The sequence below is a fragment of the Ixodes scapularis genome, unplaced genomic scaffold (genome assembly GCF_016920785.2).
Source record: "Ixodes scapularis isolate PalLabHiFi unplaced genomic scaffold, ASM1692078v2 PGA_scaffold11__112_contigs__length_91849675, whole genome shotgun sequence".
Taxonomy (NCBI): domain Eukaryota; kingdom Metazoa; phylum Arthropoda; class Arachnida; order Ixodida; family Ixodidae; genus Ixodes; species Ixodes scapularis.
In genome coordinates, this window is record NW_024609837.1 from 84,462,934 (window position 1) to 84,535,022 (window position 72,089).

At 48.3% G+C, this 72,089-nt stretch overlaps 1 pseudogene; it reads right to left on the bottom strand.

The window, feature by feature from the left end:
- Positions 1–13,904: 13,904 nt before the first annotated feature.
- Positions 13,905–48,772, bottom strand: LOC120840766 (annotated as a pseudogene).
- Between the last annotated feature and the right edge of the window lie 23,317 nt (positions 48,773–72,089).

The window sequence follows — 72,089 nt, forward strand, 5'->3', positions numbered from 1 at the left end:
CCCCGCAATGAGCAGCTCTGCTTATTCATTAAGTGACTCTAATGGGTACAAAAGTTGTATAGGGCGTTTGATAACTTTGCCGTATGGCAGCCTTATCGAAAAAGATCTCACCCTGCCGTCACGTACAGGAAACGTTTGTGCTATTCGACCCATTTTCCAACATTGTCGGGGAAGTAAATGTTCATCTACTAACACAAAATCCCCCTCTTTCAAAGTGCGTGACAGGACGGGACGAGAATGTTGGGCAGACCGGAGTTCGTTAAGGTATTCTCTTCGTCATCTATTCCAAAAGTGATATGTTACCTTTTTTCTGTGCTTCCACCGCCTCTGAATGTCAAGGGAACTTGCACTTACAATGCTCGGAGGTTCGCTGCGGGGGAGTGAGGTAAGTCGCTTTCCAACAAGGAAGTGCGCTGGTGTGAGAGGGGATGGTTCTGCAACCTCTGACTATACGAAGGTCAACTGTCTGGAGTTAAGCACTGCTTCCATCTCTGTTAATACCGTGATCAACTCCTCAAATTTCAGGTAACTACGTCCTAAAACCTTTTTCAATGAAGTCTTCACACAACAAACCATACGCTCCCAAAATCTCCCCCCACCAAGCTGCCTTTTCTACTATAAAACGCCACTCGATTCGGAAAGACGCAAACATGGCTGTGACTTCCTCACGACGTATGCAGTTCCACAGTTCTGACGGTTCACGATTTGCGCGGCGGAATGTCTGTGCGTTATTCGTCATTACCACACGGCAAACTCCTCTGCAAGAAATGAATCGTCTAAAAGCTAGAATAAATGTTTGGGTAGTCAAGTCACTTACAAGTTCGAGATGAACCGCTCGGGTCACAGCGAAGGTAATGATAAGAATAAAGAGATAAGATAATCCGCCAACCAAAAATTGAAATAGTAGCGACCCTACGTTTCGAAACCGTTCGTTTCTTCTTCAGGGGGATGAATGAAGGACAGCAGCTTCTTCTTCTTCTAGATGTTGAGCGACTTCTATTTCTTTTTCATTGGTCTTAGTAGGCTGGTCGTGCCGTGCGCAGTCTGTTATAACATCTTGGAGGCCGGTAATATATAAAGTTGGAAGTGTCCCTAAGAACCTATTGATGTTGTTAGAGGTTGTTTGTATGTACCATGACTCTACGAGGTGTCTTCTACGTAGATTTGATGCCGTGTCTAGGATGCTTGCGTTTTCAGAGGCAATGCGGTGGTCGAGGGTCTCGCAATGTTCAGCGAGAGCACTGCGTTCTCTGTCGAAGTTTCGCACGTCGTTTTTATGTTGGCGGAGTCGATCGTGGAAGTTCTTCGATTCGCCGATATAGGAGGCGGGGCATTGGGAGCATGGAATCTTATAAATGACGCCCTGGGCCCTGTCCTTTGGTGGCTTGTCCTTTGGGCGGGGTAGGAAGTGCCCAAGAGCTGACACCGGTTTCTGTGCAACCATAATATGTTCCTTTGCGAATAGTCTGGATAGTAGTTCGCTCGTTCCTTTCACGTAAGGGATGCTGACGCGTGCTAGCGGTTTGGAAGCTGTTCTTGCAGGTTGGTTTATCCTATTATGGTTCTGACGGCGAACCACATGGCGAAGGAAATTACCGGTATAGCCATTCTTTTTTAGGTCGCTGATGATTGTTTGTACCTCTTTTCTTTTGTCGTTTTCAGAAGAGCACACAGCCTTAGCTCTCGTAAACAGTGTGGAGACGACAGACGCCTTGTGGCTAACCGGGTGGTTGGAATCGAACCGGAGGTAACGTCCAGAGTGAGTTGGTTTCCTGTGCACGGTAAATTTTAGGGCATCACCTTGTCTTCTGACCAGCACATCGAGAAAGGGCAAAGTATTGTTGTGTTCGCGTTCCACGGTGAATTGTACAGCCGGTTCTATAGAGTTGAGGCGGCCGAGGAAGTTGTCCACTTCTGATCCTTGTATGATGCAGAAGCAGTCGTCAATATACCGTAGGAATATCTGGGGTCTGGATGCAAAAGATTGTAGAGCCTTCGGTTCGACTACTTCCATTCTCAGGTTGACCATGGCAACGGAGATGGATGCGCCCGTTGCCGTGCAACTAGTTTGTTGGTAGAATTGTTGTTTGAAGGAGAAGTAAGTATTGTTCAAGCAGAATTCTAGGAGACGACATATCTCATCGATGCTGAGGCAAGTTCTTGTGTCTAAGTCGTCATCTTTCTCGAGAGCCTCTCTTGTTGCGGTGACAGCCAGAGGAATCGGGACGTTTGTAAAAAGGGATACAACATCGAATGATACCAGACACTCGTCATTGTCGACCCTTATTTGCGATATGCGTTCTACAAAATCGCTGGAATTCCGTACGTTAGTCGGCGTATTCCAGGCGAGAGGGGATATTACTCTGTGTAAGTAGTCTGACAAAGCTCGAAGTGGTGAAGTTGTGAAGTCCACGATGGGTCTCAGAGGAACGTCGGGCTTATGGATCTTGGGAAGTCCGTAAAATCCTGGAGCGAATCCATTTCTGCAAATAAGTCGAAGGTAAAGCTCCTTTGACTCCGGGTAGTCTTTAAAAATTATTGCCAGCATGCTATTTAATTTTCTCTGTATGACGAGTGTCGGATTCCGTTTGAGCTTCTTGTAGGCGGAGCAATCAAGAAGTTTTTAGGTCTTTTCTTCGTACGCTACTCTGTCAAGGACGACAGTCGTGTTGCCTTTGTCCGCTGGTAATATGACGATGGTGCTGTCTTCTCTGAGCTTGCGGACCGCTGTGTGTTCCTCCTTAGAGATGTTGTATGGTTGACGCCGTGGGAGTTTCGACAGTGCGCTGATTGCCTTTAGACGGATTCCTTCCCGTACGCTAGGATCCATGTGCATGATGCCGTCCTCGATGGCAGCAGCCATATGCCCCAAAGGAGGCCGTGTGGTGGTGAGGTTGTAGTTATGACCCCTGGCGAGGACATAAATTTCACGTTGGGAGAGTGACCTCGAGGACAAGTTGGTGACAAAAGAGGAGTTATTCATGTACCGCCTCGTCTCCTTCTGTCTTCTCAGAGTCAACAGATTTTTTTTCTGAGAGATTTGGTGTTTCTGAGTTGCGGTTTCGGGCGCATTTTTCGGCAAAAGCTTGTACTGATGGAAACATGTGCGGAATTCGATGTTCAAGCTGTTGACGTACATAAAACAAGTCTAGCTGTTTCTGTTTAAGGATAGCGTTGCATTCGTGAATGCGAGCATTTACCAGACGATGCTCCGCTTGCGTCAAAACTTTATGACCCTCTGGTGTTGGGACAATCCGTTTCAACCGTAAGCTTCGAGGAATAACATCAGCATCACGGCAAGCCTTCGTGAAATTCAAGTGTGTCTTGAATGAAGAGATGCTGCGGTAGATGCTCACGTACCGTTTCGCTAGCTGGGTAGTCTTTTGTCCAAAGTCATCGTGAAGAGACTTGAAGGTAAACATGTTTGAGAGAATTCTCTCTGGTTGGGTAAATAATAAAGAGATAAGATAATCCGCCAACCAAAAATTGAAATAGTAGCGACCCTACGTTTCGAAACCGTTCGTTTCTTCTTCAGGGGGATGAATGAAGGACATCAGCTTCTCCTTCTTCTAGATGTTGAGCGACTTCTTTTTCTTTTTCATTGGTCTTAGTAGGCTGGTCGTGTCGTATCGCAGTCTGTTATAACATCTTGGAGGCCGGTAATATATAAAGTTGGAAGTGCCCCTAAGGACCTATTGATGTGGTTAGAGGTTGTTTGTATGTACCATGACTCTACGAGGTGTCTTCTACGTAGATTTGATGCCGTGTCTAGGATGCTTGCGTTTTCAAAGGCAATGTGGTGGTCGAGGGTCTCGCAATGTTCAGCGAGAGCACTGCGTTCTCTGTCGAAGTTTCGCGCGTCGTTTTTATGTTGTCGGAGTCGATCGTGGAAGTTCTTCGATTCGCCGATATAGGAGGCGGGGCATTGGGAGCATGGAATCTTATAAATGACGCCCTGGGCCCTGTCCTTCGGTGGCTTGTCCTTTGGGCGGGGTAGGAAGTGCCCAAGAGTTGACACCGGTTTGTGTGCAACCATAATATGTTCCTTTGCGAATAGTCTGGATAGTAGTTCGCTCGTTCCTTTCACGTAAGGGATGCTGACGCGTGCTAGCGGTTTGGAAGCTGTTCTTGCAGGTTGGTTTATCCTATTATGGTTCTGACGGCGAACCACATGGCGAATGAAATTCCCGGTATAGCCATTCTTTTTTAGGTCGCTGATGATTGTTTGTTCCTCTTATCTTTTGTCTTTTTCAGAAGAGCACACAGCCTTAGCTCTCGTAAACAGTGTGGAGACGACAGACGCCTTGTAACTAACCGGGTGGTTGGAATCGAACCTCCGGTTCGATTCCAACCTCGATGGCGCATATGGCTGCTGCCATCGAGGACGGCATCATGCACAAGATCCTAGCGGACGGGAAGGAATCCGTCTAAAGGCAATCAGCGCACTGTCGAAACTCCCACGACGTCAACCATACGACATCTCTAAGGAGGAACACACAGCGCTCCGCAAGCTCAGAGAAGACAGCACCGTCGTCATCTTACCAGCGGACAAAGGCAACACGACTGTCGTCCTTGACAGAGTAGCGTACGAAGAAAAGACCCAAAAACTTCTTGATTGCTCCGCCTACAAGAAGCTCAAACGGAATCCGACACTCGTCATACAGAGAAAATTAAACAGCATGCTGGCAACAATTTTTAAAAACTACCCGGAGTCAAAGAACCTTTACCTTTGACTTATTTGCAGAAATGAATTCGCTCCAGGATTTTACGGACTTCCCAAGATCCATAAGCCCGACGTTCCTCTGAGACCCATCGTTGACTTCACAACTTCACCACTTCGAGCTTTGTCAGACTACTTACACAGAGTAATATCCCCTCTCGCCGGGAATACGCCGACTAACGTACGGAATTCCAGCGATTTTGTAGAACGCATATCGCAAATAAGGGTCGACAATGACGAGTGTCTGGTATCATTCGATGTTGTATCCCTTTTTACAAACGTCCCGATTCCTCTCGCTGTCACCGCACCAAGAGAAGCTCTCGAGAAGGATGAAGACTTAGACACAAGAACTTGCCTCAGCATCGATGAGATATGTCGTCTCCTAGAATTCTGCTTGAACAATACTTACTTCTCCTTCAAACAACAATTCTACCAACAAACTAGTGGCACGGCAATGGGCGCATCCATCTCCGTTGCCATGGCCAACCTGACAATGGAAGTAATCGAACAGAAGGCTCTACAATCTTTTGCATCCAGACCCCAGATATTCCTACGGTATATTGACGACTGCTTCTGCATCATACAAGGATCAGAAGTGGACAACTTCCTCGGCCACCTCAACTCTATAGAACCGGCTATACAATTCACCGTGGAACGCGAACACAACAACACTTTGCCCTTTCTCGATGTGCTGGTCAGAAGACAAGGTGATGCTTTAAAATTTACCGTGCACAGGAAACCAACTCACTCTGGACGTTACCTCCGGTTCGATTCCAACCACCCGGTTAGCCACAAGGCGTCTGTCGTCTCCACACTGTTTACGAGAGCTAAGGCTGTGTGCTCTTCTGAAAACGACAAAAGAAAAGAGGAATAGACAATCATCAGCGACCTAAAAAAGAATGGCTATACCGGTAATTTCATTCGCCATGTGGTTCGCCGTCAGAACCATAATAGGATAAACCAACCTGCAAGAACAGCTTCCAAACCGCTAGCACGCGTCAGCATCCCTTATGTGAAAGGAACGAGCGAACTACTATCCAGACTATTCGCAAAGGAACATATTATGATTGCACACAAACCGGTGTCAACTCTTGGGCACTTCCTACCCCGCCCAAAGGACAAGCCACCGAAGGACAGGGCCCAGGGCGTCATTTATAAGATGCCATGCTCCCAATGCCCCGCCTCCTATATCGGCGAATCGAAGAACTTCCACGATCGACTCCGCCAACATAAAAACGACGTGCGAAACTTCGACAGAGAACGCAGTGCTCTCGCTGAACATTGCGAGACCCTCGACCACCGCATTGCCTTTGAAAACGCAAGCATCCTAGACACGGCATCAAATCTACGTAGAAGACACCTCGTAGAGTCATGGTACATACAAACAACCTCTAACAACATCAATAGGTCCTTAGGGGCACTTCCAACTTTATATATTACCGGCCTCCAAGATGTTATAACAGACTGCGCACGGCACGACCAGCCTACTAAGACCAATGAAAAAGAAAAAGAAGTCGCTCAAAATCTAGAAGAAGAAGAAGCTGCTGTCCTTCATTCATCCCCCTGAAGAAGAAACGAACGGTTTCGAAACGTAGGGTCGCTACTATTTCAATTTTTGTTTGGCGGATTATCTTATCTCTTTATTATTTACCGAACCAGAGAGAATTCTCTCAAACATGTTTACCTTCAATGATAAGAATGTAGCACTTGCTTACACTGCCACATTCTTTAGAGAAGAGGGGACCCGCGAAGTCCATGCCGAAGATTTCAAAGGGAACAGCTTGGTTCACCCTCATACTCGGTAGCGGTGCGGTTGTTTCGCTAGCTGGCTTGCATCGAAAGCGATCGCAGGTTACATATTGCTTGATTATTCTTTTAGTAACTTGCCGTGCTCTTACTTTCCAGTATTTTTCTCGGAGACTGGTTAAGGTGTCACAAAGACCAGCGTGCAGAAGCCTCTCGTGAGTAGATCTTATTAATAGTTCCGTGAACTTATGTGTACTGGGCAGAACGATGGGATGTTTTTCTTCTATTCTTTGCTGTGTCTTCTGTAGTCTTCCGCCCACTCGTATGATGTCACTGGAGTCGAGAATCGGTGTGAGAGAACTCAAAGGTGATGTTTTGTCAAGAGTCTTCCTCTCTTTGTGGGTCATGAGATCATGGCCGTATTCTTCACGTTGGGCTTGTTTTATCAATGTAATTTCGGCTTATTTTATTTCGACGGCAGTCAAGCCTCCCTGTCTCCTGGTCAATATTTTGCAGTTGTGTACAAAACGGAGAATCCAGGCCGTTTCACGTAAAAGGCGATTAAGGTTGTTGTGAGTTTCTAGTGAAATAAGGGGTTCTACAATCAAGAGAGTCGTGCAATCAACTGTTTGTCTTTGTTCTATGGATATGGTATCCCCCATTAGCTCATCTTTCATCGACTGTTCAGGCCATTCTCGCGATGGTTTTTGTAACCAATGTGGTCCAGTCCACCGTATTGCACTTGACGCAAGTGAAAGAGGAGTAACACCCCTTGTTAGGAGATCAGCTGGATTTTCGGTACCTGGACAATGTCTCCACTGTATAGCATTCGTTAGTTGTTGGATCTCTTCTACTCTGTTCACAATGAAAGGTTTTCATATTGAATTCGAACCCTTGATCCAGTGCAACGTGATATTTGAATCAGTCCACAGGAGGACGGCTTGTATGTGTATGTGTAAATTCTCGATAAGATAGCGTTAAAACCTAGCGGCTAACAAGGCCCCCATAAGTTCTAGTTTTGGAAGTGTAAGATTCTTCATGGGCGCTACTCTGGATTTGGATACGATCAGACCAGTCGTGACATCTTTCTCATTGTCAATCTTGAAGTATGCTGCCGCACCGTATGCCCTTGAACTTGCGTCTGAAAACACACGTTGTGTCACATTGCGCATGACTGTTTGTTAGTATGTACGGTTCTTTTGTGTGGGGATGTGGAGTCGAACCCGGGGCCTACAACTGAAGAAATGTTTCAGACAATCATTGATGACCAAATCGCGATTAAAAGTGAAATATCTGAGCTGAGGGCTCGACACGATCGTAATGACAAAAAAATTGAAGACCTAACGTCTAAATGCACGGGAATCGAGAGAACTCGGAGCGAAATACAAATAAAGACTTTGCAGATTGATTCCCTAAAGCAAACTGTAACTGCTCTTGAGCAAATTATATTGAAACAAAATGCAAAAATTACTGATCTGGAAGACAGAACTTGCCGTTCAAACCTTGTAACCCATGGCATCCCCGAAACTCCCAATGAAACCGACGACCAATTAAAAAGAACAGTACTCGTTGAACTTTTTCAAAACAAACTGGCCGTTGCGTGTTCGTCCGTGGCGCGTGCTCACAGGCTTGGTAAACATGGCTCCAAAAGACCGATTATTTTATACTTTCAGGATTACAATGAAAAAACGGAAATCCTTCGTAATGCTAAAAAACTTAAAGGCTCGAAAGTGTTTATAAACAATGATTACTCGCAGGCTACACTGATGAAAAGAAAAATGCTGTGGGAGAGTGCCAGAAACAATAAAGATAAAGGCGCCCGTGTTTATCTATTTAATGATAAGCTTCACGTGAATGACGATGTATTTGTATGGGGCGAAAACAAAAATACACGCGCAAGTATTTCAACCCAGATAAAAACCACCCGTTCTGACTGACTTGTACCTAATCGTAAACAGTTTCGACTTTTGAACTTAAATGCACAAAGTGTCGTCAACAAATCACACGCACTTGAATCTATCCTTCTTACGCATGACCCGCATGTTTGTGTTAAAACCGAAACCTGGCTTACTGATTACATTAGTGACGGAGAAGTATTTCCGGATCAGTACAATGTATTTCGCAGAAATCGTGATGGAAGGGGTGGCGGACTGGCTGTTTTACTTAAACCAGGCATTGAAGTGGTCCTGGAAACCCAAATAGAAAATCATAAAAGCTTGTTTCTACGCCTTAACTGTTGGGGCAACACTGTTATCCTTGGAACTGTTTATCGGCCCCCCTCTGCTACTCCTGACTACTTGTGCAGGTTATTTGACCATTTCCTTAAATTTAGCAGTCATAAAATAATCCTGGCTGGTGACTTTAATACCCCGTCCGTTGACTGGGCGAATATGTGTGGTCCTTCTTCTGCAACTGAAATTATTTTTGATATGATGTTCGCCTTTGATCTGACGCAGTTAGTTCAGGATCCAACCAGAGTACATGGTACAAGTCACTCAATTCTTGATCTTGTTTTCGTAAACAATTCGCCTAGTGATTGCACCATATCTGTTGAACAGGGTATATCTGATCACTATTTGGTCCTCTTGACTTGTTTACTTGAGCGCTTTTCACCTACAAAAAGAGTTATATATTCACCTTTCAAAGACTACCCGAGAGCTGACGATACTAGCATACTCGATTATCTTGACATAAATCTTGATAATTTCACTGATACAAATGTTGATACCCTTTGGCTAAAATTTAAGAACTTATGTGAATACTGCCTTGACAAATTTGTACCTACAAATTACAAGCGTATCAATCGTAATAATCCGTGGATTAACAGAAAAATCATACATCTCAAACGCAGGATAAAACGAGCGAAGAAATCAAGGCCGGTTAACTGTGATGTCACCAATCAGCAGAGCGATCTTCGTAGCCTAATTGCAGTGGCTAGAAACAACTACTTCTCCGGTACGCTTCTAAACTATCTTAAACATCACCCCCAAAAGTTTTGGCGCTACTTGACTGAAAAAAATAAGCCTGTCGAGCAAATCGTGGTGAATGACACAGTCTCAACTGATCCTGGTGTTATAGCGTGCCATTTTAATGAGTATTTTCAGTCGGTTTCTCCGATATCCGTAACCATGATTATGTGATTTCCACCACATCAAACAATCGCTCTGAGTTCATAACTTATTACGGCATAGTTTCTTTGCTGTTGTCACTGAAAACGGAAACAAGTGCTGGTCCCGATAAGAATCCAAACACGTTTTTACGACGGTACGCTGAGTCCCTAGCCCATTATCTTCTCATTATTTTTCGTGCATCATACTCAAACAGCTCGCTGCCAGAGGATTGGCGCACTGCCATAGTGGTACCTGTGCACAAAAAAGGGGATCGCCTAGCAGTTGAGAACTACCGTCCAATTTCCTTGACTTCTTCTTCGTGTAAATTAATAGAGCATATCATCTGCAGCCAAATCAATGAACTGCTGGACAGTCGTAATTTTCTAACAGAATTTCAACATGGCTTTCGCAAAGGCTTATCAACTACGACCCAACTCGTCACTACCATTCATGAGTTTGCGCAAATCCTCGATAGGGGACGTCAAATTGATGTGCTTTTCCTGGACTTCAGCAAAGCTTTCGATAAGGTGCCTCATGAACAACTGCTTTTTAAACTTGAACAGCTTGGTCTTCCACATGGTTTTGTTAACTGGATTGCTGCATATTTGTCACATCGCACACACACTGTTTCCGTCGGAGGTTGCATCTCTCCAGTTCTGCCTGTAACGTCAGGGGTCCCCCAAGGGAGCGTTTTAGGTTCTCTTTTGTTCTTGGTGTATATAAATGATATTGTATCAATCATTGACGCAGGTGTCCATATACGTCTTTTTGCCGACGATTGCATTATTTTTAAATAAATAACTTCGAACTCGGATCAGTTATTGCTAGATCATAGTTTGCATTCCGTTGTATCATGGTGCGATACGTGGAAAATGAAGCTTAACTCTGCTAAATCAACACTTTTACGTATTACAAAAAAGAAGCAACGCTTTGAATACATTTATAATATCGCGGACACCCCGGTTACTGTGGAGGGAGAATGTAAATATCTTGGTTTAATTATATCGGACACACTTTCTTGGTCTTCTCATATAAAACATATCTGTACCTCGGCATCCGGGAAGTTGGGTTTTATTAAAAGAAAGTTGAACGACGCTCCGATTCAGGTTAAGCTACATACGTATTATTCATTAGTCAGATCCAGGTTGGAGTATGCAAATATTGTTTGGGATCCATTCACTCAGAAAGATATCCGGAAGTTGGAGATGGTGCAACGTCGAGCGGTTCGGTTTATTTACGGAAAGTACGGAAAGTTTGAAGGAAAGCTGGATTCACAATCTCAACTTATGCAGGCTAACGGAATACAGACTCTTCAGGCCAACGGAATACAGACTCTTCAGGCCAGAAGGAAACTAGCGCGGTTGAAATTCTTGTTTCATCTTCAGCAAGGACAGACTCGCATAGACCCATTGCAATACATTTCCCATTTAGCGTCAAGAGCTACGCGGCACAGACATCAGTTTTCACTAACACCCATTTTTGCGCGTACTAATATGTTTAAGTTTAGCTTTTTCCCTCGCTCTATTAGCGACTGGAACGGTTTACCTCTAGAACTATTTATCGACACCAACTTTGTAGAAGGTCTTGAGCGTCTTGATAATTAGCATGTTTTGCTTTGTACATTGCTGCACCTTCATCTTTTTCGCATGGACATGAAGATTGTATAAACCTTCATACTACATCTGGATAGGTCAGTTTGTATTAGTGCATGATGGAATTACATACTGCTTGATGCTTGCTTCCCCCCCCCTCCCCTTTTTTTAAAATAATATATCCTGTATATTTGCTTGTTAGTTGTAAACCTTTTAATGTCGTGTTATTTGTTTTCGTTGTATGTGTGAATGTATATGTTGTATCCCACACCTACTTGGGCCTTCAATGGCTTGTAGCATCCTCTAAATAAATAAATAAATAAAAAACATGAAGTTCTACGACTGTACAATCGCTTTAGTGTCTAGGTTTGAGTATCTCCGGGGTATCGTTAATTCGTGAATAGTTGACAGATGCGAGCACCAATCTACCCATTCTCTGGTGATGTCACCTGGAAGGTCGTCGTCCCATCCTACTGCCTGCTCCTATAGTCGTTGAAACAGCAACTTCACCCTCACGGTCACCGGCGCGTTCCATCCAAGAGGGTCAAATATTCTCGCTGAAGTCTGTAAAATGTTGCGTTTCCAGGCTTTCTTTGGAACAGGGCCAGCGATCAACTTACTATTAACGTTGACAACATTTTGCGTTTCGTTAGCTTCGCAAGGTTTACAAAACCCAGAATGTTGTCAACGTTAATAGTAAGTTGATCGCTGGCCCTGCTCCAAAGAAGGCCTAGTATCTTCGTAAATTTCCCAATAGAGTCGTCTGGTGAAAATTGTGTTTCCTCTAATGATTCGCTCTTATCAAAGATTGATTGTAAATCTTTGTCATTTGTGCACCACCTCCGGAGGTTCATGCCGGCTTCACCCATGATAACCTTAGCTTCTTCGTGAAGCACTTGAGGTTGTTTGACTGTTTTCGATCCAGAGAGTAAATCGTCAACGTAAAGACAGCAAGATAAGGTCATGGTGGTTTCTGGAAACCGGCCTCAGACACTGTCAAAATGATGTCGTATAGTGGCTGCAAGGAGCAACGGGCTGCAGGTTGCTCCAAACGGGATTCTTGTCATTCTCCAGATTTCTGGAGGGTTGTGCGGTTGAGCAGTTCTTAGGATGTCTCGAAACCAGAAAAAAACGAAGAGCGTTTCAATCTTCGGGTGCAACAAAACTTGTAGAAAAGCCTTCCCAATATCAGCGCAAAGGGCGACCGGGTGCCTTCTAAAATTTAAGAGCATTTGCATCAGGTCAGGATTTAAGTTTGGTCCTGCATGGAGGTTTTGATTTAGAGAAGTAGAACGTGGGGCATGAGACGACGCATCGAACACTATGCGGACCTTGGTTGTCTGTCGATCAATTTTTATCAAGGCTCTGTGGGGCAGGTAATACGTTTTTTCACTGTGTTCCTCATCATCATCAGGTTGGACTCGTTCGGCGAACCCTTTAATAAGGTACTCCCTCACAGCCTTGTCATACTGCATGAGCAGACAGTCATCTCTACGTAGTTTTCTGAGCAATGCAGCTAAGCGACTTTCTGCAACATCCTTATTGTCTTGTAACAGAGGTTCAGGGGGCTTCCATAATAGCCGGGCTTCGTATCTTCCGTCTGTCTTCATCACGGAGGAGTTGAGCGATTTTAGTAAATACAGAAAAGAGCCACACTCTTGGTCCTTTTTGGATGGCGAGTCCCTAATTCCCAGACTTTCTAGTTCCCAAAATTTGCGCAGTTCTAAGCAGAGGTCGTTAGATGCCTCGCCGACGCTCATCGTGAACATAGCAGTGGCGGTACGTACATTAGAGGCGTTACTCACTTTTACGGGACCTTGCAAAGACCAGCCAAATATGGTCTCCACAGCAGCTAGAGACGAGTTAATACGTTTGACACTTCCAGTCGTTACTTTCAATAATAATCAGACCCGATGAGGATGTTCACTCTAGGTTCTGGTTTTTCGTTCTTTAAGGGAAGGTCCGCCAGAGTCATACCCTTCGACTGTAGATTTTGTATGAGGCTGGTGTCTGTTACGCAGAGAATTTCTCCACAAATCTCGGGGACTTCCAAGGCCTCTATGGCAATCTGTGCTCTGCTGTGATGGCTTTTCAGAAGAATCTCGACGCGGCGACACCTTCTTTTCGTTCCTTGTGCAGTGTCACCGAAGGCGAAAATGGTGAGGTCTTCTTCACCGACGGGTCGGCAACGGAGCTTTTCTGAGACAGTCCGTTTTACAAAGGAACGCTGGCTCCCCCCATCGATCAAGACTCGAAGTGTTGTCTCAGTTTGACCCTTAGCTAGTACTTTAGCAGTCTGAACTAACACTTGTTGGGGGCGGCTTGATCCCGCTCTAGATATCCCGATGAACTGCGAAGGCCCTCCAGGAACGTTAGGTGATGGTCGGAGTGCAGCCCATTCTGGATCACACAACACTGCGAGGTGTTTGCCACCGCAACTCGCGCAAGAAAGCCTTCGTGCGCTTCGACACTCTCTTGCTCTGTGAAATTGTTTTCCACATCGAAAAAATCTGTTGTCTTGTTTAAGTTTCTCTTTCTTCTCTTGTAATGTCAGGTGTCTCGTGCATTCCTGCAGCGGGTGGTCACCAGAGCCACAGAAAACACAGCAGTGGACGCTGACTTTTTCTAATGTAGGAAGAGCCGATGCAGAACTTATCTTGTCAACAATAGACCCCTGTGATGAACGGAACTTTTCTTTTGAAGAGTGTGTCTAGAGTTGAAAGCACTTCTCCCTTGTTATAACTTCTGCATCAAGGAATGAAAGAAGTAATGTGAAATCGTCTTCCCCGTCCCCTGAGGCCCTTTGACGTCCAGCTTCCGGTTGTACCTCAGCAGACGATCAGAAGGGAGGGCTCTTTGGAGTACGGTGCGCAGAAGAACACCGTAAGAATGTACATCCACTCCTAGACTTTGTAGGCTCCTGATGCTTGTCACTACATCATCATGGAGTTTCCTGAGTCCCTCTGTGTCCTCTGAGGATCTTATTGGCTTGGTGTCCATGAGATGGGAAAGATGGTTATTAACTATCACAGTGGGCTGACCGAATCTTCTCTTTAAGACTTCAATCGCAACGCTGTAATTTTCACTGGTCACGGGAATCCGCTTGACAGCAGCATCGGCTTTTCCGACCAGGTAGATCTTCAGATATTTGAACTTGTCGACTGGAGACAGTGTTGGATTGTGGTCTATAGATGACTGAAGCTGGTCCCAGAACGTTTTCTTGTCTTCCAGATCTCCGTTGTATTTTGGAAGTTCTAGTCTTGGAAGCTTGACGTTAGGTTCACTTGCTTGACGTTCTCTAAGGTCATTTGCTTCAGTGTCGTTGTTAGAAAAAACTCTTCCGTTGCAGTGCTGTTTTCGTAACGCTCGGGCCGTACTTGCTTTAATGTTGCTTATAGTATCTTCGTACGTGGTACAGGTTTGTGTTTCGTCTTCTATTTCGTTCTGGTCAATGAGGTCTGCGATCTCTGCATCTAGTTGGTGTAGCGACGTTTCTTTCAATGTAAGGAACTTGAGCTTCTCCTCTATGTCACCTTCTGGTAGCGGAGTCAGCTCTAATGCCGAGGAAATGTCGTTGACAAGCTTGGTAACAGTGGACCGTATTACTCCTCGTCTTCTCTTGAGCCTTTCCATCGTTTTTTTTTTTTTGTTATTACCCGGGTATCGGCACCAAGATTTTTGTAAAATATCGGTGCAGGAGGAGTAATTAAAAGGATTTATATGCAATATTTACATTTGGAAGGCGTTGAGGTCCGTTGAGGCGTTTCTTTTCGATCACGTCTTCATCCTCCTCTTCATTCTGTTTTGAAATTTCGCGATCGAGTATTTGTCCTTTCCTTTGTCTTCAATGAAACCGATGAAAGTTCATACAAATATTCCACAGTCTTTCCTCAAAATAAGCTTTAGTCACGTTTCATGATCCCGGGTGTTGCTTGGGGTTTCGTGAAATGACAGCCCCGGCAAGTTCTTGCCCACAGGTAGCACGACAAATGCCAAAAACAGCACCAAGAATACAAGAACGCACGAGAGGCTTATTTTCATTCACATTTTCTGCCTTGTATAAGAAGGCGACACACCCTTGTAGTGATAGCTGGCAACTGGCAATTGAGCAGGCATTATCAGTGTACAGGAGGCTATGCTCCATGACGCCTATCCTGGGGCCCTATGTTGCGCTTTTTGGACTTTCACGGCGACTAGGGAGAAGGAAGTGACGTCAAACACGCAGCAAACGCAGATTAGATGTTGATTGGTGAGAGTTGCTGATGACGAATTTCAGTAGAAGAAAACAAAGAAAAAAGTGAGCTTTGTTTTCTTCTGCGGAAATTCGTCATCGCGACTTTCACTAATCAACACTTAATCCGTGCCTGCTGCGTTGTTGACGTCACTTCCTTGTTCCTAGTCGCCGTGGGAGTCCACAAAGCGCAACATAGGGCCCCAGGCAGGTCAGTCACTCACAAACCATCTTCTGGTACCCCGGTGTTGACAAAGACATTTAAGACCACGTAAGAAGGTGCGAAACATGTGCCCAGTACTGTTAAATGCCCCTGGCGCAGGTTCGGGTCAGCTGATTGAATACCAAGCAACGCTGAACATGGCTTATATTTTGTCGTACTGCTGAAGAGTTAGGTGATACTGATCGATCGTGGTCCACTCGGACACAAAGCAAATAGAAGCATCGGCCGAGACCACAGTGGAAGCCCGGTACGACATCTTTGATCAATTTGGACAGCCAAGGACACTTGTGTTTGACAACGAACCCAAAATAATAGTACTGTTTTTACAACGGTCATGTGCATCAACCCACCACCACTTTGTATCACCTGCAGTTCATCGGGTTATCTAAGCATGCGATATGTGGAGACAAGGGGGCATTTATGAGGTTCAACCTCACAGTCTTGGAACCAGGCTTGCAAGCACTTCCCCACTGTTGTTGAAGTTCCACTGCTGCAGAATCTCAGCAAAAGATACGAAGTACTCTTCTTAACTGTTATTTGGCTACGACATCAGATTCCAGATTGATTTTTGTCGATATGCATTTGGACTCGTCCCCGCACATGGGAGGCAACCATCCTTTTGGTGTGGGACAGACTGTATGGGCGCGCAGTTTAGGTCTATGGTGGATTCCTGAAATTGTCTACTCACTTGATGGTATACGAATGACAACAGTTGGCACCCCAAGAGGACAGCACCAACACCAGGCAGATCAGCTCTGGACACAGATTCCCCACAAGTGGGCCAGCCTACCTGTAGTAGTTTTTTTACGGAGAGGCAACAATGTTGGAGGTTCGGTGGTTCAATCATCAGAATGCTCCTTGGCAGCAGGAGACATCCAAAAAGCGCTGGTAGAGCGGCCAGGTGATGGGGTACCCAGATGGGAGACGAGTCGTGGCGTGGCTCACAGTCAACGCGAACCCTGCTGGCGACAAAGCAGAGGTGATTGACTTTTAGGTTTAGATTTCATTAATTATAGAGCAGAACATCAGAACAAGAATGGCAAAGAGGTGAAAGCTCGGGCTCGAACTTGCACTCATAATAGTAGAAATAGTGTCTGTGAAGATGTAACAAACTAGTAAAAGCAAAATATTAGATTCTCCTTTCCTTATATTTTTTTTAAACAAATCCCCAAGAAAGACATTAGGGGGCACAGAATCAAAACTTTGAATATTTCCGGAACACTTCGAAATAAGAGAAATATAATCCATAATATCCGTAAACGATAATGACACGCTTGTATTTTCAGCAGATGGCTATATTTTTTGTTCCAACCGACAGATTCTGGCGAGCGCTTCAAAATCAGCCATCGATCGGCACAACGCATCTCGGGATATTTGCCCGTGACGTCACGCTCGCAACCTCACGAGCCCATACGAGGCCAAGGGTATAGTAATTACGATCGCCGTCACTAGGTGGCGCCAGCTTTATCGTCAGCGCGTTACAATTCTGCCAACTGGAATGCCCGAGGTACGGTGTACTAGACTTGAGACGTGCGCCAAGCGCCACACGCTCCCGCACGCCTCCATCGGACACGCCACACCGTGGCGTAGTTCCCGATGGGCCTGTGACATGAGACATTCCAACAAAGCTAGGACCTCAATTGCTTTTCTTGCATTTACAGACGAAAGACTGCTGTTTGTAAGCTGCTGTCATGAAGCAGACCATGTCTACACAAAGAAATAGGCGCTAAAATTTTGCTTCCGTACCCCATTAAAGAAGAACGTAAAACTACTGCACTCCCATTCTTAATATTTTTTAACAGTAGCTATAGGGAGACTTCAATAATAAAAATACCAGAACACGACACTTATCTTCTAATACACACAAGTGATCAATGAGAAATGATATTGGCAAAACTTCATATCCGAGGAAAGTTAGTCATATTTGAGATAGTTGCAGTCAAAGGAAAATGTCGACTTAACGGCTGTTGAAGAGGTCACAGACATTTATGATAAAAAACGCTTTCTTATAAGAAACACCGAAAGAGAAACAATTAATTTCCCAGCACTGCGATTCACCGAAAGCGCCCGTCTAGAACGGAGGAGATGCTAGCTCCTCCGCGCACGGGCAGCCGTCGATGAAGCTTCGTGTCGCATGCTGGTGCACGCTGGTTCTTCAGCATACGGTTTCGAGCGAGGAGGCCAATGAAGACAGCGGCCGTCTTGTAAACACCAACTTCTTGTGATTCCAGAGCTGGGTGGCCATCTTGCGCGCTGACTATATTCCATTCATCCCTAAGCTGAGACAGCGGTGAAAGCTACCTCCTCAATGGACTAGTCATACATCCCTTTTTCGCCACGTGATCACGCTCCCGCTCATATCCACATACCGAGGACTGGGTCAGGTGATGAAAGGGAAGCGGCTGATTGGTTCGGCGGGCACGTAGTTCCCATTGCAGTCTCAGCTCAGAGCCGTGTTTAGAGAGTGTTTGGTCAATGGGAGGCGTGGGCAGAGCCTGGGCGTGCACCAGAAGCAGAAAGTGGGCTTGACATTCTCTCTTGACCAACCAGAAGCCTAAACGAATCCCTAGCGGTAGTAGCGAGAAACTGTTTTAACCATAGGTATATGTTGGTGTATGGTTTTAATAAGCACGTAAGTGTGAATTGTAGTGACCCTTCATGGTTGAAAATAGGGTGCACAGGATGTTACAATCATGATCATGCAGAAAGATGTAAGAAACAAATGTGCCGCTCAACTCTGTTTTGCTCAGGGAGAGTGTGACCACTCAGACAGTAGATTCCCGGCCCTCGGCGCACGGATTATGTCGATCGTTCCGCCAGCCGCACTCTTTCACCATACTTTCGGATGACCGTGATTGAAACATCACGTGCACCACATTTTCAGTCACAGAGGGTCACTCCGACGCACGTATTAATGTTTTTCGCAACCACCGCCAGGGTATTATTTCCGGCTTCTGATTGTCCACCTTCGAATTTGTGAAGACGCCCTGGAACACGGCCAGCCAGCTTTCGGCCAATGGCGCCTCCTCATTTGTTTCCTATACTTCCCAACAAATGGCCAAACTTTTCTGTCTCAGATTAGGGGTGAACGGAGTATAGGGCAGCATGTCTCAATAGCATGTTCAGTAGAGGCCCTGGAGTCAAGGAGTCACTGATTTCTTTTTTAGAACGGCCAAAAGTCACTTCCGGTGCACGTAACTCCGGGGCTTCGGAGTCAATCTCCGAAGCATCGAGTCTGGAGACGGTGCACGTAGAGTCAAAGGAGCTAAAGATGACGTAATTTCCTGACTGGTGACGATATCCGGCAAGAAAAGAGAAAAAAAATGGGGGGCTAAGCTGCGTCGGTTTTGTCGCGGTTGTGCGGTTTGCTCGTTTTTGTTAATGAAAAGTGCTCAAGGTAAAACGAATAACGTGTTCGAATTTCTTTTACAAGTAAGGCTCTTTTCGGAAAATGCATTGGACCGTATTTTGTTTGGTTTGAATATGCTAATAAACAACGTAAACGTTTATTTGACGCCGTGTCTTGATCGCCGTTGCACGGAGACTCGGTGAATATCGACGATAGTCCTGTCCGCGCTGAACAGAGCAAGGCAGGATGTGAACGCAAATTCGGTTGGACACTCACGCAGAGCATGATCTCGATTGATGTTTTTCGTATACACACGGCCGAATACATTATAGGAAGTTCGTTACGAAGGGCAGCAAAAACGTATGGCCCTATAAAAGTATCGCAACCGGCCGCGTAGATTCGCCGAGCTCTATATTTTGCGCGTGCTCACGACGTTTTTGTCGGCTTTTATAACAGTAGCTGCCTTTGCACCGAGAAGCGAAGGGCTCGATCGCGTTGCATTGCTTCGAACAGCAGCGCTGATGTGTGCAGTCACTCGCTTTTTCTTCAACGACCTTGTAAAGACTTCTTCAAGACCGGCGTCAAATAAAAGCGATCGTGCTCGCCATCGTCTGCTTCCAGTTTATTCGAAGACCGCCTGGCACAGGGGGAGAAGCGGAAATTGCGTAGAAGAAAGTTTGGAGTCGCGGGTTTTTTTGCCGCTCAGTAGGCGCTCCGATGACTCCGACTCGAGTGACTCCGTTCGGAGCTGAGGGAGCCGCTACTGAACGCGCGCAATGCAATGAAATTTCGTAAAGTCCAAAACCGGGGACAGAAGGGCGACCTGCCAAGTGAAAAAGCTCAGAAGGTTTGAAAGGCCACGTCTTGCTCCACAGACTGGTAAACTGAACAATTACGAGCGTTGGAACACTGTGAAGAACATCAGGGGCTTATTTACTGTCCTAAAAAAACTGAAGGAACGCAAGTGTTGGAACACTGCAAGGAACCTCAGAAGCTTATATACTGCCCTAAAAAAAACTGAACGAGCACGAGCGCAAGAACGTTGTGAAAAACCACGGGGGCTCTTTTTCCGCCAAAAAAAAAGAGTTAAACAGTCGGAAAAAACGGGATGGGCCGACACGCTCGGCCGACGCACCAATATGTCGCGGTAGCTGACGCGCCGAAATATAGTGGTAGCTGACGCACCAAAATGTAGTGATCCTCTGGTGGAGAGGCGACGATGGTGGTGGTTCGACGATCGGGCCACTACTTGGCAGCAGGAGACATCCAGGAAGGGCCGGTAGAGCGGCAGCGCTATGGGGTGCCCTGATGGCACCCCATAACCAGTCCTAGATGGATGAAAATAGTACTGGCGACACATTACATACCTCTGAGCATGTTTACCCTGCCGATCCTCGGTCTCAGCTTTCAATGATTCAACACGATCAGATATACAAGTAATCATTTTTCAACATTCTTTACAATGAAATAGGGTAAAACGATATCGTCACCTCAGTTCGGCAAACACCCACGTCGTTTGTTGTTGTTATGATGCCACAGCTACACCTTACCATGGTCCACGGCTGTCAAGACCAGTGTTGCTGCTCGCGCTGACAAAATGTTTATTCCACCAATCTACGCGAATTGCACAACAGATGTGATCTTTGCGGATCTTAAAGGATCACAAAAGCTAAGGAAGAATGTAATTTATAGTCTTCCTGTTGTTATCTAAGTTACTAATATCATTTACGACTGCCTGCACGTGAATATCGGATTCGAAAGTGACCATACCCCCGTCGTCACCTGCAGAAATTTGGTCATTCCACAGCGGTTTGTGGTCGCAACTTTGCCCAAACGCTAGTAAGTCGCCTTTTGTGTAGTCAAAGCGTCCAAAGCGCCATTTGACTACCCAGGGTAGTCATTTTTTCTTAGAGTGCAGTGAAAAGGCGATACCACCATGGCGGAACCATATGGCTCCACCATGCCGGTATCTCCTTTTCGCTGGTATAGGATGTCCTATATTATGTAATGCTTGTATGGTTCCGTGAGCCTGCGTGGTTCCGTGCGCTTCCATGGTTCCGAGCAGCTGCATGGTTCCGCCATAATCCACTACGCTGGCATAGGATGTCCCATAATACGACACGATTGTATGGTTCCGCCCACCTGTATCGTTCCGCCTTGATCCAATATGTTGGACCCGTCTTTTTGTTGGTATAGGATGTCCCATATCATGTTTACGATTGTATGAGGATTTTCCCATTATCTTTCCATCATCAAGATTTTCCAACACGGCAATATCTCTAACAAGCGTTCCCTGGAAAATTTTAGAGCGTATTATTCTCTCGAATCTTGCTAACGTTCTTGACTCAAGCACGTTTTTTGACAATGTCAGCATGGCTTTCGTAAATCATTCTCTTGCAAAACGCAACTTTATTTTTACTCATTATTTGTGTACAGTTCTGAACCGTAATTCCTTGATTGTTAGTGGCTCTAATTCTCCTTTAACACATCTTAACTAAGCTCTTCCGCAAGGTTCAGTTCTGTTGTAGGCCCGTTACCAGGTGCAAACATCTGCACCTCGTGCAACACCTGGCAAATGACCATAAACTTTCGCGAAACCGTCTTAATGACTTTTTCTAAGCGTACGCTCCCCCTTCCATGTTCACATATTCATTCAATGGCTACGCACTGGAAAGGGTTCCTGAATGCAAGTAGATTCAGACTAAAAACGTTATATCCTACCTGCAATTCGTTTCATCTCGCCATCCATGAGGAAGCGTTTGTGACGGTAAAGAGTTACGATATGTGGCCGGGAGGCTCCAGTATTCGTCTTTTTATTGGGAGGCTACCTATCTCACGGCATTACGTGGCTGTTCCGAATAACATAAGTCAAGCTGAGCATTGCTCGAAATCTTAGCGTGTGCTACCAAAATGTCCGTGGTCCTAGAACCAAAATAGATGAATCTATGTCTAAACTACTAGGCAGTGATTGTGAGAATGTTTTATTATTGGAAACCTCGCTTCATGACAGTATCGCCAGTTGTGACTATTCTCCATTTTTCTGTATTTCGAAGCGATCGTGAATATACTTCCGGGATTACATACGGCGGTGGTGTACTTTTAGCTTGCAGGCAACCTTTGAACGCACATAGACGTCACGATCTAGAAACTTATCAAGAATCGGTTTGGGTGGAGATAACTTCCTCAGATTGGTTCAACCTTCTTATTAGATTATAATATTATCCCCCTGCCTCATATTCTGCTGATGCTTACCACCTTCCGCTCGCAATCTTGTTTTAATGTCTTTAAGGGTGATGCCACCTTGCTGCGTGCTTACATATACGTACGGTCTCGGTGATGATTTTGGGTTATTTAAATATTTTAAGAAATATGATTAGAGCGTTATTTTACAAAATTCGAATGAATATTTAATGGCAGGCGGTCCTAGATCAGTAGTCATTAAAACAAGAGATAAGTTTATTCCTAGGCACCTTCAACTTCCCGAGAAGTATTCAAAATGGTTCTCTAAGGACCTACGTCATTACTTAAGGTTAAAATTGCATTACCACAGATTGAATAAAAAGACAAAACTGAACTTTTCGTATGAAAAATATAGCATATGACGTGAACTCACAAGGAAGTTCCTCGTTAATAGCCGGTATATGTATCGTAAGCAAGTAGAGCTGAGCTTGAACAAACGACCTGAAGAATTCTAGCGCTTTGTAAAGAAGCATACACGGAAGGAATCAAGCAATATAACGCTGCGCAGTAAATCTCGTGTTCATACGTCCCCAAGGTCTGTTTGCGAGTAGTGTTCACATCATTTTAGATTATGTCTTTGTAGTGTCAATACCACTTCCCTTGTGACATGGGCGTCTGGTGACTATTTGCTCTTACGAAAATTACAGTCGATGAGGTGCTTTCGGTTATTGAAAACTAAACTCTAAAATATCAACCGGCTGCGATGGTATTCCCAATTTTATTGTGAAGGGCTGCTGCGAAATTTGCGCTCCTATCCTTGAGAAGTTCTTAAACTCGTCACTGCAAACAGGTTTATTTGCAAAAAACTGAACATCTTGAATAATTGTCCTAATTTTTAAATCTGGTAATTTTAGTGGCGTCAGCGATTGTCGTCCAGTATTTCTTTTCAATTCATTTTCAGGAGTTTCCGAGCAGGTGATGTACAACCGTTTATGTAATTATCTTAAACGAAAGGTAGTTTATATGCAGCATCGTTGTCTAGCAGGAAGATTTGTTGAAACAAATTTTTGCACATTTCTTTATTATTTTATGCCGATTGTTCAGTGTCGGGGTCAGGTAGATACCGAATATATTTATGTGTCCAAAGCCTTCGACAAGGTCAATCATGCATTGCTATTGAAGAAACTTGGGAACTATGGGCTCGGTCCTGAATATATTATCTGGTTATCTAAATGAAAGGCAGAACTGTGTTAGTGTTCCTGGGTACCAGACACAACCTTTCATGTCTAATTCAGGTGTACCTCAGGGCTCGAATCTTGGTTCGCAGTTTATTATTTTTATAAATGATTTGCTGTCCTTTGTGAAACACTCGCAGGTGCTCATGTTCGCAGACGTCGTTGAAGTGTTCAGGCAGGTCAGCATTATCGCTGACTGTGCTTTGCTGCAAGAAGATGTTTATTCAATACAATGATGGTGTATTCTGAACAATTTAGTTTTGAACCCCCGCAAAATCCAATTGATGTCTTTGTCCAGAAAGCGTATCGTATATGTATTGTATAGAAATGAAAGTATAAGTCGGAACACAATAGTTAAAGGTCTAGGGGTGCTTGTGGATGAACATCTTTTTTTTTTATTCTCACGTGAACTCTATTGTTTTCAGAGTCTGCGCATGTTGGCAGAATGGCCCACATACCTAGACCATTTAGCACTCATCATTGTCTGTTGCGACTCTTCAGTACTCATGTACGCTCTAGACTTGATTTTGTACCGGTTATTTGGAACTCCATCTCTACTACAGTGAGTGAAAAAATTGAAGTTATACAAAACCGATTTGTGCGGACTGTCTATGACAGATATTCTGTTTGTCAATGTTTTTTTGAATATAATTTAATTTTATCCAAACTAAAACCCTTCACTCTACATAACAGGAGATCTGTCCGGGATGTTAAGTTTTTGCACAGGTGTCCAAGGGTCTATAGAGAGTCCTGCACTTCTTTCTTCTTTGCACTTCCGTTTTCCTGTCAGTGCAAACTCTAGAAATCTCAGAGTTTTTTACCCAGATATTCATGGCAACTTGTTACCGATATCACGAATTCAACGCATTTTAGACTTGAAGTTTGGAAATGTTTATATCTTTTGTACAAACTTGCCTTATTGTTTGTACGGGGTTGCTCTAAAATTGCCAGAATTGTTTGCATATGTAATAATGTAAAGCATATATATATATATGCTATATACATATATATAGCATATATATATATATGCTATATATATATATGCTATATACGTAGCATATATATATATATGCTACGTATGTATATATATATATATATATATATATACATACGTTTTAAAACATGCGTATAATTTGAACCATGGAAATTTATGATAAGCATATGTTTTATGCTTCGTGCTTTACCACAAAGGCCTTTGAGCTGTTGGTAAGCACGCGATAATAAACCTTGAATTAAATTGAATTGAATAGTTCTTCTTTTCTCGCAAGACATCTCTTGGTCAAAGCACATCGAATCTACCTGTAACAAGAGACCTAAAACTCGCCTATCTTCAACGTACCCTACGCGTTGACCCACAATAAACCAATGTTCTAACATATATTATAGTAATACACCCTATCCTTGAGTACGGTTCAGTCATCAGGAATCCCTGGAAACAATCTTATATTGGCAAAATCGAATGAGTCCGAAAGAAAGCAGTACGTTTTATTTATCTGTCGCTACGACAGATTTGTTTTCCATTCTCTAATCTTTCTGCTCTAAGCTTAATTTCTCTTTCCAATAGACGTCACACTGAGAGACTTAATGTCCCCTACGGTCTGGTTAACTCGCCACGTCTCACCTCGTTAGACACATACATAAGGTTTCACATAGCATCATCACCAAGGACCCACCACGACCTAAACATTTTACCGTTTTAAGCACGTACTGACATGTTTAAATAGAGTTTTTTCCCCTAGATCAGTTGAACATTGGAATCTGCTACCCGGTAACATCCTTTCATTAACTCCAGACGAGTTTCCGTGTGCGGCTGACAGTGGTTGATCTTATTTTACGTTGATTTATGTTTCTTTTCCTTTCTTATTCAAATGGAATTGTGATATGCCTCCCCCCGTTCCCCCACTCCTGCAATAGCCTCGACAAAGCTGCAGTATGAAAAAAAAATTTTTTTTTAAATATATATTAGCGATGTGCCGGCCTGAATCTCCTCCTCTGTTGGTTTATAGACCGATGAGTTTGTAGTTGACCGATAAACATAAGCCGATAATGACATAAGCATTTCGCAGTATGATCTAATCTCACTGGCTAACCGGTGCAACACACGGCTAATGGAACTGAAGACCACCGAGTGCCAAATCAATGCACGCATCCCATCGTAACACACTTTCGCCTATTCACTATCGTAACACATTGCGATTGGAATCAGAGAAAAGATATATAGAATACCTTGGTCTTCATATAACGTCTGAACTGTCGTGGAACGGTCATATGGTGCACGTAATTAACAATGCTTTCTATGAAGAAATTTTTGTTCTGTTCCCTCATCTCTTGATGTGGGATGAGGGTTCAGGAGCTTGAGTACTCAGCCTCCGCCTGAGACGCCGGCATGAAGTACCTCATTCAGTCATTAGTATCGATTTAAAACAAGTCTGCGTGTTTTACTATTTCTATTATCGCACTTCTAGCGTAGCCTCCATGAAGTTATCATTATCTTTGCTAAACTTGCTTTACACAGTCAACGTTCTCGCTTATCATTCTTTCATAAAATTTACTATCATTCTGCCCTGCGTGAAAACCTGCTAAGGGCCCCGGGATGTCTTTTCGGCCGATAAGACCATCAGCATTAGTTTGGCGTTCTGCCCTGCAACACGAGTGCATTTTTCTATTCGTACATCCCTCGCGCTTTTGCGGAAGGGAAACACCCTCCTCACCATGTGTAAACCTTACCTGACCCAATTACTTTAAAAAAATGTCCAGTCTTTCTTGTGGTTTTCTGACGTACCATAAGTGTTTATTTTTGCAGTCTTGTTTGCTTATGTCTTTACTACTCCCCTCTGTTATGTACTTTGACCCTGAGGGTAAGTAAAGGAATACGTAAATCAATAAATTACAACCTCTTCAGGCCATCTCAACTTTGATGTCAATCCACTGCGGGAAAATGGCTGACTTCACCGCGCAGGCGCAGCAGCTTCACCTCACCCGTATCTGTTTTTTTTTTTTTTTCGTTTTTTTTTTAGCCCACGCGCATTGGTCTTACCCGTTGCGGGCAAAGACGTGTTTGTTTCTGAGCAGTCCGTTTGTGGATATAACGTCGGCCGCGGCCTGTCTTCAAGTGAAATGGAGCATAGACGGTTTTTAGCATCTGTGCATGGGTGCCTTCATAACAGACTTTCAGTTTTTCTTGCCTTTAGTGGGTTTTACTCAACTTTAATATCATCATAAATGGCAAGGCTATTGCAACTTTAGAATCTATTGTGCGCTTCTCCTCAGCAATGGCCCTTTCGGAGGCTCGTGAACGCCTGTTCCAGTCGCGCAATGTCTTGGAAGCGCAATGTCTCGGTAAGGCATTCGTTCTCATGATTTTACACCAAAAGCCTCAAGGTTGTGCTTCATCCGCCCTACTGGACCCCGTCAATGCAGCTCAGGAATTGAATAGAGCACTGCCCCACTCATTGAGAGACGCAATCACTAATTAGGATGAGGTAGAAAGTGCATTTGAAAATAACATACCTCAATCGGTACCGCTTGGGAATCAGCAGGGGCAGGGGATGCCATACAGCTTTCGCGACACAGGGCAAAATACTACACCGTCTCCAATCGACGCTTCATAAAAGTTGGCGCCATTTAGCAGCCGCTTCGAAAGAGATCTTAATCTGCCATTCTTTGGACACGTGATCTGACATATATTGGGCAGGAGGGTTGCATCAGCATTCAGATGTACACGGCTCAGCCGGTGTCGAAAACGAGTGCTGCATCGGTGTTTGGCGAGCACATGGGCTCCCATACGCACTTCGTGCCCAAAACATGGTGACGGCTAATTTTGCTCGATGAGTTTCCAAAAAAGGTTCATTGGAGGTTTCGATTAGAACAAGATGGAGCGTTCTGCGCGAAAATGATAGCATTTTACTTAATGTGACTTTGTCCGTGACTAACCCGATAGCGGCCCTCTAAAACAAAATCAATATTTTGTTGTTGCTCGTTCATGGTTTTGAGAGAAAGAAGTAGCGTAGAGGACAAAAGACGTGTGACCACTTGACATCATGGTGTCACGTGACCTGACATCACGTGATCACGGGACTCCCGTGAACCGCGGTGTTCCGTTCGCAGGTATCTCTCGAGAGCCTAATTATTTTATTAGTATACTTATTCCTTTTACCAAGATTTCGGCGCCGGTTTCACATCATATTTTGGTTCCGATCATATTAACGTAAAGCTTGATTTTAAAAATCTTGTGTTTCTCCTCACTCTTCGAGGGGGGTTAAGTCGTTGCTTCCTCCATTTTTTTGTGCCTTTTTTGGCTATGTTACGGGGTCAGTGTTAGCGCTTTCCAAAGGGGGACGTGTGTGGCGTTTCCGAAAGGCTAACAAATTCCCTAAGTATCCACCAGTGAACCTTTAATTTTTTTCCGGCCTTGGGGGCTCCCGTTCGTCCGCCTTGCACGCCCACCAGCAGCATCCGCTGCTTGACACTGCTTTCGCTGTTGAACGGTTTCGGCAGCTCGTCTCCTTCGTTCACTATTTATTTTCTTTTGCCGCCTATTTGGACCAGCGCTAGTACTTGGTTCGCATTCCATTTTGTAGCAAAAAATAAAGGCGTATTCGCTCCGCGCACCGCAAAGTTCAGACTCACCCCAGCATCCACGCGCGCATGGGCTTTCGCCCAGCGACGTCGCCTCTCTGTCGCCTTTTTCCTTGAACACTCTCCTCCTCTCTACGCGGTGCGCTTCCCTTTCCACCCTTTGGTCCACAGACGGACGCCATGAGATTTTCCTGCCATGTAAGTACTGATGCTCACGCATTAGCACCAATAATACAAACTATTTCTCAGAACGTTTCACAAAAAAAAAAAAAGATTAAACAGCTTTGTTTATTCGATTAAGTGCGAGAAAATTCGATAGCTTTACAGGAACGTCGTTACTGAAATAATTAGGAAAGATAATGGTGCGGTGATGAAATGGGTGTAGTATGCCGTACACACATCGAGGACGAAGTCAAGGGCGGCGTCTAGGACGACATGAAGGACGACATTCTAGGGGGCGACATCAAGAACGGAGTCTAGGACGGCCTGTACGACGACATCTAGGATGACCTCAAGGACGACGTCGAGGACGACGTCTAGGACGACCTCTTGGGCGATCTCACGGACGACCTCCAAAGCGACGTCGAGGAGGACACCAAGAGTTACAGTTCAAGTAAGCTTAGCAACCGGCGCTTACGCGAACGGAAATTACGGAACCGGCGCTTACGCGAATGATGCTTGCAAGCTAACTTGACCGGAGCTTACTCTTCACTACAGCAACGGGCTTAACGACACCTTGATAGCGCGACCTTAAGCGTAGCTGCGCTCTTTCTTTCTCTCTTTCTCTTTCTTTCTGCCTCTCTCTCTCGTTCTCGCGCGCGCGGACAGAGCTTACGCAACCGGCGCTTACGTGGACGGCGCTTACGAGTTAACGTGACGGAGCTTATGCTTCAGTCACCATTGCTCCAGCCATGGGCGTTACATGACTTTGAGGACACAATCTTGAATGGTATTTGGCCTATAATGCTACCGCTTGAAAAACAACAATTGGACACGTCTGGCGCCATTGAACACTTTATTTTTTCCAGCGTGTTACCCTCTACGTCTGCGGGATTTGTGCTTCTTTATTTTTTCTTTAATCCAATCCACGTACTGCATCACGCTGGTGTAATATGCAGGATGGATATCACACTTGAAGATGTACGATGTCACTCCGACCACGACCCACCCTTGTGAGCTTTTCACGACAGCTGGACTTCCCCAATCAATCTAGAGCAAATAATGTCCAAATATTCAAATTATTCCAGAAGCAGTGTTTACTGATGTAAGCACGAAGAGAAAATATTGGTAGCTTCAGTACGCGCAATACAAAAACGGCTGCCCGTTTGCAAAGCTTTCCCGCAGTCTATGGCGGGCGAAATAATTCCTAATGCTCCTTACTAAATTTATCATTAACTTGCAGACAGCTAGATTCCCGCTTGCCCCGTTCCATCAGAAACTGGAACAACCTTACCGAAGCTCTTGTTGCTAGTCCCAACCTTAAGCATTCTCGTTAAAAATTATCAACGATTTTCGTGACTAAAATTAAAACCACGTCTCTGTTGTTGTTTTTTTTTTTTTTGTTTTTTTACGTAAATATGTAAGTTTCGTTATAAGGTATTTAAGAGGTTAATATATTTCTATACGTGCCTTCTTGCTCTATGCCTGTTGATGTAAAATTTGAAGTTATATCAGTTTTCATAGTTTTGAATTTATGTTGATATATGTTGCGTAGCGTGTGCTCCTTGTGTCTTAATACTTACACGTTCGTTACTTCCATCATCGTTTATATTTCAGGTATCTCGTTGAATAGTACTGTCCTTACTAATATACTGCCGAATTTTAAATTAATTAGTTATTTGTTGTGTAATATTGACTCAACTAAAGATGAATATGAATAAGTAATTTTTTCAATACTGATTAAATAATACATTTTAACTACCACAAAGACCTCAGAAATCTGAAAAGAAGCTGGGAGAGAGCTAAGAACTCCGTCTCTTCAAATAAAAACGGAACCACTGACTTCAGTTAATAGGTGAGCATGATCGCTGTACATAATGAAATAAAACAGCGCAAAAGATACAAAGGAAGAGACAAACTGGACTTTTGCGCTCTTTTATGTCAATATGTAAAATGATTACCATCTATCCCAGCTCTCAACATTTCAATACCATGGTCTCGTGCCGAAAGTGGCAATGTCGGCACGCATACCAGGGGATTTCAGCCCCTCATGATATGGGGTTCTTGCACAGTAGCACGATGCAACGCCACTACCGGTTGGTAAATATCACCGGTGCCCGCCTTAATACATGTTGGAAGCATTTATCGCAGTTATGCTATGTTTCGTGTGCTTTGGGGCCGTGTTCGCACGGTAGTTTGTCCTCTCATTCGAAGTTTAAAATGGTCAGTTGCACTGTAAATAATTGTTCATGCCGTCAAAGTCGGTGACCACGGAATAATGGTCAGTAGCATTGTTTTAGAGCGCAGCTCTTAGGTGCCCGTATCCGGCTTGAGCGGCGTCGCCTTCGGTGTAACCGAGGTGACGTTTCGGCACGGTGACGTTTGGGCACCATGCCGAAACGTCCCATAATGCACCGTGGTGGCGTTTCGCCACGGTGATGTTTCGGTACCATGCCGAAACGTCGGGGGAGGAGAAGGATGGGGAGGATGACAAGGGAGAAAGGACGAGGAGGGGGAGGAGGGGAGGGGGCAGGAGAAGCACGAGGGGGAGGGGACGAGGAGGGGGAAGAGGAGAAGGAAGAGGGCAAGAGGGGAGGAGAGAGGGGGAGGGGGACGGAGTTGGAGGAGGAAGGAGGAGGAGGGGGAGAGAAGGAATGAGGAGGAGGAGAGGGGAGGAGCTTGAAGGATAGGGAAGGGGTAGGTAAAGGAGGAGGGCGGGGAGGAGGAGGACGACGAGGGGAGGAGTAGCAGGGAAGATGAGCAGGCGAGGAGGAGGGAGGAGGAGTACAGACCTTTTCTGCAAGTGCGCCGCCATCTTGAATTGACGTCACTTCCAGTATGGGTGAAAGCATTGTTTTGCCTTTGCCACGCCAATAGAAGGCATTTAGGATAGAAGCGTGAACGCCACACTTTGTCGTTTTGCCTCCCCTTTATTTTTTTACTATTTGCAGGTTGAAACGTTGGATTATTTTTTCGTCGCCCATACCGGATACGCCTATTAGGTGGCTGGAGGCGAGAGTACACAGAAAAGGTCTATAACCTCCTCTCAGTACCCTTCCCTCCCCCTCCTCAAGAGCTGCGCTCTAATTCGGCGTTACAGGGTGTTCTAAACGTCTTTCAATTTCTTTCTAGAATTCCAGGAATAAGTTTAAACAAGGAGAAGTCGAGGCTCGAGCAGTCGATTCGTCGCCGTTATGAATGGCTCGACAGATACGCCGGCATAACTTCGATCAGGCGGAAACAAAACGAGGAGCAGAACGCGGCCAACCTTGGGCGTTAACATATCCGGTCCGGAGAGAAAGAACGAGGTAGAAAGCAACAAAAGAGCAGAGGAAGAAAAAAAGACAAAGAGTTAGGCGTGCTCGTTTGGCCGCGACAATTTGAAGCTGCTCAAGCGCTTGTCAACTTTATTTATTTTGTCAATGCGCGATTCCGGTATCTTTCTGCAAAGAAAAATAAATATAACATTGTTTAAACCTTACAGGGGATGTTTTGCTTCTGCTTTGTGCAAGGCGTTGTAAGTGATATGGGCTCATCGGGACCGCCAACTGGGACCGCCAATGTCCGCTTCAATGCTCCTCCATTCCGAAGTGCCGAAGCGACAAAATGCATGGGAAACTTCACTCGAGAATATTGTATTAACGCTATGATATCGACAGAAAAGCTTCTTACCCCAACCAAGGATCTGTGCACCGTACTGCAAGTCAAGTGAGCAGCACCTTTGCAATTAGCTAGGACAAGAACATATTCTGAAATACGGTTATGCAAAGGTGGCTCTGTGGCATTACGGCACTACTGCTGCCGCAATACCACGCCGATTGCCTCCAACATGGCGCCGAGGCACTGATAGCAGACGACAATGTTGTTTTTGATTTCGAGTCTAACCGGTAGTGACGTCAGGTGCAAGAAGCCTATAGAGGTGTAAGTTGACACTCGTCCATTGTGATTGTTTCGAAAGTGCAACAATTGATGTTAATAATAACAAGGAAACAATGCTTATTAACATGAAAAGAGATACACTTCGGTTCTATTTTACTAAGGTCATCCGAGCCAGAGAGAAAGGGGGAGGATGAGGAAATGTGTGAAATGGATTGGGTGAGAAGATCGGTGACGAGATATATAGAGTGAGGTCGGCCTTTCACACGCAAGAAAGCAGAGTCCAGGATTTTCTTGCGGTGATCGGGAGGCTTAGTGCACTGTGGGCTTGGCCACTCGATGTAACTTGCAGGGTAGTGCACTAGGGGCAAGGTACCAACGGGAAGATTTCGAATAGCTAACGCATTTTGAGCAGTCCCAGAACAAATGGGCGCATGTGGCTGGCACTGGGCATTGTGTGCGCAATAGACAATAGGGCCCGATTTCTCTAGGGATGTGGGTTTGTGTAGATAGCCAAAAACAAGGAATAGTGATTGTGTGTAACCTGGGAAGGCAGCCCCTTCCGAATCTGAGTGCTCAGAGGAGAAGGAAGAGCCGTCGTCGGGTAGCAGTGCAGCCAGGCGAGTCTTCCGGGCTTTTATGGTTTGGTAAACGTTTAAAAGCCGTGAACAAGACGAGGGAAATAAACACACAAAGTCAACAAGAGAACCGCCTGTTTTGTCATCTTTATGCCTTCCTCGTAGTTGTTTTGTTCGCGCTTTTTTGCCTTTCAACAGGTATGAAGAAACTAGCCCAAATTCAAGTCTTAATGATGCTTGGCATCGTGTCTGAGCTTTTCTTGGTACGGTGGGATGCAATAGTCAGTTGGGACCGAGCGGTAGAAGGAGCCTTATGAGGGTTGGCTCTGTTTAGCGAATCCCTCGCAACCGGGTCAGCATTCTCGTTCCCCGGTATTTTTGTATTTTCGTGGGTTTATATTAGTGCCACCTAATCTTATGGTATGTGGAATGTTAACGAGTTCCTAGGTTTTGTGAAGGAGACGATTGTGACTCGTCCAGCGCTCACATCCTCTTATTAAGTCAGTAAATACGTGGACTTGTTTTTCTTGGCGAAGCATACTCGAATTTAATGCACCGCAGATCGCCAAGAGTTCTGCAGTCTGGGAGCTGGGAGTCAAGGCTGTCATTTGACACTCTGCCTGATTTTCCGCAAAACAATAAAATTAAATATTGCTAATATCACTGAGCACTCACGCATGCCCTTCGTGCGGAGAATGGGATTGTGAGGATCCTTCTCCAAGGAAGACAAGTGTAATCAAGCTTGTGTGGAACACTCTCGAAATTTTTGGCTTTCGCCATATCCAGACGAGGCAACCCCACCTAGCAGAAAAGGCGTGAAGGAGGGTAGCGGAAAGCCACCACCTATAGATAGGACAGTAGAAGAGTACATAAAAAACTAGCGCCCCCTGGAGTCCAATATTTGCAACAGAACAAATTAAATTCATGGCACTGGGCTCGAGCTGCGAATAACACCAAGTATGAGGACATGTCCCTTATGGACTCACCCCGCATGATCCCCTTCCGAAACCCCCGGCGCAGAAGGTGTTGTTGTTGAACATTGGAGACCATCTCTCACAATCATCGCTGTCCCTCACTGGAACGACGGCGGCCCTCAGTTGAAGATCGACCACCGCCGCTGCATCAAGGTAGCAATAAGTTCAGCGCTTCAATACGTCGCTCTAAGTGAGCTCTTTTTGTATCAGCGGCAGTGGTGCTATACTGCGCGCAAACGCGAACCTCTCGAGTTGTTGATGTAACTCAAATGTTGGGCGGAGCATAAAACTTTGAAAGATTTGTGTTTCAGGATCCACCCCAGATTCGGGATCAAGCACGCGGCCAATTCGAAACTGACGATCCCGCTATGTGGCAATGACGCGTCTACGCAGTTGGGGCGCAGAAGTCTCGGCATTGTTGTCTGTTTTTCTCCAGTCTACGTTCTTTTGTTGAGCGATTGAAGCGCGCCAATCATGCATGAAATATTGAATTCCGAAAAAATAAAGGTAACCAAAAAATATTATAATGTTTAAAAATAAAATAGTTTTTTTTTAATTAATATGTAAAGGAAATGTAGAAACAATAGCTGAATTTAGATTGTTAAAGTTTTTACTACGCTCCTCCAAAACAAACCTGGTGGAAGACATGGAAACGATGTCGTGTTGGTGTTGGCGCCTCAAATGCGCCGTCATTGTTTATGTTTTTGTTTTAATGCGGAACCTTTTGTTTGTTTTATGGAGAGAAGCGCCATTATCAGTGTTTGGAGCCACGGCAGACCGCACCTAAATGTCCCCTGTCCGATAAAACGAAGCCTGTAGTCTGTTGCAGCGAATTGATGGATAACTTTCCATTGGCTGGCGCGCGTTAAAGGTTTAAGGAACGCCACCCCATGGCGCTGCGGCCCCGCACTGGTTAGGGTGCCTCCATTTGCCGGCCGGTTCCGCTCACAGGGTGGAGGCACCCTTTGACCAGGCAGGCGCCGCGGCGGCGCCATATCGTGGCTATATTTCTTCTTATCGGCGGCAGCGGCAGCAGCTGTGTATGATGCACTCCGAGTGAAAGACCGAGGGTTGTGTTCAGCAAGACATGCCGTCGTGCTCCTGTTGAACCGCTTTGTACCGATGCGGCTTTACGTTTATGTGTGCTGGATAGACGCTCCGGAAGCGACAAGTGAGTCGTATCGGCAAGAGTACATCGGCAAGGCTGTTGCCGATGCAATTCTCCAGTAGAGATTAAAATATTTTATGTGAAAAAGCGCTTCGTGCTAGCTGAGCATTGGAGTTTACTATCTACAAATTTCTGTTATTTAATAAATTAAAAATGTTTCGACTGTTGTGGCATTGTTTCGACGCGTTTGTGTCTACGCACTTGATATAATGTGATATTGTTGTTTGCCAGCTTATCTGATGTTTGAGATAGTGCCTGAAAAGATACTACATACCTTGTTACCACTTGAATTAAGCGTCTAAAGTACTTCACAATATTAAAATAGGCATTTTGATAAATTTGAGTGTCAAGAACGAGTCGAGTCACCTTTAGGACCGGTAGTGAAATTGCTGGCACCTCCGCAAAACAAACTATTCACGAATGAGCTGGCGATCACTTTGCATTTCAGATCCGCGACGCACGAGCTGTATGCTTGTAACTTAACTTTATTTTGCTGAAGGAACGTCAATGAAAGTGTGATTATTCAGGGATGTAGCCCGAAACAACCCATTTCCGTTTGAACCCATCCCGTTTTCACCCACTCCGGAAACGACCTTCCCGCTTGAACCCGTCCCATTTTGACCCTATCTCGAAACGACCTTCCCGCTTGAACCTGTCCCGTTTCAACCGTTCCCGAAACGCCTTCATATTTCAACCCGTAGCCCAAACATCCTTTCGTTTGAACTCGTCCCGTTTGAACCCGTTGGTATAAAGCCCCGCACGCCTCAACCTCTTCGCGAAATGAGGCCATCGCTCTAACCCTGGTTTGCGCTGTTTTCTGCTTAACAATAAGCCCCGAAATCATATTAATGCAATTAATCAAAGGTGCAGGCGTTGTATTTTGTTATGTTGTGAAATACTTTTACTTGACAACGTATTCATAAAGTATGCAACACTTTCAGACAAGCTTCAACGAAATATATTTCTACTTGAACCACTTAAAGTGTATCTTTCAAGACGGTCCTCAAAATATGTATCTACGAAACCGTATATGTACACTGCGCGACAAATTTACCACGTACACAATGTTGGCGATTTTTCTACTTTTACTTGGAAATGGTATTTGAAGGGACCAAAAATCAGCGCTTAGGTTAGTGGTTTAGATGAGCCCTTGCAAAAACACTAATAATATTGATGGAAGTCTTTTCATTTTTTTAGACAAATAGCGAAAACCATCAATCGCTTGTTCGCGCTAGGAGTGGCGCGCTCTGTACAATATTAGAGAGTTTTCGCAGACCGTTTTCGCCGTCGCACGACGCTCTCCGCAACCCGCTATAATGGCCGAAACTCTACAGTCAAGGCCACCGGCGCGCAGACGCAGTAGCGGCGTCTTCGTTGCGGAGGGCTTAGCGGAGGGGGAAACGCGGTCCACGAAAACTCTCTAATGAAATCTTAGAATGACACAGGCAAGCACTTTGAGTAAGAAAAAATTAACGTTGCCTAAGATGTTATAACGTGTCGCTGATTTCAGGTTACCCAAAGTGCTTGCGTACGTTATTTTATTCTAAAACGTCCCCATAGTGAGCGGGACATTTTGCAGAGTGATAAATCAGACAGGTTGACGATCATATGATTGTGTCTTCATTTTCTTACGAGTTCAAAAACAGAACCATCACGTACACAGGAGAAAATCATAAACCAGGAAATGCTATCGCCTTGGTTGAGGATCTCGAGGAGGTAAATTGCGCCATCAGAAAGGCGACACTCCAATTGTAACAGTTTGCGGGTGTCACCTGGCCCTCACAGCACCACCATTTGCAAGCGGGTGCAGAGGTATCCTTGTCAAGGCCTCATCCCGTTTGATCAGGTCGATGAAGCTGTAAGTGTTCAGGTGCGCCCTCCCTGACACATCGTTTATCTCACGGTGCCATTCCTCGGAGGTTGTTTCAGGGGGGGGGGGGGGGGGGGGGGGGGGGGAAGTTAGGTGAGCAAGGAGAATAGACACTTGACACTTGAACCTACTCAACTGTGAACGAAAAAAACAAACGAACCAACCCAACTGAAAAGGAACGATGGCCGAAGCGGGAAGGTTGTTTTGGATAAGGCGAAATGGGAAAGGATGAAATGAGAAGGTCGTTTCGAGCCGGGTCGAAACGGGAAGGTAGAAACGGGAAGCTTGTATTGGGGGGGGGGGGGGGGGGGGGGGGATGGGTTGAAACGGGAACCGCCCTTATTCAGGGCCAGTACTCAGGGCATAATGCATGTAATTTTAACAAGTCGCGGCTTGTTTTTCTACGCAAGAACGCTCAGCGGACACACAGCGTTCAGTGCCGCTAAGCCGGAGGATCGCCACAATATGGCGCCGGCGAGAGCGGTGTGTCCACCCTGTCAGAGAAGCGGCCGGCTGATAGAGGTACCATAGCGCTGGTAAAAGGACCACGGTTAATACGGTGCCGGGCGCTCGCCGAATCCCCCAAAAGGGGGGCTTTTCGGCGCCGACAAACATGGCGGCGCCTCAATACTCGCACTGCAAAACTCGAAGGAAGACTCAGCGGCGTTTAATTCGACACTCATGCTCTTTCGCATTCACAACTCATAAGAACTGCTTGGGGCTCCTCGTAATTTTTTTGCGACACCGATCATCCTCTGTGAAGCGTCATCTGCGACGCCGTGAATGAAGTGTCTCTTTTACCGGTGGCTGCGACTAGGTATTTGCGCTCGGGAACTTATCGGCAGTTTCGACCTGGCCATGTTATTGTAATCACCTTTTGTCCCAACCGCCTTCACACTTGTGGAAAGTTTAAATATAGATATAAAAAAATATCAGTCAAAAGATAACGCGCTGACAATGGCTGATTCACAATAATCTGCAGGTCGTGAGCACCATTCAACGTGCGTCGGTGCGCTTGGTCCCTCTGTTATCTGCAGTGCTTATGACGAAATTCAATACAAACCTTGCTTTGAAGCGTCCTCGATGAATGAATGGGCTTCACCGCAAATCTCAGGAACTCGTTTTCTATTACATTTTGTTGCTGGGGACCTCGTGCGAACATTGTCACAAATGGTTCTCTCAAAAACGTCATCCGATGTCCCTTCCCACAGCAACTAGATGAGTTACCTATGTCATATACTCAAATCTTACAAGTTTCTTAGAGTCCAATTCTTCTTCAGTTCGTCCCAGCATGATTTTTGTAAGTCATTCTCATGCGAACTTCACATTCTATTCTACATTCTATTCTGGTCTACATTCTATTCTTGATCGTGGATTCCTGACGGACTGCCTATTCCAGGAGTTTTCAAAAATGATTCGATAAAATATCCTACGAACTACTTTCCTTGAAGCTGACTAAACTTCACTCATATACCAGCGTTCTTGCATGGTTGCACTCCTTCCTGAATAATCGGTATCAATTTATGTCTGCTAACAATAAAAGGCTCGAGGTACACCTAAGCACTTGTTATGAGTCGTGAAGGCAAAAGCACACCACGCCGCTCTTCGCTCCCCCCTTTAACCTGCGGCGTACACCGCGCTGATCTTGGGCATAAAACGGTGGAGCCGCTGCCTCGCGGACACGGAGTGCCATCGGGTGAATGATCGTTCTAACTGTCGTTTGTCTTGCGGCGCGAGGAAGGAAGCGACAGCAACGTAGTTCCCAGCAGAACGCACCCCTTGGTTTATGGCATGCGCCGTATATATTGGCACGCGCTGTACAACCGATGAGAGGAAAGTGAATGTGGTGATGAGCGACAACACAACAGTGTGATAACACAGTCAGGATGACACCACACAAACTGACGGGTAGCTGTTAATGGGAGCCTCGTCCATGCGCACCAGCAAACGGGACCGAAGTGCAAAAGGTGCCGTTGGCTAGCTTTGCGCGTGGTTTCATTACGTGCCCTTTTGCATGGTTTCAAGGCTGATTACGTGGGCTCGTTTCATGAGACAGTTGATGCTTTCGCATTAATAATCATATTTTTTTCTGGTTGGCTCGGGAGTAACCCAAGGCTCTATTCTGGAGCCCCTATTTTTCACATCTGTTTTAACGACACGCCCGCCATTATATGCTCATCCGTCTATCTTTTCGCTGATGATTGAGTCATTTATCGCAAAATTAAAAATCATTCCGATGTCTCTCATCTTAAGTCAGATATCAACCATGTTTCTGAGTTGAGTGATTTGTTTAACATGAAACTAATGATTAGCAAGTCTTGGTACTACAAGTGCTTCGTACCAACAAAGCAACATATCTCTTCAAGCCGTATCATTGTACAAATATCTGGGTGTGCATATATCTGCTAATCTCTTCTGGTTGTATCACATTGAGCATATTGTAAACAACGCCAACCACATGCTTGGCAATCTTGAAAGAAGTTGTTACCTTGTTCCGAGCACTTTAAAATTACTTGTAAGTAAAACATTAGTTCGTAGAAAAATCAGAATATGCAGCTTCCGTTTGGGATCCTCTTATGGCACCATTTATCTTTGACTTAGAAGCGATTCAGAACCGCGCGTCTCGTTTCGTCCTCTCAAGTCATCATTGTACATCCAGTGTGACCACAATGAAAGCTAGAGTATCATTCTTGCTTTTTTCGCAACGTATAAAACCTATTTGTGTCTGCTTGTTTTATAAGATATATCATAATCATTTGATTCAGACAAAATACTACTCACAACACCTAATCACGTTTAAACACGCATCAGTTATCGTCATGAAATTGGCATGCTGAATCAAAATTAACTGTTGGGCTAGTTGACTACACATTGTATAAAAATTCAAAAGCGCAAACACCAAGGAAAAGAAGAGGGGACAGGACAGAGCGCTTACTCCAGCTGGAAATTTAATGCATTCCCCGAGGAAGACACAAAAGAAGAATTAGGCATGGGAAGGTAAAAAAGAAGAAAAATTATTGTTATTGTTTATAGATGCATTAAAAACTTTAAACTATATCTGACTTCACCCCTTGACACTAGCGAAAAAGGAATGTAATAAAAATTCAGAAGTATAAACAAAATCAGCAGGTCAAAGATAAGGCTGGAAAACATTAAAGCGACCCGCGTTAAGAAAAAAAAGGTCGAGGTATTTCACCTCTTTCTCGGACAGCGCTATTGATGGTGCGCTTATGCAAGCTCCCCCGATCCCCCGAGAACTTCCCGCTTCATATTGCCGCGCGCCAAGTAGGCACCGCGGCCGTAGCACAACGGTTATCGCGCTTACCTCCCACGTGAAGGGCCAGGGTTCGATTCCTGGCCGCGGCTACGCATTTTTGTTTACACTGTAATGTGATGTTCTAGTGAATTCGAGAACCGTCTAGCTGATTCGAGGTTAGAATGTTCTCCGCGTCGAACCTTCTACATCGAACGCTCCAGAAGCCAACGTGTGTACAAAAGCGGCTCCGCCTGGCAAGCAGGATTCAGTCTCGCCCCAGCGTTCGACTCTGCTGCCACGCCGACTTCGACGCCTGCGACGTTCTATTATTATCTTTTGTACTCTTTTATTTTTTTGGAACAAGTTCGCCACATTAAACGTTTATTTCTTCTTGTTTATTTGTTATTTTTGGTCACTACCCGTGACAATATAAGCGAGGCACGCACGCGCGTGCCGTGGGGCCCGTGACTTGTGCAGGGCCACGAGGGAATAAACATTCTTTTTGGTTTTCCGTGACACGGAGTTAGTCGCATTAATTTCGGGTGCCACCGAGCACCGATACATGGTGTCAGAAGTGGGATCCCACCGCCTCTGAAGCTTCGGGCGTCGCTTTGCGGTTACGGACCGCACCGAGTCATGGATGGGGCAAGCGTCGCCACCGGACTCGCCCTCAGGCCGCCTGAACCTTCCCACTTTGGGAACGCTTCGGAATGGCCGGCATGGATCGCCAGGCTAGGCAAATCCTTTTGAGGTTCGCTTCGCATTCGAAGAAGATCGAGCGCTGCGAGGCTTAGATGACGAGCCTTTCGCCACTGCGTCCAAGTCGGCGTCTTCAGTCTTGACAGGCGGTTGCGCTTCAGAATGCAGTATGTTCCTGGCAAAGGCATCTCGACGGCTGATACTCTATCAAGGGCTCCGGTGAGTGAGGAAGAGCCAGCGGAGACAATGACCTGCGCTGAGGTTCAGTCATTCACTGCTGGAGCAGAGATGCGACTCCGAAGCAGCTCTCTGCCAGATGCTTCGGGAGTGCTGCATAAACGGATGGCCATCAAAGTCAAGACATCCTCTCGACGTGTCGCCCTTTTGGGAGTACAGAGCAAGCCTGTCCCACTGCGAAAGCGTTCTGCTTTATGGAACCCGCCTCCTTATTTCTGGTTCCCTAAGGAAGGAGATGCTGAAACGACTCCACAAGGGACATCAGGGAATTGGAGCGTGCAGGCAGCGTGCGAAAGAAACTGTCTGGTGGCCAGGCCTGTCGTCCGAGCGTAGAAGGGTTGTCAATAACTGCGTTGTATGCACGATGGTACGTCAACAAAAAGACACATCTCCCTTTCAGTGCCAACGGTGACGCCATCTCTGCCATGGCAAATGGTTGGGCTGGACTTGTTTCATCTACGAGGCAAGGAGTATTTGCTCTGGGTTGACTACAGGTCTCGCTTTCCCGAAATCGGCTATATATCGTCAACGAAAGCTGAGGCTGTCATCGAACGTCTAAAGAGCATATTCGACCGCCATGGGGTACCTGCAACGGTAGTAAGCGACAATGTACCACAGTTCTCCTGTGATGCTTTCGCAGAGTTTGCCCCGAACTACGGTTTCCATCACACTTCCAGCAGCCCTCCTCATCCTCAGGCGAATGGAGAGGCCGAGCGCACCGTGCAGACCATGAAGAATCTGCTTGAGAAAGCAGAGGACCCGTACTTAGCTCTACTTACGTACCGGAATACCCCGGGTCCGACAGGGCGGACTCCAGCCGAACACCTCATGGGGTGACGTCTGCGTATGCGGATCCCGGTGTACCCAGCTCTTCTGACTCCTGTTCAAGTCAACGACAACGTCGCGACTAGACGCGACCGTCAAGTCAAAGAGCGCCAACGGGCACACTTCGACCGCCGACATGCAGCTCGACGGCTACCCAAACTGAGTCCCGGATCGACTGTGTGGTTGAAGGACCTCTATTGCCCAGGGGAGGTCCTCCGTCAAGCGGACACGCTAAGGTCTTACTTGGTCAGAACCACAAGATGGGACGTCCGTCGCAACCCAAGAGCCGTCAACCGAATTCCGGCTCATTCTGGTCAACGCGACAAGCTGGTATTGTGGCCAGCCAACACGACCGCTCCTGATGGACCTGCTTTACCCGAGGAAGACGCCATGGGGCATCCACCAACATTGCAGCAGGCTTCGCAGTCTCAGTCATCGACGCAAGACTGCAGAGTTCCCGTGGCAGTGACGAAGGCTGGAAGAAAAGTGTTTGCCCCCTAACGGTTTGGTGAATAGCTACAGGCTACTCGAAACTCTTATTCATCCCCAGAGGGAGATGTGGCGTGAGCCTCTTTTGAACTTCCCGTTGTTGCGACCGAGGAGTTCCCCAGGCAGCCTCAGGCAGGGCCAGGCGAGGACAGGAACCGCAGGCCGACTCCAGGCAGGGACATCAGGAGACGGGAGGGTGTCTCGTGATAAACTCTGTTTATATTACATATGTACAGAAGTTTCTTGTTCGTCGGAGAGCACACTCGCGGCCTCTCGTTTGCTCTTTTTATACAGTCGCTGTTGATGTTCCAGCGGTTGGCAGCCAATGGTGGCCGAACTGCCAACGGACGTCACGTTCAGGCCCCGCCCCCACTCATCCTCTCGAGCGCGCACACACATACACGCACACACTGCAGCGCCGGACGGGCTTCCCAATCCGGCGCCGGGGCATTCTTGACCTCGATAAGCCGCGCCAGGAGTCGGTGACGAAGGGTCCGCTGTCAGCTCGTGAGACGTTGACCGTGATGGAGATGATCCCCTCATTATGCGGCGTCCTGGCTCGGGAAAGGTTTAGCGGGATAATCCGCAAGTGACGCCGGACGAAAACTTGAGCCGAACGTACTCGGCCGGAAGTCCCGCCGCCGTCGTCGTCCCCCGGAATCCTCTCCCGGCAGGGCAGCTGGTTCCTGGATCGACTGACCCCGCAGCCAGAGAGAGGAGTCCGGCTCAGCTCCGCTCCCAGGTGTGGCGGCGTCCACGCGGCGCCGGGCGACGTGTTCTGTCAACAACGGCTCAGACGGCCGGGCGCCGATCCTAAATGCGAAGGCCAAACCCTGCCGGGTGGACAAGAAGGGGAGGCGAAGGAAGGACGTGACCTTCGCCAAGGCCTATCGCAACACCGCTTTCTATAGACCTTTCCAAAAAGAGCGCTCTGGCCGCCGCCATTTTGCGAATCGAGCGACCCCTATCAGCCAGAAATTTTTGGCACCCGCCTGAGCTGTGGAAACCCGGTCAGCGTGACTCCCCACCTGCATTTTGCATTCGGTGTTCGCCGGCTTTTCTTGGAAGTTTTTATTTTATTCGCTTGCTTAGGATGCTTACCCTTTGTATGTTATCTTCCACTGTGAGAACCAGGGAATACCAGGGCTCGTAGCCCGCTCGGCCTTCACAGGAAACGAACGAAGAGGGCGAACGTCAAGCAGCCCGCGACACAGGCAGTTCGACGTGCTTGGAGGATTATTTCCGTCGATATAATCTCCAAAAAGCCATCCAGGCTGTGTTCCGGGTCTTCGCAAAAACTAGCTGATAGGGTCGGGTCCGGGGTGTGGCGACATAATAAGCACATTCGTTCATTTGCTATGAAGCTGCGCAAAAAAGGAGCTCTCTTGTGCATGTTCCCCAAAACACGCCGGATTCAGTCCGATCGTCGTGAAGTGACTATCGTCGACACTGTATATTGGACATGCTGTGTTATTTGAGACCTTTCTCAAATTCTGTTCAGATAACGCGGCACCGAGGGGTACGTACAATATATTTTTTGTTCGATTGATGAGACTCATTGAATTTTATGTTGTGGGCGGGGAATATCCATGCAGTACGGATACCCTGTGTGGTCAAATATTTTGACCTTTATAGATTGACACGGCTGAGTTTACTGTGCCGTAAAACAATGAACATAAAATTAAACAAACATTCCAGTTTCATTTGTTCTGTCGCGCACGGACTCACCAAAACAGCTTTCATTTCTTTGTTTTTGTTCCCAAAAATAGAGCACCGCTTTGTTAAAGACCTTTATAAATTATGCTCGCCACAAAACACAAGATAAAAAAGAAAACGCGGCAATTCAGCCGCCACCAGCGTCCGGAATCGCGCCAACGCAGGCTGCCACAGCCTACTGACGAGAAACTCCACAGCTCAGCGCAGTCGGGCAACACTGACGTATACTCTCAAAACCAGGGACACGCGCTGTAAATCGCTTCGTTCGAGACTGCCGCGTGCCGTGGGGCCCGTGTCTTGTGCAGGGCCACGAGGGAATAAACATTCTTTTTTGTTTGCCGTGACACGGAGTCAGTCGCATTTCTTTCGGGCGCCACCGAGCACTGATACAGTTTTCACTTCATAGAGTTCTCTGGATCTTTTTTTTATGGTAATGCTTGAGGATCTTAGTTTGTTGGAATGTGGGTGTGAAGTGGGCAGTCCCGGACTTGTATGGCGAGATGTCCCGATGGTGATGATTTCAGAGAAAGTTGATGCTCTCGAAGTCTCACGTTCACACAGCGCCCAGATTGTCCGACGTAGATTTTCCCACATGTGAATGGAATTTCGTACACTAAGTTGATGTTGCAGTTGGCGGACTTGTGAGTATGCTTGACGGTGCAGTTTTTGTTATATGCATCTTGCGAATTAATCTTAGGAGAGAGAGAAAATAAACTTTATTGAACTCGGCCCAGCAGTTTTGCTTTCGGGCGAGATGGGGAAGAAGGGGATTAACCCCTGTCCCGTCCCACCCTCCGTCGACGATGATGGAGGTGGTGGTGCCTCAGGTGACGGCTCGGAGTCCTTGGACCCGGGAGGCATCTTCGGCCTGCCGGACGGCCCAAAGCTGGTCGGCCAGGTCGTCGCTGGTGAGCGCCTCCTCCCAGCGGCGGCGACGCCGCCGGAGGGGACCCGCGGCGGCGACCGCAGCCGCGGCTGCCCCCGGCCCCGGCGCGGCGGCGGCGACGATTGAGCTCGAATTTTCTCCCTGGCTAACGTCCGCCGCAACGTGAGCAGTGGCCGGGATACTCTCTTTTCCGGCGCATTCCGAAAGCATGTGTCGCAGCGTAGCTCTGTTTCCGCACGTTTTACACGCGTCCGTTAGGTATAGACCAACACGCGGCTTTGACGTCACACCTCTGCGGTGGCGCTGTTGTCGCCACTGCGCATGCGCAGAAGCTTCACCTCACGCGAATCTGGTTCATGCGCTTGCGCAGTGCCCACACCTGGTGTGGGCAAACGCGGGCTTGTTTGTAAACAGTGTGTTGGTCTATAGGCTCGGGTAACAGTGGCGTAGAGTCGCCGGGCTGGGGTAGGTGTGCGTTTGCAGTAATCTCCAGGTTACAGCCTTTGTTTTGTTTAGCTTGTCGTGTGGTGGCGGGTATTTCCGTCTGTTTAATCTGTGATGTTGGGTGATGTCCCTGAACGTGGTCCGTCGATCGCCCCACGACCATTCCGGTTGTTGCTGCTGTTCTTCTGTTGTTACGTCCCCCGCCGCCATCGCCACCGCACCGCTCTCGGGGGCGGAGGCGGCCACCGTATCGGCCGCGGCTCGGCGAGTGAGACCTCGAGCCGCGGCGTGGGCCGCCTCGTTGCCCGCCAGCGGGACGCCGGCGTGGGCCGGGGTCCACAGGAGGAAGACCTTCGCGTTTTCGGTTTGGGAATGCGAGGACGACGACGTCGACGACGTCGTTTCTCGAGGCTCGCCTCTGTCCCCGCCGCCATAGCGAGTTTGAAGTATGCGGGCCGCTTCTCGCGAGACTCGGCCGCGTGCAAAGCCGCGGACGGCCGCCTGCGAGTCGCCGATCACGACTGCGGCGTCCGGTGCCGCGACCAGTGCAAGGGCTATCGCGGCCTCTTCGGCCGCCTCCGTGTATCTCGTGCGCACCGTGGCGCTCGCGATGCAATTGCCAGTTCGGCTTACCACCGCGATCGCGTAAGCGCGCCTTCTCTCTCCGTATCGCGCGGCGTCCACGTACACTGCCTTGTCGCTGTTACCAAACCTCCTCTGAAGGTCGCTCGCTCGTCTGTTGCGGCGCCCGACGTGGTGCGTCGGGTGCATGTTCTTAGGGAGCGGCGGGACGAGCAGGCGATCGCGGACCGGGGTCGGAACTGCCGTCTTCTCCCCGCATTGAGTGTGGTAGGTTATGCCGAGCGACTCGAGGATGCGCCGGCCCGTCTTGGACTTGGACAGTCGCTCGTACTGCGCCACGTCGTGCGCCTCGATCAGTTCGCTCAGGGTATTGTGCAGGCCCAGCTCGAGGAACCTGTGCGTGCTCGCGTTGACGGGGACGCCGACCGCCCTCTTGAACGCCTTACGTATCATGCACTCGACCTTGTTTCTTTCGGACGCCAGCCATCTTAAGTAAGGAGCCACGTACGTTATGCGACTGATCGCGTACGCCTGTACGAGGCGGATCGCGCAGTGTTCCCGCATGCCGCTGCGTCTGTTTGCTATGCGGCGAAGGAGTCGGATCGTGTACCGAACGCCCGAGTCTTCGCACTGCCTCGCCGTTGTGTCCGTTGGACTGCAGATGCAGTCCCAATACCTTGATCTGGTTCACGCGCGGTATGGGAACCCCGTCAGCCATTACTACTCGAATCTCCGAACGCCCCCCATCCTCATGTAGGAGGCTTTTACGACCCCTGCTTGTGGGTCTGTAGAGTAAGAGCTCGGACTTGGCCGCCGAGCATTCGAGGCCAGTACCCCGCAAGTACTCTTGGACCGCGTCCACGCCTGCCTGCAGAGTCGTTTCCACGTGGCCGTCGCATCGTCCTCCGGGGACCCAGAGGGTGACGTCGTCCGCGTAGAGGCTGTGATGCAGCCCCTCTATTTCTGCTAGTTTCGCGGGGAGCCCGAGAAGGACCAAATTGAACAACATGGGCGACACGACGGAGCCCTGTGGCGTGCCCGTTGGACCCGTCTCGAATTCCGGGGATTCCGCGTTGCCCACGACGACACTCGCGCGCCTGCCAGTGAGGAAATCGCGTACATAGTTGTACGTCCTTAGGCCTAGTCCCAGCGATCGGACGCGGTCAAGAATCGCCGCGTGCTCAACGTTGTCGAACGCTTTCTTGAGATCCAGACCGAGGATCGCCTTGGTGGAACTGGAAGTATCATCTACAATCTGGTGTTTGAGCTGCAGCATCACGTCCTGCGTGGAGAGGTTGCGACGGAATCCCAGCATTGTGTGCGGGAAAACGTCGCTGTCCTCAAGATAATTGGTTACACGAGTCAGTAGCGCGTGTTCCATGACTTTCCCCACACAGGACGTGAGCGAGATCGGTCTTAAGTTATATATCGTCACCTGCTCGCCCGGTTTGGGAATCATGACCACGCGGGCCCTTTTTCAGGCGTCGGAGAGAGAGCCCTCGCGCCAGCACTCATTAACGAAGGCCGTGAGTCGCGTAATCGACTCGTCGCCCAGGTTTCGAAGCGTCTTGTTGGTCACCCGGTCCGGGCCGGGCGCCGACCTGGTAGTGAGACCGCTTAAAACCGCCCTGATTTCCGCTTCACTAAACTCCGCGTCTAGCTTCTCGTTTTCGGCTCCGTCGTACGCAGGGTGCTGGACCCTTTCGCCCGCTCTGAAGTAACGTTCGCGCACGGCCTCTAGAAAGTCGTCTGGCGTGCCCCGAAAGTCGCGTACGAGTCTGCGAATCTTGTGCCCCTGGGCGGTCCTGGTCTCCTCCGGATACAGTAGGTGCCGGAAGAGGCGCCAAGCGCTCGCGCCGCTCAATTGAGTCTCTAGGCCGTTGCACGTCTCCTCCCATAGCGCGCGGCACACCTGGAAGGCATGTTCCTTTATGTCCCTGTCTAGTTTGGCTATGCGTCTGCGTAGGGTCCTATTGTGTCTTTGACGTCTCCACCTGTCTAGGAGGGCCCGCTTGGCCTCCCACATGTGCAGGAGTCTGCTGTCGATCACTTCGAGGTTCGCCTCGGGCGGGACCTCGCGCGTTGCCGCGTCAACGTCTCTTCTAAGCGTCTCGGTCCATACATCAATGTTCGTAATCGGCCCGTCGCCTCGTTCGGGTTCCTTGCGCGTTTTACGGAACGCGTCCCATTCCACGATTAGGAGCCTACGTCCCCTCGCCTTCCTGTCGCCGTCGGAGTGAAACCCGCGACCGTGCTGCCCCGTGTCTATTCGAATCCCGATCAGCAAGTGATCGCTTCTTAGATCCTCCTGCGTGTTCTGCCACTGCGCTGCGGCTACGTTCGCCACGAACGCAAGGTCCGGTAGCGTGTCGACGCACGCGCTGTTACCCCTCCGCGTGGGATCAGAAGGGTTCGCGATGAATTCCAGTCCCTGGTCTTGCGAGTCCTCCCACAGGCGCTTGCCCTTGGGCGTTTCTCGTCCGTACCCCCAGGCAGCGTGAGGCGCGTTGAAGTCGCCAGCGATGAGTAGCGGCCCATCGCCGGCAACTGCACGCGCCCTGCGGAATAGCTCCCCGAATCGGTGCTGCATCGAGGGTTTGCTGTATACGTTCAGGACGAACAATCCCTGACCATTCCTCGGAATTAGCTCGACGAACACGTGTGGTATCTTAATCCCTTAAAGTTCGCGCTGCGCCGTCGTTACGTTGCGCCGAACGAGCACGGCGGCGGCCGGCGGCGAGGGAGGAGGCGGCGCCGGCGACGACGATAGCGGCGCTCGCGGCCCTCGTCGCCTCGCCGCCACCGCCCGGCCGCGTCTCTTTCTCTGCCCCTCGCTAGTCCCCGCCGCATCTATTGTTTTGTACCCCGCGAGTTTGACCGGAGCGTTTGTCTCCTGTAACAGGATCACGTCCGGCTTCTTCTCGCGGCTGCGAACGAATTGCTGGAGATTGCCCCGCTTCCTCCTGTAGCCCCGGCAGTTCCACTGCCAGATCGTGTACTGTTGTGGGTATTTGCTAGCGTGCGTGTTTTTCTTGTCGTGTCTAGCCATGGTGAAACGTGTATGTTAATGCTGCCCGCCGCCCGATCAACTCGGCTGTTTCTCCTGCGTTTTTGCTTCCATCAGCGGGGATTGCTGCTGCTGCTGCTGCTGCGGTCTGGCGTACGGTTTCCCTGGTGCCCGAATCGGCCTGCCCGTAACGGGCGGAGGCCTCGCTTCTACGTCGTCCATGCGCGCCGTGAGCGTCGCGAGCGCCTGGGTTAGTTGTTCCGCGAGCAGGGCCACTGAGTTATTAACCACGTTAAACATTTCGTTGATTTGTTCCGTCTGTCTCGCGAAACGTTCGTCCAGGCTCTTCTCGATGTTCTCTACGCGCTTCTTGAGTCTTTCGAAGCGACCGCCACTTGGTTCAGGCCTCTCGGGGTCTAATGCGACCCTTTTCGAAGAGACCGGGCGGTCTTCAGGCTCGTCCGTCGTCTCCACCGAGCCCCCGTCCCCCTCAGTTACCTCGGCCGGCAAAGGCCGTGGCGGAAGAGGCGGAGGTGGCGGCGGTGTTAACACCATCTGTCGTTTCTGCTGTTGTTGCGGTTGTGTAGACACGCCTTGCAATTTGGAAATTTGCTCTCTAAGAAACGCGTTTCGCGTCTAAGTTCGTTAATTGTCGATTCTAAGGGCCCTAGGCGTTCCTGTATCGCTCGCTCCAGCTCGCCGCCGCCCACGCGACCGGGACCGGGGCCCCCAACGCCACCGACGGCGACCCCACCGGGGCGCCCCGCGACGCCGCCACCACCGGGGGAGGCAGCGACGGCCGCCCAGCTCACCTGCTGCCCGTTGCGATTGCAGTGTAGTTGCTTCTGCTGTTGCTGCCAGTTGCGGCTGCTACCGTAGTGGTTGTTGTCGCCCCGATTGACGTGGTCGGCGGCGCCTGGGCCGGCTCCACCGCGCGTCGTTGACTTGCTTCTTGGTCTCGAGGTCCGGGAGCCGGTGCGGGAGCGCGCACCAGATCGTGCGCGAGATCTCGAACGGGACTTTCCCGCGCCTCCGCTCGCTCCGCGGCTCGCCGAGCGCCTTCTCTTGCCATTGCCCAGGTGGCGATCTTCCGAGGCATAGTAGTATCCTCCGCTGCTGCTGCAACTGCTGTTGTAGCCGTTGCCATAGGCTTCGGCCGCGGCGGCTTCTTCTTCTTCTCGTATTCTTCGTTCCCATTGGCGCCGCTTGACCAGGTATGGGATTTTGTATTTGGCCTCCCGTGACGTGACCTTTGCCGCATAGGAGACACTTCGGCTCGCACCGATGTTCCGGAAGCGGGTTGCTGCAGCCGCACCCGCGGCATATCTTGTCGTTAGGGCTGGGGCACACGTCGGCTCTGTGTCCCAGCCTCCCGCACTCGTGACACACGTCGACCTGCTTCTTAAAGAGGGTGCACCTGACAAGCATCGCTCCGTAGTACACGTATCTCGGCACGTGGAAACCGTCGAAAAGAACGATCACGTTGTCCGTGTTTCCCATGCGTTTGGCGTGCAGCACACTTGGATTGCGCTTCGTGACCAGGCTTCTGACAATGTCCGCCGGGGTCTCATCTTTGGAAATGCCTCTGACGAGGCCTTTAGAGGTGTTTTCCGGAGCGGCTCTGTAGGCCCTTGCCTCGTACTCCCGCTCTCCGATATGGAGCTTGGTGATGGCCCCATATTTATAGGCACGGTCTTCCGACGGCGTGCTAATCACCACGACGTTCTGTCTGACGTTGAGGCAGATGCTGTCCTCTTCGGCTGCTTCGCGGCCTATTTCCGCCGCGCTGCGGAGGCAGCAGTAGATGCGGTCCGTCTTGTGGTCGGACACGTTGAAGCCACCTCGGGGGCGCACGACGACCCTGTGGTCGTCCGTCGGCAGGTCTGGCATCCGGCTCGCCATGGCTATTTGACTCACTTTGCGGGCGTTCTTCCTTCCGTACTTCGCCGCCTTGTCGGCAACCGTTGAAATCCCCGAGGTCGAGGTGGCCCCCGTCTGCTGGTGCCCCTGCTGCTGGGTCTTTGCCGGTTCCATCGCGCTGTCGGCCCGTTTCTTGTTTCTTTTGATTTCGCACCAGCCCGAGCCCTCGCCAAACTCGTCCGGCCGCAGCTCCTGCCCTTCAACTTGTACGACGTCCATTTGGCGCTAGAGTACGCCTGGCACGTTTCTGACGGGAATCGGGGGTCTCCGAAAAAGTCCGTCGATACGGTGGGCCTAGCTCGCCCTGCCGCCTCAGCGGCCGGGCTATGGCGTCGTGCGTGTTCTTTTCGTAAGGCTTAGCGTTTCCCGCCGGCGGAGCGGCACAGAAATGCCGAACAACGGGCAAAAAACGGGCCCACCTGGTTAAATTTGGTACCGGGGAGGTCCTCGTAACTTCCGTCGACGTCTGGTAACCAACTTTCACGAAAATGTCCAGAATCCGCCAAAACAAACGTGGGAAATTTGCGGAGCCGACGCGACACACGTCCGCACTCCGTGGCCCCCTAGCGGCGTCCCTAATCTTAAGACACAATTTTTTTAGTTTATTTGGAGCTGATAGTACCACTGGTACTTCATACTATGAGGCTAACCGTTTGAAGTTGTGGGATATGTTGTGGAAGTAGGGTGTCACTGCCGGCCACGTTTTCTTCTCGCCATTTCGTTTTCTTCTTCCCTTGCGAGTTGTCAGACATTCTGCTACATCAAACAATAATGAATTGGTGTATCCAGAATCCTGCAGCCTTTGCACTTGTGCTTCGAAACTACACTTAGCCGCGTGTACAAAGGACTTGTGCAGGGCCGCTTTGAAGCAACTCTGCACTATTCCTCTTTTGATGATCTTAGAGTGGGCAGAATCAAAAGGTAGGAGTCTTTTTTTGGTCCCTGGTACATAAGTCCCACAAGTTTGTGATTCTTCAAAGGACAGTTCTAGATCTAAAAATTGAAGCTTGCTTTTAGTAGGCAACTCATGTGTGAATTTGAGTCCTTGAGCATGTGTCAAGAAAGTGTTGCTTATGATGTTAAATGTAGCACGAAATCAATGTGGTATACCATCCGAATCTTTCATGGAACTCCTTAGGTTCTACCGCACATCCACCTTTGTGACTTTTAGCGACAATACTTACATTCAAAAGAAAGAGATTTGCATTGGCTCCTGTGTTGCACCTGTCCTATGCGACATTTTTCTTTCCACGTGTGACCGGGGAATAGCCCAGAGCCTTCCCACAAACCTTATAACACGTATCTTTAGATACGTCAATGACTATCTCGTTTTACTTTCCATCGGACCTGACCAATATGATTGTGCTACATTTAACATCATAAGCAGCACTTTCTTGACACAAGCTCAAGGACTCAAATTCACACATGAGTTGCCTACTAATAGCAAGCTTTCATTTTTAGATCTACAACTGTCCTTTGAAGAATCACACACTTGTTGGACTTATGCACCACGGTCCAAACAAAGACTCCTACCTTTTGATTCTGCCCACTCTAAGATCATCAAAAGAGGAATAGTGCAGAGTTGCTTCAAAGCGGCCCTGCACAAGTCCTGTGTACACACGGCTAAGTGTAGTTTCGAAGCACAAGTGCAAAGGCTGCAGGATTCTGGATACACCAATTCATTATTGTTTGATGTAGCAGAATGTCTGACAACTCCCAAGGGAAGAAGAAAACGAAATTGCGAGAAGAAAACGCGGCCGGCAGTGATACCCTACTTCCACAACATATCCCAAACTTCAAACGGATAGCCTCAAAGTATGAAGTACCAGTGCTACTATCAGCTCCAAACAAACTAAACGAATTGTGTCCTAAGATTAATTCTCAAAATGAAAATAACAACAACTGCACCGTCAAGCATACGCACAAGTACGTCAACTGCAACATCAACGTAGTTTAAATTTGTATTACATTCCTTTTTCGCTAGTGTCAAAGGGTTAAGTCAGATTTAGTTTAAATTTTTAATGCATCTATGAACTATAACAAAAATGTTTCATCTTTTTTACCTTAACATGCCTAATTCTTCTTTTATGTCTTCCTCGGGGAATGCACTAAACTTCCAGTTGCTGTAAGCCCTCTGTCCTGTCCCCTCTTCTTTTCCTTGGTGTTTGCGCTTTTGAATTTTTATACAATTGGCATACACTGTTGTCGCACAAAATGTTTTATGAGCCTTTCATTTCTAGCGCCTCAGTGATGTGAATACACCTCCCGGAGCCGTTGCTGACATCCCGGATGCCGAGTGTTTTAAAATTGCCGCTTTCCACATTTTGTTGCAAAGAACCCTCTACTGTATAACATTTTCGTCTCTACGTGGTACGCTGTGTTATTTTACCTAATACAAAAACCACTCCCCTCTGTAACGCCTCTGGCGGGAGGGTAAACAAAATATTTATACAAATAAAGAATTGGCACTCCGTTCCCCAGTCTGCTCGCGGACTCCGTCATCTTGCTGCTCCGTTCAGAGCAGACGCAACTGTTGATCGACACAATGCAAATATTGGGCTTCCCAGCTTTAGATGCAGTGTTAATTAGCTCAAGTTATATCGTTTTGCTGTGTCGCGAACTAATCATACATTTCTGGAAGTCAAAAAGGCGTTTCTTGCGATTTCAAATAAAACTTCCGATAACTGGCCACCAAGATCTTAGGCACCAATATGTCTGAAGTGTCGTTACCTTAAAACGTTGCTTAGTTTGTGACCCTATCTCTACCAAGATGCCCCGCTATCCCTTTGGCCACGGTGCACGTTAGGATCGGATGATGTTTGCCATGGAGAAGTTTGCGCGACTACAATGCCCAATTTCGCAAATAACTCCGGCTTTCTGAGTTGTGGTTGTGACGGCAAAATGACGTAAGCCTTGAATTTCACGCGGTTATTTGCACTCTTTAAACTCGGCAACCGTACACTGTGCGCACCCTAGTTGCCCGACTGCGAGGCAAAGGTGCCGAACTTTTCCCGCGTGGTGGCGACGTCACGCCAGCCACGCGCACATCGCGTGCGCCGCCTTGATAAGGCGCATCAGAGGCGGCGCACAGGCAGTCGCTGCCTGGACTCAGGCGCCGCTGGTAACCATGTTAATCGTCTCGTCCATGTCTCATTAAATGTAGTTTCTTGCTGTTGAAACCGTTGGCTCCGCGTTATCCCTCCGGGTCGGGTATGCAGAAAGGCAAACCGACCACAATGGCGCCCAACCGTGGTATGCTACCCACTCGCAGGAATTACATGGGTCTTGGTTTCTTCTTTCGGTAAGCTTTTTTCCCACACCCCGTGTTTCCTATCGTCGTTACGTGGTTCCGTCACGTCCGGATTCGTTGTATTGGCGTGTTTCTGACTGTGTTTTTGTGAGCTCGGCAATCGTTTTGCGCGCTTGTGTTGGGTTTTTGTGGGCGTTTCTTTTTTTGTGCTTGCAGGAATGCTCACGCGGGAGCAGGAAGTCGTGATGGCCGCAGCGGCACAAATGAACCCGCTCACTGAGGCCACGGAGATGTGCGACTCCGTGATGCAGCGCCTGGCCCACACGCCTGGCCAGCAGGAAACCCCACCGCGAGAGCCCCGACCACACTTGACAGTTCCGGTCTACACGGGGTACGACGACGTCAAGTCCGTGGCAGACTTCCTGGGCGAGCCGCAGACATACCACCTTGCCTCCGGTGCCTCGGAAGCCTTCATCGTGGACTGGATTGTCCCGCTGGCGTTACAAGCTAGCGCCAGGTACTGGTGGGGGTCGCAGGCCCTCTTCACTAGCCTGGAGGACTCCCAGACTAGGCTTCGAAGAGAGTTCCTGCTTGCACGCTACGCGACGTAGATTCTGCGAGAGCTCGAGGCAAGGACGCAGCACCCGGGCAAAAGTCTGGTCCGGTACGTTCGGGTCATGCAAGGGCTCTTCAAGAGGGCGGACACGATGTCGCCGGAGTCGGACAGAGTAGCTCGGGTCAGAAGACAGTGTCACCCAAGGTACCACGTCTACCTGATCAACCGCACCTTTGAGACCCTTGAAAAGGTAGCCCGGGGCGCCCGCCTGATCGAGGAAGCTCTTTATGCCGAGCGGAACTACGTCCTTCCGCCACCAGCCAAGTACGCGCTCGAACCGGCATGCGCATGGCGGGGCCCCGAGGCAGAGTGTCGAACCGAAATTTTTATCGGTTCGGTTCCGGTTCGGGTTCACGAATTTCGGTTCAGCTCCGGTTCAGTTCCGGGGACCGAAGAATAACGGTTCGAACCGGTTTGAACCGGTTCGAACCGGTTCGAACCGCTAAACTGTGAATATGTTTTCCGCGTTTCTTTGGCTATAGCCACTTTTCAGGAGTGAAACGAGTAACTATTTACCTTCTTTTTTTCATTTGTTGAATCCACTTTTATTTTCAGGTACCAAAAATAAATCGCGTCGTTTCATTTAGATGAAACAGTAAATCAAAAGCTAGACTAACATATATGACCGAACATCACATTTTTTTATCTCAGTCGCATATATTTTACCTGAATCTAAAGGTTATCAGTCTGGTGTGTCGCCTAAAATACACATGCTTAGTAGACCATTGCGTCGCAATATTAAAAGTCGAGCCCTACTGTGCTCTTGTACTTAAAAAAATAATTACAGTGCATACAGTCATAAAATGGGCACGTTCTCGCCATATATATCCTGAAATCTAGATTATAAAGTACGTTTCACAATATATATGATGACGATACAACTAAGCTAAAAGCAATAATATTTTCAAAATGTCAGGAAAGCTTTAGCACAAACCCTTTCAGTCTACCTTTTATAGAACACTGAGCGGCAAGCACAATGCTTGCTTCCCTGACTAATATTGTTTTCATTCAGCACCATGACGCAGGCGAATAATTATGCAGAAAAGAGTGACCTTCGTATTCAGCACGGATCTGGCCTAAAATAGAGCGCACTGAAGTGCATATCTTCGACAGAGCTTGGCGTTTGATGTTTGTTCTTGACAAGATGCCGGTCAATCCACTTTGTAAATAAGCATCATCTTTGCTAATTGGTGATTTGTTGTTAAACAGAACAAAGTAGTATTTCATAATCTACTAGAGGAGGAGGAGGACAAAAATATTTATTAAGCGTTTTACGCTGTGGGGTGGATCCTCAATTCAGGTACCCATGTGCCGTCCTGGCTCGATCGGCCCTCTCCACCAGCAAGAGCTGATCTTGAGGGAGGGAGCTGGACAGCAGTGTCTCCCACTGTTCGGGGGTAGGGGAAGGAAAAGGGGGTGACATGTCTGGGTTGTTGTCGCACTCCCATATGATGTGTCTCAGGATGCCGGGTTGGTTACAAAATTGACATTGGGCGTCGAATTGTGTGGGGAATAGCAGGTGCATCCTAATTGGATGGGGAAATGTGTTAGTCTGTAGTAATCTGAGTGTGGTTTCCTGACTTCTCGTGAGGGAAGGGTGTGGTGCGGGTAATGTTCTTCTGTTGAGCCTGTAATGTTGTGTAATTTCTTGATAGGTCGTGAGGGGTGTGGGTTCCAGTGTCTCCTCCGTGGCCTGGTGGGCGAGGTCTCGGGCCGTGAGATGGGCGTGTTCGTTGCCTCTCATGGAGGAGTGGGCTGGGGTCCACACAATGTCGACCTGCCTGTCCGGTGCCTTGTTTTCTAGGATACGTAGCGTGACAGGTGCCACCCAGCCCGACTGGAAGCTACGGCATGCCTCTTGCGAATCCGTGATTATTGTGGAAGTTTTGGTTTGTGTGAGGGCGAGGGCGATGGCAAGCTCTTCTGTTTCTTTAGCCGTTCCCCGTGGGACGGAGGCGCTGGTCAGGTACGTGTGCCCGTCTGTCACAACGGCCACCATGGCTCGTTTGCCTTGTAGTTGGCTGCGTCTGTATACGTCGTTGTGGGTATTCGGGAGTATGTCTCATTTAGTGCTCTTGCTCTTGCTGCTCTGCGGCCCTGATGGTGGTTCGGGTGCATGTTTCGAGGGATTGGGTAAACAAATATGTGTTGGCGCCACGATTCCGGGAGTGCCAGCGGCAGGGTCTGGTCCCGTGGAACCTGCTTGAGTTTAATCAGCACGTTGCGGCCGGTTTGAGTGTGAGCGAGTCGTGTCCTTTGACTTGACAAGTGGCCCTCAATGAGTTCCCCCACGGTGTTATGTAGCCCCATACGAAGTAGCTTGTCCGTAGATGCGTTTACGGGTAATCCGATAGCCTGTTTCAGCGTCTTGCGTATGAGCACGTCGAGCTTGTCTTGTTCCTTTTTACTCAGGGTGACGTAGGGAGCAGCGTAAGTTATGCGCGAGAGGACGAAGGCTTGAACTAACCTGACCGTATCGCTCTCTCTCATGCCTCTGTGTCGGTTTGTGATTCTGCGTATCATATGCATGACTTGCTCAGAGGTCTTACTGAGCTGTTGCACCATTGCGTCGTTCTTGCCGTCTGCTTGAATTAGCAAGCCCAAGATCCTGAGGGACTTGCTTGGCTTGATGTCGTGCCCTTCGAGAGTGACGTGGATGTTGTCGTCGTCCTTCTTGGTTCGCCGTCTCCTCACCACGAGAAGCTCGGACTTCTGTGGCGAGCAGGACAGTCCGCAGCTTTTTGCGTATTGATTCACCGTCTCGGCGGCGAGCTGGAGCGTGTCCTGCAAGCCTCCGAGGGAGTCGGTGCCCGTCCAAAGGGTCACATCGTCCGCGTACAGGGCATGGCTTACGTTCGGTATTCGTCCCAACTGCTCAGGGAGGCCCAGGAGCGCGATGTTGAATAACAGGGGGGAGAGGACCGAACCTTGTGGTGTCCCTTTGCATCCCAAGTTGATGGGTGCTTTGGAGGTGATGCCCCCGATCTTAAGTATGGCTGTGCGGTTAGAGAGAAAGTCACCTATGTAGTTATATGTCCTTTCCCCGCAGCCTGTGTTGACCAAGTTTCGGAGGATCGCCTCGTGTGCAACGTTGTCGAACGCTCCCTTCAAGTCTAGAGCGAGGATGGCTCTCGGGGAGTTACGTGTGGCTGGGACAAGGATGTCCTCTTTTAGTTGAATGAGCACGTCCTGGGTACCGAGGTGTTTCCTGAATCCAAACATCGTGTCCGGCATTTGTTGCGTAGCATCGAGGTGGTTCTGAAGTCTCTTCAGTATGATTCTCTCCATGATTTTGCCGACACAGGATGTAAGAGAGATTGGTCTTAGATTTTCAATATGTGGCGATTTGTCGGGCTTTGGGGTGAAATGTACCCCCGCCATCTTCCATTGGTCCGGGATTTTGCCTGTCGTCCAGAAGCTGTTAAAGTGGCTGAGCAGGGTATCCATGGTGCGGTCGTCTAAGTTGAAAAGGAGCTTATTTGTGATTTTGTCTGCACCCGGGGCACTGTTCCGCTTACTGTCCGCTATTGCCTCTCGTAGCTCGTACAGTTGGATATCTTTGTCTAGTTCTTGATTGGGCGTTCCGTCATACGAAGGGGAGGAATAGACTCCCCCCGTCGGGAGGTACTTCTTTGCCAGGTCCTTGAGGAGTTCTTCGCTGCTACCCGCGTAGGCATTGAGTGTGCGCGTCATGTTTCTGTTAGACTCTCCTCTACTTTTCAGGGGGTCGATTAAGTGCCGAAGCAGATGCCATGTTTTCTTTGTGGTCAAGGTGCCTTGTAGGCCGTCGCATTCTTGTAGCCAATTCTCCTTGCATAGCGCAGCTGCGTATTCAGCAGCCTGTTGGTTTATGAGAGCTATGCGCTTCTTGAGCTTCCTGTTGTGTCTTTGCCGTTTCCATCTTCTTGTGAGGCTGTGTCGTGCTTCCCAAAGATGAAGGAGTTTAGGATCTACATACGGCGTTCTGTATGAGGTGGCAATAGTCTGAGTGTGCGTTTCGGAATCTTTTAAGGCCTCTTGGATCAGTTCTTCGTAGGAGAGATTTTGATCGAGGTCTTGCGAGTTTCTGTCCTTGCGGAAATTATCCCAGTTGGTTATGCGGGCTGAACCGATGTGGGCCTTGTAGCTTTTGTCTTTAATTAAAATATGGATTATGTCATGGTCCGATCCTAGGTTATCCTGTGTATTAGTCCAGGTAATGTCCAGAGTTCCTGCCAATAAAGTAAGGTCGGGGCTCGTGTCTCTGGATACGCTGGTGCCCGTTCGGGTAGGCGTTTGGGGGTCATTGAGCAGGGTTAGATGGTCCTGTTCGATGGATTCGACTAGTGCTTTTCCTTTTTTGGAGTTGTGAGTGTATCCCCATAGTCGGTGTGGGGCGTTAAAATCCCCCACGATTAGAAGGGGTGAGTCCTTTGCTATTAATAAGGCTTCCCGAATAACTTCTCGTATTCCTGGTTGCTTGCGCGATGGCCGGCAATACATATTGAGTATGAAGAGATTAGATTTCTTCTTCGTTGACTTTGAGATAATTTCTACGAGCGTGTGCTCGCAGTCCTTCTGCGTCGTGAGATGTTGCAGTGCCGCAATGCAACCTTTTATGAGAATGGCTGTGGATTTTTCTGTTGGGTCAGCATAGGTGATGTATCCTGGCAGATGAGGGCTTCTATTTGTTTCTTGTAAGGCAACTATTTCTGGCTGAGGGTCTAGGGAGGAGATGTATTGCTGCAGTGCTCCCTGCTTGTCTTTTATACCTCGGCAGTTCCACTGGAGAGCCACCGTACCGTTCGTGTTATTGTTTGGGCGAGTCGTCATATTGCTTGGTTGGGTCCTTGCTTTCAACCAGGGATTCTCGTTCGTATGGGGTGGGTCTGCGGCTACTGCGTGGGTTTACTGTTTCAAGGCGTTCGATGCGAATGGTGTGGCGCTCTATTTCTTGCTTAAGAGACTGTACATCTTGCTTTAGGTCGCGCATATCTTGCTTTAGGGGCTGCACATCTTGGTGTACTGTCTGTATATCTTGTCGTAGGGCATTGTATTGTGCATCCAGGCGTGTGGTAAGCGGCTCCAATATGGATGTTATGGTTGCCTGAAACCACTGGGGTTGAGCGACTTGTGAGGCATCTGGCGTATGGACCTCGCTCCTCGCGGGAACCTGGGGTGTTGTTTTTTGTGCGTCGTTATTTGGGGATGGTGGTGGTGGAACCACGTCCATTTGTGTTTGCTCCCTCTCTGGGCGGTTTGGTTTCTTGCGTTTGTCTGTAGTATCTCTTATCTGGGCTTTCTCTATTGTTTCTAGTCTAGCATGGAGTACTGCTATTTGTGCTTTGAGTTGTGTGCATTCCGGACACGGTACGGGTACGGGTGAGGGTGTGGTTTGGACTGATGCTGGGGGTCTAGGAGTACTGGGAGCAGTGGGAGACACAATTTGTGTCCAGCTGACTTGCTTGTTGTTGCTCTCGCCTGGCCGGGGTTCCCTGCTTCGGGAGGTAGACTGGGACCTTGGGCCCGAGCTGCTACGCCGCCTTCGAGTCGGGGTCCTGGAACAGTCTCTGGGCCGCCCGCGTTGCGGTGTCGGGTCCCCCCGCACGGCTCGCTCTCTCGCCTGCCTCGCGAGCGCTCTCCGTCGGAGAACGTAGGGCTCAGAAAACCGCTTGGGACAGCCTCGAGCCGCCGTGAGGTGAGGTCCGTCGCAGAGGGTGCACAGAGGTTCGCAGGTGTGGCCCTCGTGAGGGTCTTTGAGGCCGCACTGGTGGCACACATTGACTTTTGGTTGTGGACACGCCGTGGATCGATGTCCGGCTTCGTGGCATACGGTGCACGCGGGAATTGTCTTCTTATACAGCGAGACAGGGTACTCCCCGCCGAATAATGTCACGAAGAAGGGTACCTTGAGCCCCGCAAAGGTGAGTATTACCATCTTGGATTGGCCCAGTCTGCGGCAGGTGTAGATTTTGAACTGGCTTTGGTCGGAGTACGCGAGGATTTCGGCGTCGGAGAAGCGCAGCGGCACTCCCCGAACGAGTCCCTTGGATGAGTCATCGGGCGCCAGGCCATACAGGGTGACCATATGAATGGTGTTGCCGATCTTGAGTTGTTTCAAGTTTCCTAGGGCCTTGGCTGCATCTGAAGAGGGTGTGCTGATTGTGGCCGTATTTTGCGTGGCATCTACGCGAACCCTAAGATTGGCTTGGCGCCACGTGAAGTTGATCGAATTCAACAGAGCCAGGGAAACCTCGGCTATGTCCAGATTTGCAAGCTTGAGGCCGTCTTGTGGGCGCAGAACTAATTTAAAATCATCGCGGGGAAGTGGATTGGGCCTGGGGGCGGCTTTGCGTACTGGCAGGAAAGTTGGAGGTTTGGGCACGGCGGTTGGGCCTACCTCATCGTTGAGCTTGCGCTGGCGTCGCCTCTGTGCCTTGGTGACGACATCGATCCAAGTTGAGTCATGTTCTGTGGAGAGCTCTGAGTATTCACCTTCGTTGGAATCGTGGTTCATCGCGATATCCTCTTCGTCGTTTGAGTTTGGGCTAGGGGAGTCCGCGATGCGGCCCCCGTCGGCGGCGGACGAACCCGACGTTGGGAGTAATCTTGCGAAGTTGGTCACAGAAAAGGTTCCACGCATACACTACAATGAGCTGAGTCGGCTGGTAGCGTTGAAGTCTGGCTGGAATCCGATTTTCCTCACAAATAGTTGAAAGACTGCGGAGCTCATGCGAAATGCGTCCACTCCGCCATGAGTCTTCGTCTTCTTTCCTCTCTACTAGACATTACAGCTGCTTAATTGGTTACTTTCTGACGGTCTGCGTGCGCGATCGTCATAGTTCCGCCACGCGCCACTGTGTGCTTTTTTTTCATCCAGCCCACAGACACATAAAATCGTTGTTCATCAAATAAAAGATGCAACAGACTTCTATATGTTTGAGAAGTTGAATACTCGTCAGGAACACGTGTCATTTAAATTAGCTTCAAAATGGAAAAAAAATCGCTAAGTTATTTTCAAATAACTTATGCAAGTGCCTCTCGGGGATAAAAATGCCGGAAAAGATTTCCAGAGCATATTTCAGGGGATAATGTGGGGGTGCATTAACTTATGATGTATGTCTTTAGGGTGATCGTCCCTTTATCTATGTTGTCAAGTCTCGAGGTAGTAAATAAATATTTGCTATTGTCATCAATCAATTTTACTGTATGGAGTTCACATAACCGCTTGAGACCGACACGGGAGGATGATGCTCGAAAATAGCCATCCGTTGAGTCTGCGGAACGGGCTTATTTGTTCGCTCTTTGGCAGTGTGAAACACCGGCTCACGGGAAATGCCAAGAAGAACTGTGCGCTTACGTTACAGATTTGAAGGCAAATACACAAAATGGGCAGAAATAGAGATAATAAATGATATTCATCTAAATAATGCCATTCAAGACGCCAATTACTGTGAAAAGAGATATATAGGAATGGATGTTTTAAACGTAAACACCTTTGACAGAACTCCGTCTGGTTGGGTCAAAAAGTTGAGAAATACAGACTTTCACAAACCAAGTCCTAAACATTTAGTGGCCCCACGTTTCAATTGGTCGAGCTCAATAGGTCAAAAGCCGCTTAACCCTCGGCGTGTGTCAACGGACTAGGGCACTTAAAGGGGCCCTGCAACAACTTTTTACTGCTTTTTAATTTGCACCGAACCTGAGCGCACTGAACGTAGTAACTTAAAGGAACTTTTCTTTTCTCAAATTTCGCTGTATTTTAAAAGTTATAGGCAAATTAGAATTACAAAAACAAGCAAAAAATAACCTCCTTCATGACGTCGTAGGTCCTGGCTTAAGGGGCCGTGAACTAGAGGAGGGGTAGTGATCTCAGCGAGCGCTCACGGCTTCCGCACTCCGTGTCGACGACTCGAGAGGGCGCCACTAAAGCACGTGTTGGATAGGCTGTATGAAGCGGGTGGCCAAGGCGGCTCGCATTGCATTTGCTGCGCAATTAAAGACTAATTCGGCATAGCACTTCATTGACCACAAACGACAGCAAACACGGGGTAAAGATCAGTTCAGAACGGGAGCCACTTCGCGCTGCCATACCGCCAAAGGGCCAAATCGCCAGCCAAGCCCACGCCGAGAGCCTTCGGAACGCTCGGAACCGGTCGGATCCTCGAGCCGGTATACGACCGCAGCGCCGCCGCGTACATCCGGGACCTTTCTACGCCTGCCGTTCGGTGGTGCGTCATTCCACTAGCTCTTTCTAGTATGCGCCATTTTTTCCGCCGCTTGGTGGCGGATATTTCGACGGGTCATTTCTTGTTTCCGTACTTTCTAAACTGCATTTGTTTCTTTTCTGATCTAAAATACTATACAAAAACTACTTTTATAAATTTTTGGAACGGTTCGCGCAACTTATATTTCGTATTTCGACTACGAAGAAGCTTTTAGCGCCTCTGACCAGTAGTAAGCCCAGGACCAAAGACGTCACATTTTGCGCGCTTTCGGTACCGCGGGTCGCCTTCGTCAGTGGAGGAGGTTTCCGCGTCGTCCGGTTAAAATATGACGCACTGATATTTAGTTACTCTCTCCGTGCCCGCTGGCTTGCCCGAACCCCAAGAGACGTGGAAACCGCAAAAAAGGTAGACGCTTAAATATGATTGCAGGGCCCCTTTAAGAAGAAGTGGGTGAAGCAAACGACACACCGTAGATAGAAAAGGAGCTGCTGCTCTCCACGTGCAAATAGTCGTGCACTTGTTTTGGGGCCTAATTTTACAACTCCGTGCTTTATCAGTCATGCGCGCTCTTACATTTTATTAGACTGCAGAACATCATCGCGAGACTGCTATATATAATGCAAAACTTTACAATTTGGAGATCCCTTTTTGCTATACTTTGTTTCAGCTTAAAGCGGCATTGCAAAGGAACGAAGAAAATCACATGCTCCTTCGAACGGCGTGCCTATCAGTGTCAAACACGAACGTTCAGTGCCGACATTGGTCTAGAACGTGGGATAATGATGACATAAAATTCTAGAGGTAGGACTGGCTGAATAGGCGCAAGGACCCCTTCTGATCCTTTCAAGCACGTGACTCTCACTCAAATATTTGCTTGTAACACCCGTAATTTGGTGGAGCGTTCACATCTTCATGACTAGATGTTAATTTCCAACACTTAGGAAGATCGCGTATGGTTGTTGCACGCTCTTGTCGTTTCGGTTCTCTACTAGTTCAGACCAAGGACGTCATCAACAAAAGAAAATTTGCTCAAAATTCTGAATCTCTTTAACCTATTATGTTCAAAATACGCTAGGTTTGTTGTATATTTTATGTTTAATCTGTTGCTAGTCACTAATTCCAGTCACTAATTCAAGCGAAAGCAATGCAAATTAAAAAACAAAAAATGGCCAGAAACGCTTTGCATCGCCTCTTCAAGTACAGATGCAGCCTATAGCACAAGCGCGAGCCTTTGGTCCCGAGCACTCACATTGCAGGAACGCGCGTGCTTGGACGCTGAAAGCCCAGAGTTCGCTTTTTTAGCTTCTGAAATACTTACACTTACCGCTCAGTCACACTGAAAGCGGATCCGCGTTCGCAACCGCTTTGCGAACGCGGTTGTATAAAGATCCCGTACAATTGCACGCGCACTTGATGTCATCGAGTGCGGGTGCAATTGCACTGGATCTTTATACAACCTCGTTCGCAACCGCTTTGGGAACGCGGATCCGCTTCCAGTGTGAAGGAGCGGTTAAAGTGGAACGGAGTATTGTGTTGAGTACATCACATTTCTACAGAAAACTGCACTGTTTAACATGGTTCGCATTTTGGTCAGAAAATCAAATTCTGAGGTGCAAAATGCACGCTGCAAAAGGTTCGCGCTCAGCGCAACCCATGTATTCAGAATTTTTTCTTGCATGGCGCAGCGTAGTGAGGGACGGCCCGAACGTCTTTCACCCCAAAAACGCGCTTTCTGGCAGGAGTGATTTCGCAAACGAGGTTTGTTTGGCAAGATCACGATGCCTGCTCTGCGCCGAAGATGCGGAGCAGAGGAACCTTCACAACACATCAGGTTTTTAACCCCCCCCCCCCCCTTTTTTGGTTTTTTTCTTCATTTGACGGTGCTCCTCTACAGAACACTTTTTAGTTTCAGAGACTCCCTCCTTTGTTTGGGGGTGCCGATTCGACAATTATAATTCTGTCATTTGTTTGCAGTAATTCTCCGTTTCTTTTATTTTGCACCCAAAAACTGTGAACTTTAAACAAAACTGCGAGATTTTGAGCGACTGCCGACGTTCGGCTGTCACTCAAAAACCACTAGAATCTTTTTCTTTTTTTTTTTTTTTCAGGTATCTCTGCCGTACACACTTGTAGCTCTATTTATCGTCAGATTAATAAGTCATATGTAGTTCTTTCAATCCTTTTATTTTGGGGGACAACTTTCGAAGACTGTTCAACAACAACAAAAACATGTCTTAGTGTCTCAATGATATGTACATGTAAAATGATTCATGCAACAATTTTTTCACTTTCAGTAAATGCCGCTAAGAGGTAATCTCCGACGTCGATAGCTTGCAGAAACACCCATTAGTTTCCTTCTCTGCTCAATGGCAGACGCAGAAAAAATAAAGGAAAGAACAGCTTTCCCTTTCTCAACTCGCAGTTCGAACAAGCGGCGATGTGATCTGAAGCTAATTGTATACCGCCAGTGTTCATCATAGTCATGCGCTTGGGTTGGCAAAGAATAAAGCATGGGTTGAGCTTTAGGCATTATTAGAGTTCAGCTATTCTTATCTTTGATTGAACATGAGTCAACACGAATGTTTGGCGATGATGATTGTCAAAAACACAAGCACTCGGTTCGGGCTCCTGACGACCGAGTACGTCACGGTGTCGCGTTACTCGCAGTGAGAAGTCGTGATTGCATGTGACGTCAGGGTGTCAACAACGCTAATACACCTGTATTTCTTTGCAACTCAAGAAGGTAGGGCGAGGGACAAGTTTGCCGGGTAGGAAAACGCATACGAAACGTTGGAGAAGAGAGGGGGAAATTGACGTTCTGAATATAAGTCGACTTGACGCGGTGAGTCATGCGACCACGCGACGGGACCGCGTGACGTGACATTATTTGACAGCATGTCTTGAAACCATGACGTGACGTGACCGCGTGGCACACGATTAACCGTACTGCCAATACAAAAGCGCCAAGAAAACCCACAATTTCTTATACATTGCAGTTCGGTATATGACAATTTGATCACTACATAGAAATGCCAGCTGCCAATTTTTACTTCTCAAACACTCACTTTGTAATAAAAAAAATATTACCGTGAACCGTTTTGAACCGGTTACCGTTATACTTTTTTCCGGTTCAGTTTCGGTTCAGTTCCACGATGGCGGCAAAGATTTCGGTTCGGTTCAGTTCCGGTTCGGCTAAAAATAACGGTTCTGTTCCGGTTTTCGGTTCGGTTCGGTTCCGGTTCGACACCCTGCCCCGAGGCCTCCACGCAAGTGGACTGTCTGAACGAGACCTCCCTTCCCCACCACGTCAATCAGGAGAGTTGGCGTGGCATGCATGGTGATCTCCCGTGCGGGATAAGCGTATGTTCGCCTAACTCTCCCCGAGAGGTCCCCGGAGGTCACAGCGGGGCCCGTGAGGGTTTCGGATTGGGGTCGCCACGACAGGTGGGAGGTCGTTGTTCGTGCCCTATCGCAAGCTGGGGCCCAACAGAGATCACCACCCAAGCGAACCATCTTCATCAGTCTGCTCCTGCAAGTGCTGGCGAAAACTGGCACGGTGCGGTCGCAAACCCGCTGTCCAGCAGCATTGACCCCCGCCGCAACGGAACAAGCCCTCCTCACAACAACCAGTCGCAAGCCTGGTGGAGGCCCTCCCATAGTGTTTCCTTACCCGATCACTGGAGGCGGTCCGACGGGCACCTCGGTGCGGGTGACCTGAGCAGGCAACTGTCGTCGGACTGCTGCTACGAGTGCGAGCAGCCCGGCCATCACCGAAAGCAGTGTCCAAGGCTTCTGGACACTACAAACATGAGGTGACACGAGACGGCGGCAAAGGGCCGGAGGTGACACGAGACGGCGGCAAAGGGCCGGAACCAAAACAACCAGGGAAACTACTACGGCCGGCGACGCTGAAACCAGACAGCCACCCGCCGACGGCCGTTGCAGTCCCTGGGTGCGGTCAGGCCGCGGCACAGATACCATCGGCATGTCGAATCCAGCCCGAGCCCAACATCGTTGAACCGCGCATGACGATTTCACTGCTCGATTTTTCCATTGCCGCACTTTTGGATTCTGGGGCCGCTATCCCGCTCATAGGGGATTTCGTTTTTGATCTCTGCAAAGCAAAAAAGATAAGCCTCCGAGAGTACGAAACCCGATAAAAGCTAGATTCTGGTACAGCGACAACAGCTGGAGGAGCCGTGAGGCTGCAGATTTGGGTTAATGGAAAGAAGCGGCGTCAGCGATTTCTTTATTTGCCAGGGCTTGTGGTACCCGTGATCTTGGGCCGAGATTTCATTACAGGCGAAAGCATAACACTCGACTTTTCTGGTGGCGGATACCGGCTGGGACAACGAACGGAGCTGACTCTGTTCACCAGACGGGAGGACTGCATCCGTAACCTGCCCACTGCAGCCCATTTCAGCGTTGTGCCGGACGTCTTGCCTGCCGGCGTTCAAGAATCGTTGCGAAAGTGCCCCGCAAGCAGCCAGCAGAAGCAGGAGCTGCAAGCCGTCCTGCAGTATTTCTCACCGATGTTCACGGAAACACCTGGAAAGACTGACATCCTGCTGCACCGCATTGAAACCAGTGACGCGCCACCTCGGAGGTGCAACCCTCGACCGATCAGCGTTCACAAAAGGGCACTCTTTGATGCGGCGCTTGAGGAAATGATCGACACAGCTTCAGTACGTGAGTCGAAGAGCCCCTGGGCATTGCCCTTTGTTCTCGCTCCGAAAAAAGACGAAACAGCCAGACTCTGTGTGGATTACAGGCGGCTTAACGATGTGTCCGTACGAGACAGCTACCCTTTCCCCAGCATTTCCACCGTGATGTATGCGCTCGGAAACGCGACCGTGTTTACAACGCTGGATTGCAGTCGCAGGTTTCTTCAGATCGAGATTCACCCATCAGACGTTTCAAAAACGGCTTTCATCTGACACAGAGGCTTGTTTGAGTTCACCCGACTTCCGTTTGGCTTGTCTAACTCACCAGCCAGTTTTCAACGCCTGATGGATGTTGTACTTGGGAACTCGAAGTGCGAATTTGCCATGGCATACATGGATGGCGTGGTTGTTTTCTCGAGAACTATCGAAGAGCATGTCGAGAACCTTCGCATTGTACTTGAGCGAGTGCGTAAAGCTGGGCTCACGATTCATCCCGGAAAGGTTCAGTTGACCACGCCCAAGATTAACGTCCTTGGATTCGTTGTGGATAACGGCACGCTCCGCCCCAACGAAGATAAGTTGCGCGCGCTAACGGAATACCCAAGCTCACATGACGTAAAGAGCCTATAAAGATACCTCGGAATGATTGCGTTCTTCAGGGATTTCATTCCACACTGTTCCGAGATATCGCACCCGCTCAATCACCTTCTAAAAAAAGGCGTCAAGTGGTGTTGGGCCGAACAACAATGCGCATTCGCAGCCCTTTCAAAAGCCCTGACTGACAACGCTTGTTTACAACTCCCAGACTTGAACAAGCCGTTCTTTCTGCAGACACATGCAAGCGACTGTGGCCTGAGTGCTGTCTTGCTGCAGGAGTATGGCGGTGTGCTACGGCCAGTTGCTTTCACGAGCCACACGCTAACTCCAGCCGAGCGCAACTACAGTGTCGCAGAACGTGAATGTCTCGCCATTATTCATGCTTTGAAGCGCTTCGATATGTACCTAGACAGCGCAACGTTCCAGATTCAATCTGGTCACTTAGCGCTATCATGGCTAAGAGGTCTTAAGAACCCAGCTGGACGTCTTGCTCGTTAGGCGCTCACGCTACAACAGTATGACTACTCCATTATGTACCGCCCGGGGTCAACTAACAAAGCTTCTGATGCGCTTTCTCGTGCTTCACTTCCCGAAGAAACTTCGGAGGATACCCATGGCTTGGTGACCGTCGCGGCCACGACACGACGATCCCCAGATTCACGGTGGGGTACATTGGTGAGCCGCGAGGAGCTTCGCAAGGCGCGGCTGGATGACGGACTCTGCCAACGCCTGTCCGCTTGGATGGCAGCAAGAGGTCCAGTCGACCGCCCAAGTGACGAGGAGTTCGACTCCTACTTGATGAGCGACGACGGCCTCCTGCTGCGCTACATCCCCCAGGCCGACGACGATCCGGATGGCTCGGCGTTCCGGACCGTGATACCCCGCAAGCTACGTAAGCTTTTCATCCGGTACATGCATGACTCTGCCTTAGCAGGACACAGCAGTGGGAGCAAGACTTACGAAAAGTTATCCCAAATCGCTACCTGGCCAGGCATGAGGCAAGATGTCCTCCGACACGTTCGTAGCTGTTCGGTGTGCCGAAAGGCAAAACCACGTGGTGGTCAGCCCCCTGGCTTCATGCAACCAATCGTGAGTTAGAGCCCTTGGCAGATTTGTTGCTGTGACGTCATGGGCCCCTTCCCACGTAGTGTCCGTGGCAGTCAGTACTTTTTCGTGGTAACCGACCACTTCACGAAGTGGATTGAGTTATTCTCTTTGCGGAAGCTAGATTCGCAAAAAATCTGGGAGTGTCTCCTCGAAACATTCGCTAGGTTTGGCTTTCCTGCTCAGCTTGTAAGCGATAATGCCTCCTATCAAACGAGTATGGTGTTCGTGGACGCCTGCGCGGTGCTAGGATTCAAGCACAAAAGAACTTTCCCATACCACCCGCAAGCAAACATCACGGAAAGGGTAAATCGGAACCTTAAGATGATGTTAGTGGCCTACACAGAGCGCCACAAGGACTGTGACGCGAAACTGCCCGAGCTGGCATTCGCAACCCTTACGACCAGTAATCGGTCAACGGGTCTCACTCCTGCCCAATTGAATTTCGGCAAGGAGCTCACGTTGCCGCTTTTTAAGTCTCCTTTCTACAGAGTCTGGAGGAAGGCTTCGCTCCTACGTGAAGTTTGCAGAGGACCTGCGAAAGCGCTTCCAGTCTTGGGTAGTAACGCGTTACTAGTAACGCGTCACTGTAATTTCGTTACTTTTTCGGTAACTTGTAACTGTAACGAGTTACTTTTTAAAAATGTAACTTGTAACTGTAGTTCTATTACTTTTTCTGAGGTAACGATGAAAGTAACGACGTTACTTTTGTCGTTACTTTTCAGTTCTTTGTAAATAATATATCATTGAACGAGTATAATCTAACTATTCCTTGCACTTTCCAAATTGTCTGTTCCGACATTTCGAGTGTCAGTTGGCCTTGCACAAACTTGAGAATACATTCTTTCTCGCGAGTCACTATAGCCACGTGTAGATTTGATGAAAAAAAAGAAAGAATACTGTAGTTATCTTTACGCTCTTGCTTGTACTTTGTGACTGAACACTAACATCTTAGTATATTGATGCACTATCCCTGTTGCATTTTTTCTTTTTATGCCCACGCTTTTTAATCGGGTGAATAAACTGTGAAACAACCATACACACGGAGGGCACTTATAATGTTTCGTACTTTGATTAGCACCACTACTTTGCACTGTGCATGTTTTGTATTTTTATTTGCGCCACTACTCCGACGTGGTTTCAACGGTGGAGGCAAAATTTACTCCTGTTTGCGCAGGGCTTGTTTCTGGTTTGCCGGGTACGAACTGAAATATATCAAAGGAGTCCATAAACCCAGCGCAACCGTCAACGAGCCAGTAATGTGCTAGTGCTACCAAGGATAGGGATGTTAATGAGAACAAAAAACTAGCATGGCCAACGTACAGAGAGTATTTTTTTTTTTGTGGTGAAGGTGGCTGTTAACTATTTGACCGCAGTACACAAACTTTGCAACAAGCAGTACTCCGACAACAAGTCTTCGTGTTCAAATCTGAGAAAACACATCCAGTTGAATTTTGGCCTTTATTTTTTTCATAATATTGACTAATTTTCCAGCTAAATTATTAAGTTTGAGTTTACCACTATGGTGGAAGCCCGACTGGATTCGTGTCTATAATTTTTCTTTCAAACACTAGTTTTTCCTTAATTTTTGTGTTATAGAAAAGTAACTGAAAAGTAACGTCGTTACTTTCTGAAAGTAACTAACTGTAACGAGTTACTCTTTTGTTGCGGTAACTGTAACGGTAACTTCGCTACTTTTTTCTGAAAGTAACTGTAACTGTAATGAATTACTTTTTAAAAGTAACTTACCCATGACTGAGCGCTTCTCCGATAACCTTCGAGAGGCCCGAGAAAATCTCGATATCGCCCGAGTACAGCAGGCAGAACAGTACAGCCAGGGGCGACGTGATTTGCAGTTCGAGGTGGGATGACGCCGCTCGAGGCTTCGCAGCCTCCCTCGCCGACAGGTGGGAAGGTCCGTTTCGCGTGCATGAAAAGTGCTCATCGCTCACTTACAAACTAGTTCACTGCGAGTCCAGTGAGGAAACCGGACCTGTTCATGTCACCGACCTTAAACTATTTTTTTCAAGCAGAAGACGAAGATTCCTCGCAGGACCGGAACGGCACTGACGGCAGTCCCGTTCCGGAAACCACCTTGTCTCCACCAAGGCGGCGGTATAACCTGCGACGTCGGTGACATTAAAGAAAGAGGAACCTTCCTTTTTGTCTGCTTGGCTTCGCCTCTCGCATTTTGGGGGTAGTTTTGTACTTCCACGGATCTGCCCCCTTTTCAAGAGAGGGGGGAGAAGATTGTGTGCCCACCTCAGATCCGTTATTTCAAACTGTCTGGAAGGGGTGCGAAGACAACGTCAGGCTCAACCCTCAACTGAGCCCCATGTCGTCTGCTTCCTTGTTTTTCTACGAAGCTGGCTCATGGACAACACCGTCACCCCAGCCGCGATCGGAAGGACACGGCGGCCGGTCTCATGGTGGACCAGGCCACAAAGGACGTTGGCGCGCCAGGGGCGGCCCAGGGAACCGTGGACCGCCGCCACCCTCTACAGGATGGAGCGGCAGCTGACTCGGATCAAGGACCACGTGCAGAGCAGCCACCTGCTGGAGGCCGTCTGGAGTAGCAAGTTGGAGCCCTGATCCAGAACAGGCTCAAGCGACAAGCTGGAGCTGACCGAGCCGCCGCGCTCGTCAGCAGCCGCCACGCTCGTCCAGCAGGCGCCGGCCGGACTTACAACGTCAGTCCGTCCAACAGCGCCATCCACCCCCTGACGCCAACAACGTCTCCGTCATCGACATGCTGGACGAAGCTTGAGGGGGGGGGGGGGGGGGGGGGAGGGGGGGCACCCTGGCGGTTTCCCAGCCCTACTGAAAAAAACCATTTGAAATTCAAACGGGTGGCAAACTGGTCGCCCGTTTGAATCAAACCTGTCGATCCGTTTGGATCAAACGTGATTATGGGATACGGGTACCCGTTTGGAAACGGTACCCGTTCGAGACGGTATCCGTTTGATACAGGTGCCCTTTTGATACGGGTGCCGTATGGTAC